We start from the raw sequence: 72,089 nt of genomic DNA, 5'->3' as shown, positions 1-72,089 counted from the left end.
ATGCAATTATAAACACCATGGGACCACGCAGCCGTCATACCGCTCAGGAAGGAGACGCGTTCTGTCTCCTAGAAATGAACGTATGTTGGTGCGAAAAGTGAAACTCAATCCCCGAACAACAGCAAAGGACCTTGTGAAGATGCTGGAGGAAACAGGTACAAAAGTATCTATATCCACAGTAAAAATGAGTCCTATATCGACATAACCTAGAAGGCCGCTCAGCAAAGAAGAAGCCACTGCTACAAAACAGCCATAAAAAAGGCAGACTATGGTTTGCAACTGCACATGGGGATAAAGATCATACTTTTTGGAGAAATGTCTTCTGGTCTGATGAAACAAAAATAGAACTGTTTGGCCATAATTACCATCGTTATGTTTGGAGGAACAAGAGGGGGCTTGCAAGCCGAAGAACACCATCCCAACCGTGAAGCACGGAGGTGGCAGCATCATGTTGTGTGGGTGAGAGACTGGTGCACTTCACAAAATAGATGGCATTATGAGGCAGGAAAATTATGGGGAAAAATTGAAGCAACATCTCAAGACATCAGTCAGAAAGTTAAAGCTTGGTCGCAAATGGATCTTCCAAATGAACAATGATCCCAAGCGTACTTCCAAAGTTGTGGCAAAATGGCTTAAGGACAACAAAGTCAAGGTATTTGAGTGGCCATCATAAAGCCTTGACCTCAATCCCATAGAAAATTTGTGGGCAGAACTGAAAATCCGTTTCTGAGTAAGAAGGCCTACAAACCTGACTCAGTTACACCAGCTCTGTCAGGAGGAATGGGCCAAAATTCACCCAACTCATTGTGGGAAGCTTGTGGAAGACTACCCGAAACATTTGACCCAAGTTAAACAATTTAAAGGAAATGCTACCAAATACTAATTGAGTGTATGCAAACTTCTGACCCACTAGGAATGTGATGAAAGAAATAAAAGCTGAAATAAATCATTCTCTCTACTATTATTCTGACTTTTCACATTCTTAAAATAAAATTGTGATCCTAACTGACCTAAGACAGGGAATTGTTACTAGGATTAAATCTCAGGAATTGTGAAAACTGAGTTTAAATGTACTTGGCTGAGGTGTATGTAAACTTCTGACTTCAACTGTATATTGATCCCTTGTTCATGATTCTTTATAGAAGCTTTATGAAGAATGGTTCTATAAAGAACCTTCCTCAATCTTAAATGTTCTTTCTTGATCCATTTAAAACCCAATTTTTTGTATTCTTGTGCCTGATTTATTCAACTGTTCTCAAGGCCATACGTGAATCTTTCACAAGACACCATCACTGGCCATATTCCCGGATTTCCCATACTCGGTCCTGGGGTTTTGGTTTTGGCCCTAGCACTACACAGCTGATTAAAATAATGAACTCTCATCATGCTTTGAATCAGCTGTGTAGTGCTAGGGCAAAAACCAAAATGTACATTCCTTGGGGTCCCCAGGACAGAGTTTGGGAAACTCTGCCATAGTCATATATAATCTGAAAAGGCATTACACAACACATTAGATCAACTGAACTGTGCGCAAACCACGCCCCAAAATATTTGAATGAGCAGCTCCCCTACATTTGAATTTGCACTTAAAGTGCAAAGAACCCTTTTGTGAACTGTTAAGAACCATTGGAGAGCTCAAAGGGTTCTTTGGGTCATTATGGTTCCACATAGAACCATCACTCCCCCCCCCAAAAAAACGTGTAAATCTTCAACAAATGTCTCCCCCTCAGTGCTTCGGAGAGAGATAGAATGTCGAGCAAAAGATTTCAAGAGAATGAAAAGCAGGGCATGTTTTGGAGGGAAGGGGAGTATGAGGGATGTATTTCATTCAAGACAGTTGTTCCCTCCCTCAAGGGTTCTAGTTCACTCCCTTTCACATATCTTACATCATGGCGCAGGTGAAGGCTAAGCAATAGCATCATATTGTTTTCACTACCAGGTCAAAGAGGTTTCGGAAATGAAAGTTTCTGAAATGAAAAACACCCAGAGTGTTGTTTACATTGAATTCTTTGTCGTTTAGCAGACACTCTTATCCAGAGCGACTTAGAGTTAGTGCGTTCATCTTAATTATTAAGATAGCTAGGTGGGACAACCACATATCTCAGTCATTGTAAGTACAGTGGTGGGGGAGGGGTTAGGAAGGGGTGCTGTGGGATTATTTAAGATACTCTTTGAAGAGGTAGGGTTTCAGGTGTTGCAGAAGATGGGCAGGGACTCTTGGGGAAAGCTTGTTCCACCATTGGGTGCCAGGACAGAGAAGAGCTTTGACTGGACTGAGCAGGAGCTGCCCTTCCGTAGGGCTGGGAGGGCCAAGAGACCAGAGGTGGCAGAACGGAGTACTCGGGTTAGGATGTAGGGTTTGAGCATAGCCTGAAGGTAGGGAGGGGCAGTTCCTCTTGCTGTTCCGTAGGCAAGTGCCATGATCTTGGAGTGGATGCAAGCTTCGAAAGGAAGCCAGTGGAGTGTGCGGAGGAGACGGGGCAACATGAGAGAACTTGGGAAGGTTGAACACCTATCAGGCTGCAGCATTCTGGATAAATTGCAGGGGTTTGATGGCACAAGCGGGGAGCCCAGCCAACAGCAAGTTGCAGAAGTCCAGATGGGAGATGACAAGAGCCTGGATTAGGACCTGTGCCGCTTCCTGTGTGAGGTAGGGTCGTACTCTACGGTAGTTGTAGAGCATGAACCTGCAGGACGAATCCCTGCTTTAATGTTTGCAGAGAACAACAGGGTGTTGTCCAGGGTCACGCCAAGGCTCTTTGCACTCTGGGAAGGGGGACACCTTGGAGTTGTCAACTGTGATGGGGAGGTCTTGGCCTTTTGAAGAGCAACATTCTTAGGCTGCCTTGGTGTCTGTGTCCTCCTCTCTCTCTTCTTCCTAACCTATCCTCCTCTTCCAAAGAGGTATTACGTTCTGTCTCTAGGTTTACAGCATAGGAAGCCATATTTTTCTATCAAATTCTTAGGTGCAAAGCCGCATTGAATTGGTTTTTGCTCATACCAGGATATTGACACCATGAGAATGGAACACAATACACCTCCTCCTCCCCTCACCTCCCCTTACTCTCTGGTCGGTTCTGCCTTCTCTGGTCAGGCGTCAATACAGATGATCGGTACAGGACTGTAGGTGTCGGATTTCAGAGTTGGGCGGTCACATTTTTCCCACAAGAGAAATGTGAGAGTTTTTCTGTTGAAGTCTTCGGCTCCAGTTATGGGAATACGCACCAAACTAATTTCCTCCATTGAAATACCTGATATTTGCGCCTAGGAGTTATAGGTTGATTTGGTACTGTGAAATAGTTTATTATTTGAACTAAGTATATTGACATTTCCCCTCCTCTCTCACAGGTGGATGCTGTGGTGGCCATGTTCCTCTGAGTTTGATTGACAGGCCAAGATGGAGCTGAAGGTATGGGTGGATGGCATGGTCAGGGTGGTGTGCGGCCTATCATTGGAGACTTCCTGTCAGGATGTGGTCATCGCCCTCGCACAGGCTATTGGTCAGTCTTTGTCTGATGTAATTGCCTTTGCTGTTCATTCGTTTCAAAGCTTTTTGAGCACAGTTTATCAGCTTATTCCCTTATTCCATCTCACTCCTGTCTTGGTGTGTCTTTTCCACAGGTCAGACAGGTCGCTATGTTCTCATCCAGAAGCTACGAGGCACAGAGATGCAGCTTGTGGCAGATGACTGTCCCTTAGAGTCTCTGTCTTATCTGGGTCAGCTGGCCATCGAGGTCCAGTTCATCTTGCGTCGCACAGGCCCCTCCACCACTGACGGACCTAACAGACCCACCCTGGATAGGGTCCACCCTTTGCTCAGGCACCCTTCACCCATGCCCTCCAGATGCCGAGAGCCGAAGAAGGCCCTCACTTTCAACCTTGGTCCTTCTACAATCCCCAGAAGGACTAAAGCTAACAAGGCCTGGTCACCTAGTCCAAGAGCCTCACCAGAGCCCAGGGCCTCGCCTGTTCCATCCCTGGTCTCCCCCACCGCCTCCCCTCCCCCACTCTCCCCGTCTGACCCATCCAAGGAGGAGGTCTTCAGGCAGGTGCTGCAGCAGCAGGAGATGCTACAGGACCTGGAGTCCCATCTGGTGGCTTTGGAAAGGGAGGCAGGGGTGTGGGAGATGGGGAGGCCTGTAACTCCTGTCCCAGGCCTGAATCCAGGCCTAGTAGAGGAGATGGATGTGCTGGAGACAAGGCTGAGACAGAACGAGGCAGAGCTGCATGGGGATTACTGGGAGAAGCAGATGCAGCGAGAGAAGGACAAGGAGCAGGGTATGTATTCCATTAAATTCCAGTCACTTCAATACACCTATCAATCCCCTCAGAGGCAATTTTGAAAACACATCTTAGCATATCAGTATATGTTACACATCTCCTACGCACACGTAATTTATGCAGCAATAATGTATGTAACCTAGGAATATGTAGGCCTACACTCATATACAGTAGGAACATCCAGGCACCAACACAGATTTGTATTGGCCGTACAGATATCCAGGGACATCTGCACCAACTCTACGCCTCTATGGATGAATACAACTTCCGGCTCAAGGACCTCCAGAGCCATTCATCCAGGCTGGGGCAGGACTTTCGTGTTGAGGCCCGCAGACGGAGCTCTCGTCCGGGCACCCCGCAACCAGAGGAGGCCCTGGGACCGCTGAGGGAGGAGCTATACAATCGGCTTCAGAAGGGTGCAGAGGTGGACATGTCATTGACAGAGACGAAAAAGGCATTGCAGACTGCAGAATTACGGTTACAGGTACAGTTTAATACATAACCACTGACTGAGTTTTTCCTGAGATCTGATGACATTATAGTTCCTATTATGGATGCCGTATGTTACCATTTTGCTTCATGAAGATCCCAATGGGAGTTGAACCATTTTCCTTGTCTCGCCAATAAATCCCTCTTATGTGGAAACTCTAACCTGTCCAATTGTGTTAGATTACTAGCCTACACTCTTAGAAAAATGGTTCCAAACCTTCTGGAGAAAGAGTTCTATATGGAAACCAATAGGGTTCTACCTGGAACCAAAAAGGATTCTTCAAAGGTTTCCCCTATTGCCGAAGAACCCTTTTAGGTTCTAGATAGCACTTTTTTTGTGTATGTAGTGCATGTAGCAATCAGACTATAATCCCTTCATTGTGTTCAATGATACAAAATAACTGACAAAGCCACTCACCACTAAACGTCTCACAAGAGCTAAACCCAGTGAAAGCAACCTAGGATATTCAGTATAAAAGAGCTTTGTTCAAAGATGGTTGCGTCACATTCTATATAACTTGTTTGGGGATTATTCTTTGTATCTGACACTGTAAGCCCAGAGGCAGTACATTGTGTAACTCGGCAGTCTGGGGGTTAACTGTATCCTGTAATAGCAGGAGAGCAATAAAGAGGAGTTATTGAGCTTGAGAGGACACCTGTGGAATACACCTGTGTTGTCTTCCCAAAGATGGAAACTTGCCTTTGGCTTCCTGTGTTAATAATAGAACAACTGTCTTTCCCTACGCTTCCTTATGGGACGGTTTCCCCGACGGATTAAGCTGAGCCCTGGACCAAAACGTTATTTGAATGGAAATGTTCCATTGAGCATGCTTTTTAGTGCAGGACTAGGCTTAATTTGTGTCTGGGAATCCAGCCCTATGAGTTTCTTTGGATACTCATCCTCCCCTGAATCATTTATTCCACCCCCATTTGGCTACAAACCTCATTACTAGAGTAGTATCAGATGAGATCCTACTACATTATCAGAATTTTCAGAAGTGTTATTTTACGGCGAAAGCATACCTTACGATTATTTGAGAACATAGCCCAGTTGACAAATTATTACAAACAGTAACCAGCCAAGCAGAAGCGTTACAAAACTCAGAAATAGAGATACAATTAGACCATTATCCTTTTATCTTCATATGGTTGCACTCAGAAGACATTCATTTACTCAATAAATGTTCTTTTGTTGGATAAAGTCTCTTTATATCCAAAAACCTCCGTTTTGTTTGCGGGTTTTCTTCAGTAATCCATAGGCTCAAATGCAGTCAAAACAGGCAGACAAAAAAATCGAAATTGTATCCGTAAAGTTCATAGAAACATGTCAAACGATGTTTATATTCACATCTCAGGTTGTTTTTAGCCTAAATGATCTATAATATTTCAACCGGACAATAACGTTGTCAATATAAAAGGTAAACAAGAAATGCACTCTCTCGGGATTGCGCGTGAAAAAACTCTGTGACACGTCAGGGTCCACTCATTCAGACTGGTCTTACTCCCTCATTTATAAGAATACAAGCCTGAAACAATTTCTAAACATTTAAAGAAAATCTAAAGACTGTTGACATCAAGTGGAAGGCATAGGAACTGCAAATTGAGTCCTAAGTCAATGGATACTGCAATGGCATTGAATAGAAAACTTCAAAACCAAATAAAAAATACTTCCTGAATGGATTTTTCTCAGGTTTTCGCCTGCCAAATCAGTTCTGTTATAGTCACAGACACTATTTTAACAGTTTTGGAAACTTTAGATTGCTGTCTATCCAAATCTACCAGTTATAGGCATATCATATCTTCTGGGTCCGAGTGGCAGGCCGTTTAATTTGGGCATCTTTTTCATCCAAAATTCTGAATGCTGCCCCCTAACCTAGAGACGTTAACAAGAAGTTAAGCTTCATTTTGGTGTATTGCACTTGTGATTGTATGAAAGTTAAATACTTGCAATAATTTCATTTGAATTTGGAGCTCTGCCATTTCACCGGATGTTGTCAAATCGATCCTGCTAACGGGATTTGATCCATAAGAAGTTTTAACAATCAAGTTTACATGAAATTGTTTGATGCTTGACACTAAAATAACATGACATCTTGTCTCTGCCCTCCAGGAGAGGTGTGAGGCGCTGGAGGAGATGAACAAGGAGCTGAGGCAGTGTAACCTGCAGCAATTCATCCTGCAGACGGGTGTTCCCCCTAGCCCCTCTTACTCAGACCATCCCCTCCCCGACCAGACACACGCCCACCTCCAGCCCATCGCCACGCCTTACCTCTGCATAGCAGGACTACTGGAGGATGACCAGACTGACACTCTGACTGTATGCTAGAAGGTATGCTAATATGCTAATATGTTTCATTGGTGTCATGCCAAACAGTTTGACACATTTATTCCTATCTAACCTATTCCCAAATGGCTTTAGCCAGAAGACGCCCCCTGGACTCTGAGGGAGGAGCTACACAGCTGGCTGCAGCACAAAGCGGAGCCGGACATGTCACTTGCTGACTCCACTAGATGTCAACAGTCTTTAGACTGGGAGCATCTGGATGACTCTCCAATTGCACTGTGTGTGTGTGTGTGTGTGTGTGTGTGTGTGTGTGTGTGTGTGTGTGTGTGTGTGTGTGTGTGTGTGTGCGTGTGTTTAACTATTCTAGTAAACAAACAAGATGTTGACCACCTGGGCATATTTTGTTAGTCCCCACGAGGTCAAATGCTATTTCTAGGGGGTATAGGGTTAGAATTATGTTGAGGGTAAGGTTTAGATTCTAGGGTTAGTTTTAGGGTTAGGAGCTAGGGTTAGGTTTAAGGTTAGGGTTAAGGTTAAGTTTTTGGGTTAAGATTGGAGTTAGGGTTAAGGCTAGGGTAAGGGTAAAAGTACGGGTTAGGTTAGTGACAGGTTTAGGGTTAGTAGTTATGGAAAATAGGATTTTGAATGGTACTGAATTGTGTCTCCACAAGGTTAGCTGTACAAGACGGTGTGTGCATGTGCGTGTGCGTGCGGACATGTTTTTCTATACTTGTGAGTATCAAAGTCCTCACAACAAACTAAAATTCAGAGAAGTGATGACATTTTGCCAAGAAGGCTATTTTAGGGTTAGTGGATAGGTTTAGGTTTATTGTTAGGGGTTCAGGTTAGGGTTAAGGTCAGTGTTAAGGTAAGGGTTAGGTTTAAGGAAAATAGGATTTTCAATGGGAAGAAAATGTTAGTTCGCAAAAAGTCCTCACATGTATAGTATGACATAGCTGTGTGTGTGTGTGTGTGTGTGTGTGTGTGTGTGTGTGTGTGTGTGTGTGTGTGTGTGTGTGTGTGTGTGTGTGAGAGAGAGAGAGAGAGATCTATAGCCGGTGGATTGGTTGACTTTTAATACAGTATCTGCAACATTCTAGTATTAATGTATCTATTAACTTTAACATATTTTATGAAATATTAATTTTCTAAAGATGTACTCCCTATGCAATAAAGATTACTTAATGTTTCTCAGTTTCATTTTTAAATTTTATTTAACCAGACATGAATTGATTGACAGTGCAATATTTCATGAAGGCCTAAACTCTTAGAAAACAGTGTGCTCCAATGGGGACAGCAGTAGAACCCTTTAGTAACCATGTTTCTAAGAGTGTAAAACCATCCCCAACCAGCACAGGGCATTAGGGATGTGACTATCCTAAAAAGTCCACAGCTGTTTACTGATCATGTTTTACATTTATATAGTAAAGTCATGTGGGTAACTTGCCCCTTTCATCACCAAAGCGCTATGGTGAAGTTAACTTGATATTCGATATTGACTTTAGCGTATAATAATGTTCATAACTAACGGACACTCAGTGGTGAAAAAATAACAAAATTGTTATGCTTGAGTAAAAGTAAAGATACCTTAATAGAAAAAAAAGTTAACGTCACCTAGTAAAATGTCACTTGAGTAAAGGTCTAAATATACAGTATCTGGTTTTAAATGTACTTAAGTACTGTGGTGGAAAAAGTACAACATTGTTATACTTCAGTAAAAGTAAAAAGTAAAAGTAAATGCTATACATGAAATTCCTTATATTAAACAAACCAGACGGTACAATTTTCTTGTTTTATTTTATTTACCGACAGACATTGACACACTCCAACCCTCAGAAATAATTTCCAAACGCAGTATTTGTTCATAGTGAGTCTGTGACGCACCCAAAATGTATCTTTTCTCCTGTTTAACACAAACTATGATCTGTTTTACGTGGTTCTATGCCTGAGATTTTTGGGAGCTCGTCCAGGATCGGCGCCACCTGTTGGTTGTGTCATGACTGTCCTGATCAGGTGAGGTTACAGGAGACCACAACCCTACAGATTATCTCTCAAAATGATCTCTACACTACAGCCTGTCGAGACTCAGCACACAGCACCACATAGTTATCCACCACACAGTAGCAGTCATTCTGAATCTGTACCACACCAGACACATGAGAAAGTGGTCTCCCGAAGAGATCTCTTCCTAACACTGCAGAGCATAAATAATAAAGGGGGGTCAAATAAGCGACCATGTGTCAGACATAAGCTACAACAATGTTTGCAGATGGAAAAAGGTACCAAAGATAACTTCAGTGATCCAGAGATAGTCAGAAGTGTACTGAGGATAATAAAGCCAGCAAACTTTAAGTACATGCTCATAAATAAGGATGACATCACAGTAGCTGACCTCAAGGGGTTTCTCCAGTCTCATCTGGGGGAAAAACATTGCACATACATGTAACTATCCCAAGAGCTAGTGTGCACCAAACAGAATGAGCATGAGATGCCACAACAGTTCATTTACCAAGTTAAAGGGCTAAAACTGAGAATTCATTCATGTCTAAACAAGCCAATGCTGACAAAGTACAGCTCAGAGACAGTCCATGTAATGCCCGGGGTGTAGTGGAGGAAGAAGTCAGGCGCAGGAAACAGAGGGTTCAAGGTAGCGATACTTTTAACTCACCACACTGGTGGAAATGACGCCACCCAAACAAATGCCCCAAAACACGGCAAACTAAACAGTCCAGAAAAACACACATAGACTTAACACCGTGACTTACAGTCGTGCACAATAGTACACAGAAAATAATCAAGCACACCCAGCAGTCGGGCCGGCTGGATAATTAAGACCAACCAATTAACCTACCTAAACACAGGTGTAACTAATAAACAGACCAGGGGAAAAAAGGATCAGTGGCTGCTAGTAGGCCGATGACGAACGACCGCCGAGCGCCACCCGAACAGGAAGGGGAGCCACCTTCGGTAGGAGTTGTGACAGTCCAAGGTGTATTCCAACACACAGTGTAGCAGGGACTAGGGCATAGGCATGGTGATGTCCACAGGGAGCTGAAACCTCTCCTTTCAGACAACCAAGTAAGTGATGAAGAAATACTGAGGCATGTAATGAAAATGACTAATGATGAAAGCGAGAGAAAACGTGGGCTAGGATCAACACCCGGCCATAAACCTACAAATGTATTCAGTATGCAGCTTGAGGAAGAGCCTGGTAAAGATCCTAATGTTAAGGAAAAGGTCCCATAAAAGCAAAAATACCACCACACAACAACTGCACAGGTTGAAGCACTAACACGCATAATAGATTCCTTGAAACAGCCAGTACAGCCAGAGCACACAGGCCAGTGTTCCGCAAATAGGCCTCCTAGGCCTACAGTGGAATGCGAAAGTATCCACCCCCCTTGGCATTTTCCCTATCTTGTTGCCTTACAACCTGAAATTAAAATGGATTTTTGGGGGGTTTGTATTATTTGATTTACACAACATGCCTACCACTTTGAAGATGCAAAATATTTTTTCTTGTGAAACAAACAAGACATTAGGCAAAAAAACTGAAACTTGAGCATGCATAACTATTCACCCCAACACCACCAATCAATACTTTGTATAGCCACTTTTCTCAGTTACAGCTGCAAGTCTCTTGGGGTATGTCTCTATAAGCTTGGCACATCTAGCCACTGGGATTTTTGCCCATTCTTCAAGGCAAAACTGCTCTAGCACCTTCAAGTAGGATGGGTTCCGCTGGTGTACAACAATATTCAAGTCATACCACAGATTCTCAGTTGGATTGAGGTCTGGGCTTTAACTAGGCCATTCCAATATATTTAAATGTTTCCCCTTAAACCACTCCAGTGTTGCCGCAGCATGCTGAGGGTCAGTGCCCTGCTGTAAGGTGAACCTCTGTCCCAGTCTCAAATCTCTGGAAGACTGAAACAGGTGTCCCTGAAGGATATCCCTGTATTTAGCGGCGTCTGTCATTTCTTCAATTCTGACCAGTTTCCCAGTCCCTGTCGATGAAAAACATCCCCACAGCTTGATGCTGCCGCCACCATGCTTCACTGTGGGGATAGTATTCTCGGGGTGATGTGAGGTGTTTTCCTCGATGGCCAAAAAGCTCAATTTTAGTCTCACCTGACCAGAGTACCTTCTTCCATATGTGTTGGGAGTCTCCCACATGCCTTTTGGTGAACAACAAACGTGTTTGCTTTTTTTTCTTTAAGCAATGGCTTTTTTCTGGCCACTCTAAAGTAAATCCCAGCTCTGTGGAGTGTACAGCTTAAAGTGGTCCTATGGACAGATACTCCAATCTCTGCTGTGGAGCTTTGCAGCTCCTTCAGGGTTATTTTTGGTCTCTTTGTTGCCTCTCTGATCAAATGCTCTCCTTGCCTGGTCTGTGAGTTTTGTTGTGGTGCCATATTCTTTCCATTTTGTAATAATGGATTTAATGGTGCTCCGTGGGATGTCCAAAGTTTCAGATGTTTTTTTACAACCCAACCCTGATTTGTACTTCTCCACAACTTTGACCCTGATCTGTTTCGAGAGCTCCTTGGTCTTCTTGGTGCCACTTGCTTGGTGGTGCCCCTTGCTCAATGGTGTTGGAGACTCTGGGGCCTTTCAGATCAGGCATATATATATACTGAGATCAAGTGACACTTAGATTGCACACATGTGGACTTTATTTAACTAATTATGTGACTTCTGAAGGTAATTGGTTGCACCAGTACTTTTTTTTCACTTCACCAATTTGGACTATTTTGTGTATTTCCATTGCATGAAATCCAAATAAAAGTCTATTTAAATGACAGGTTTTATTGCAACAAAATAGGAAAAACGCCAAGGGGGATGAATACTTTTGCAAGGCACTGTAACAAGTCCGCCATATTAGATGTAGTAGGGATGACAACACATTATATTGATATCAGTGATGGTCATTGTCGTTTAAGATGAGGGAGGACAATTATTTTTTTATGAGCATGGCCTTATTTCTATTGCAGTATATTGGATGACTGTCATTCATTTTCCATTCACCTAACTCAATGTAACTTCGATAGGTTTATGCTACTACATGATAGTTGAATTTTCCTTGTGACCATCATGAGGTTGCTAGCCTATGAATGAAAGTTTACAACATAGGTGCACAGGTCGAGAGACAATTTTGTAATCAAGGTGACATATTTAATACCACCTTGCACACTCTTGCCTTGCACACCCTTGTCTTGCATCTAGCTAGGGTGTAAAATCCTTAGTCCAACAGTTACAGAGTTTCTATAATTCAGGTATGTTAATCCCCATTTTGTTCCGTTTGCTTCCGTTTTCCAACAGAATCGGCAGAACGAATACACCCCTGATTATATGCAAACATAGTTCACTTTCATTGCAGCCACATACAAACAGCATGATCCCTTTGATTGTTGTATAATTCCTTCTCGCTTTGCGCACTCTCCTCCTCTCACCTTCTCTCTTTGCTTGTGGACTTCAGTGCACAAGACGTAAGCTGTATGTGACCAGGCGAAAAAACCTTTCCAAGCCAAACCTTCATAGCATAACCGCTACACACAGCCTACTTCATTGTCACCATATTAACGTTACAGTCAACATAGTAGGGGGTGCAGGATGGTAGAGGTAATTCGTACATGTAGTTAGGGGTAAAGTGATTATGCATATATAATAAACAGTGACCAGCAGCAGTGCAAAAACAAAGGTTGCCATACCAGGCAGTGATGCAACTGGTCAGGATGCTCTCGATGGTGCAGCTGTAGAACATTTTGAGGATCTGGGGACTCATGCCAAATCTTTGCAGTCTCCTGAGAGGGAAAAGGCATTGTTGTGCCCCCTTCATGACTGTCTTAGTGTGTTTGGACCATGACAGTTTGTTGGTGATGTGGACACCAAGGAACTTGAGACTCTCAACCTGCTCCACTACAGCCCCATCGAAGTAAATGGCGGCCTGTTCAGCCCTCACTTTTCCTGTAGTCCACGATCAGCTCCTTTGTCTTACTCATGTCGAGGGACAGGTTGTTGTCCTGGCATCACACTGCCAGGTCTCTGACTTCTTCTCTATAGGCTGTCTCATCGTTGTCGGTGATCAGACCTACTGTCACGCCTTGGTCTTAGTAATTTGTGTTTCCTTTAATTATTTGTTCAGGCCAGGGTGTGACATGGGTTCATTGTGTTGTCGTATTGGGGTTTTTGTAGGCATTGGGATTGTGGCTGATTAGGGGTGTGTCTAGAGTAGGCTTGGCTGCCTGAGGCGGTTCTCAATCAGAGTCAGGTGATTCTCGTTGTCTCTGATTGGGAACCATATTTAGGTAGCCTGGGTTTCACTGTGTATTTTGTGGGTGATTGTTCCTGTCTCTGTGTAGTTTCACCAGATAGGCTGTAATTAGGTTTTCTCGTTTCGTTTGTTGTTTTTTTATTTTTTTATTTATTTCATGTATCGCTATTCTTCATTAAAAAAACATGAGTAACCACCACGCCGCATTTTGGTCCGACTCTCTTTCTACAGACGAACGCCGTTACACCTACCATCTTTGTGTCATCAGAAATCTTAATGATGGTGTGGGAGTCATGCTTGGCCATGCAGTCGTGGGTGAACTAAGCATAGACCGCTGAGGGGCCCCCGTGTTGAGGATCAGTGTGGCGGATGAGTTGTTGCCTACCCTTACCACCTGGGGGCAGCCCGTCAGGAAGTCCAGGATCCAGTTGCAGAGGGAGGTGTTTACTCCCAGGGTCCTTAGCTTAGTGATGAGCTTTGTAGGCACTATGGTGTTGAACGCTGAGCTGTTGTCAATGAACAGCATTCTCACATATGTGGTCGGAAAGGGCAGTGTGGAGTGCGATGGAGATTGCGTCATCTGTGGATCTGTTGGGGCGGTATGCGAATTGGAGTGGGTCTAGGGTTTCCAGGATGATGGTGTTGATAAGAGCCATGACCAGCCTTTCAAAGCACTTCATGGCTACCGATGTGAGTGCTACAGGACGGTAGTCATTTAGGCTGGTTATCTTCGCTTCTTGGGCACAGGGACTATGCTGGTCTGCTTGAAACATGTAGATATAACAGACTCGGTCAGAGAGAGGTTGAAAATGTCAGTGAAGACACATGCCAGTTGGGCTGCGCATGCTCTGAGTACATGTCCCGATAATCGATCTGGCCCTACGGCCATACAAATGTTGACCTTTTTAAAGGTCTTGCTCATGTCGGGTATGGAGAGCATGATCACACAGTCGTCCGGGAATAGCTAGTGCTCTCATGCATGCTTCTGTGTTGCTTGCCTCAAAGCGAGAATAAAAAGGTATTTAGCCTGTCTGGTAGGATCGTGTCACTGGGCAGCTCTCCGGCTGGGTTTCCCTTTCTAGTTCGTAATAGTTTGCAAGCCCTGCCACATTCGACGAGTGTTAGAGCTGGTGTAGTAGGATTCAATCTTAGTCCTGTATTGACACTTTGCCAGTTTGATTGATTAGTCTGAGGGCATAGCAGGATTTTTTTATAAGCGTCCGGATTAGTGTCCCGCTCCTTGAAAGCGGTAGCGCTGGCCTTTAGCTCTGTGTGGATGTTGCCTGTAATCTATGCCTTCTGGTTGGGATATGTACATACAGTCATGGCCAAAGGTTTTGAGAGTGACACAAATATTAATTTTTACAAAAGTCTTCTGCCTTAGTTTGTATGATGGCAATTTTCATATACTCCAGAATGTTATGAAGAGTGATCAGGTGAATTGCAATTAATTGCAAAGTCCGTCTTTGCCATGCAAATTAACTGAATCCCCCCAAAAAACATTTCCACTGCATTTCCTTTGTCAATCATGGTTACCTGCAAGGAAACACGTGCCGAAAGTCCAGCAAGCCTCAGGACCGTCTCCTAAAGTTGATTCAGCTGCAGTATCGGGGCACCACCAGTACAGAGTTTGCTCAGGAATGGCAGCAGGCAGGTGTTAGTACATCTGCACAAACAGTGAGGCGAAGACTTTTGGAGGATGGCCTGGTGTCAAGAAGGGCAGCAAAGAAGCCACTTTTCAGGGACAGACTGATATTCTGCAAAAGGTACAGGGATTGGACTGCTGAGAACTAGGGTAAAGTCATTTTCTCTGATTAATCCCCTTTCCGATTGTTTGGGGCATCCAATAGATGTTGACCAACATATGCATATCTGTATTCCCAGTCATGTGAAATCAATAGCTTATGGCCTAAATAATGTATTTCAATTGATTTCCTTACATGAATTGTAACTCTAAAATCTTTGAAATTGTTGCATGTGTATATTTTTCTGCATATCTAAGCATACTGTACCTCTTGAGCTGTCTGTGTCATCCTGACTGGTGGTTCTTTTTTTAAAGAAACTAAATATGCTTCTCTGCAAAAATCTGGTTTAAAGATTGAAAGGAATATGAGTCTTATTCCATACATTTGTTTTTACTTGCTTTTCTAAACTCTACTAACCTTGCCAGCAGGCATGCCAGCTAAGATAGTTAGACAAGTTAGCTACTCTAACTTGATAGCCTGAAATGGCTTCTTGGTAGCTAGTTATGAAATAAAATAGTAGTATTATAGAGAAAATACATAAATACATAAGTAATTGTCATTACAGCTATTCTGTATGTTTTGTAGTAGATTTAGATGTTTTTTGCATCTTCAGAAAGCCAAATCCTGTCCAGTGGATTGGATTCAGTGTGATCTACCAAATCCAGTCCAGTGGATTGGATTCAGTGTGATCTACCAAAGACAGTCCAAGAGTGGACATCAGCCCAGTTAGCAATGAGCACTCGGCAGGCAGAGTGATCGATTGAGGTGCGACAGTTGGGACACCCATTGGCATCGCTGGTGGGCACCTGCTACAGGCCAATTTTATTCAGACGGCAGCCATGCTCTTCCTGCCAGTGGAGCACAAAGCTGATCTTCTCCCGACTGGCGGCACTGCCCGTCGAGGCAAGCCACTTTATTCAGCATCGATCCTGCTCCCCATAGCTGCTTATTTGACATATTTATGTTTATTTTACTTTACATAAATTGGATGCCATGCACATTTTAATAAATGTTAGTGGACAAATTATAATGTGTATACAAAATGATATCAGATAACAATGAGGGCCAATCCTTGTCCTCTGGGTCCACAGGTTATGAAAAAGAAACCAAGTTATATCACATTTATTTGTCATATACAATGCCTATAGAAAGTCTACACCCCCTTAAACTTTTTACACATTTTGCTGCCTTAAAATGACATATAAAAAGGGATTGAACGTTTTCCTACAGATCTACACAACCTGCTTCACATTTTAAAGGTAAAATAAAGTTATAGAACATCCCCCCCCCAGGAAATATCATAATCGCATAATATTTGGTGGAAGCACCTTTGGCAGCCATTACAGCTGTGAATCATTTGTAAGATACTATCAACTTTCACAACTCTTATCCTGCCTGTTTGGCCCTGTCTGGGGGTATCGTCAGACGGGGCCACAGTGTCTCCTGAACTATCTTCCAGTTTTTATGCTGCAGTAGTTTGTCGGGGGGCTAGGGTAAGTCTGTTATATCCGGAGTATTTCTCCTGTCTTTTCCGGTGTCCAGTGTGAATTTAAGTATGCTCTCTCTAATTCTCTCTCTTTCTCTCTATCTCTCGCTCTTTCTCTCGGAGGACCTAAGCCCCAGGAGCAGGCCTCAGGACTACCTGGCCAAATGACTCCTTGCTGTCCCCAGTCCACCTGGTTGTGCTGCTGCTCCAGTTTCAACTGTTCTGCCTGAAGCTATGGAACCCTGACCTGTTCACCGGACATGCTACCTTGTCCCAGACCTGCTGTTTTCAACTCTTCACCCAACTTATTGTGGGAAGCTTGTGGAATGCTACCCAAAATGTTTGACCCAAGTAAAACAATTTAAAGGCAATGATACCAAATACTATTTGAGTGTATGTAAACGTCTGACCCACTGGGAATGTGATGAAAGAAATAAAAGGTGAAATAAATAATTATCTCGACTATTATTCTGACATTTCCAATTCCTAAAATGAAGTGGTGATCCTAACTGACCTAAGACAGGCCATTTTTACTAGGATTGAATGTCAGGAATTGTGAAAAACTGAGTTTAAATGTATTTGGCTAAGGTGTATGTAAACTTCCGACTTTGACTGTATATAACACACTAATCAGGGGAAATGGGAACCAGGTGTGCATAATGATACAAGACAGTCTGGGGTTGGTGGTAACGAATCCAGTTCAGTGACGCCTAGAAGGCCAGTGACGTAGACGTCCAGAGCTGTTGAATGGAATGAGCAGCAGTACCGGGGGATCCGTGACAAGGAGGTATAAGAAAGCTTAAGAAATATATTTCTTTAGCTTTAGACTAGTCCCGGGACACTTGTAAAGCAAAATGGAGAACACAATCGTGTTCGTGAAAGTCTCTCCTTTCTACAGTGGGGTCACATTACTGTAGTTTTAGCTCAAACTGTGCAGACATTACAGACAAACGTTGGCACACCAGCGTTACCTAATTCAGATGAGTCCCGTGGGGTTTGTGTAGGTCGTAAAAAGCAAAACGGAGAACACTATCGTGTTCGTGAGAGTCTCCTCTTTCTATAGTGTTCATAATAGTTTGTAACCATTTGTAAGCATTTGGATGCTACAAACACATGCTTTTTCATGAGAAGACCAATTTTCAGGATGCCTCCTGGTCTGACAAACAGAGCTGTAGCTCTGTCACTTTCCACCGCAGATGCGGAAGGGTAGGCAGATGTGTTGGATTGAGACGCAGCCCATGGGGAAAAAAACACATCTCTAGCTTAAATTGACAGATTTTGCAGTGGATTTTTTGTATTGTGTTACTTAAATTGACACACCGGTGTGTCAATAGATTAGGGGGTTTAAGGGCCGGTTTCCCTGACACAGATTAAGCCTCTTAAATTGCCAGTGTCGAAATCCCCTTCAATAACCCATGTGTAGCCTACAACATATTCCATTTTATTCACACTTAATAAACAATCAACAAATGTGAATTTGTTTGGTGACAGCAATACTACAGACAAGACTAATTGTAGGCTTTAACATGGGACACAACATTGCAGTAACATCTAGATAAATATTGTTGAAAGTAGGAATTCGAAATTTGGATCACATGTAGGCCTATGTAATTAGATTGTAAGGATGTAAGGATAAATATGTATTTAAGTTCTAAATAGTCATGCACCCAAAACAGTAAACATGCCTTGATAATAACCAATGATAGTTGGCTATATTTATGAGCATGTGGTGCCTTTCACTTCCAGAAAAACAGGTCTCACACAATGCTGTGGTTCTGACTTCAAGTTGCAGTTGTTGGTGAGGAGCAAATGGAGACATTTCCAGTCGACTGCAGTCGAAAGCTCATGGCCTGTGATCATTTGGTTGTTGTAAAGGTCATGCAGTCGACATGTAGTTGCAAGTTGGACAAGTTTATACCCATTATGCAGCACACTTTGAAAGGCGGTGACCAACGTTGTTCAACGTCTTATCAAAACTGATCCACTCGAACGCGCCCAATGTCTTCAATTGAGCCCAGACCTGTGTGTTCGACAGGTCATTACAAACATTTTCGCAGTCTTAAAGTTAACAGGCAAAAATGACATGCACAAGCAAGACTATTAAAGGGTCACAGGAGTAAAATGAAAGCATTCAAGTGGATTTTGCAACACTCAACCGCAGAAAATAGATGGCTGAAAAAGACAGATCCTCCGGTGGGCTGGGCTTGTGCGTTGAGACTGAAACTAATAACGTATTTTTCTTGGCACTAACTCCGTTATGGTTCGTTGGACAAAGCCTGTCGGGAAATGAATGCCGTTTAAGTAGGGTTTTTGGATAAATGCCGAAGATATGATATGTGGTATACACAGGCTTAGGCGATCTTATACATTTTGTTCTATGAGGTAATCTTTATCAGCTAACGTGACTTTTTGTGGATTTTGAAGTGTTTATGTCATAAAAAAAAGCACATAAAGGCTTCATAATTCATAAAGGTAATGTTAACTATCTGATATTATCCATTAGAACAAAACGTATAAGATCTCCTAAGCCTGTGTTAACTTCAGACCTGATTTTTGGCGTTTATCCCGAAACCCTATTTCTTTCCCCATTCATTTTCCCCATGATAATGGCTGAACAAACCAGACGTAACTCATTTCCGTTTTTTAGGACTACAAACTGGTGAGCTCTATACCGAGGGGACATTTACAGTAAACGAAAGTCAAGTATGACAGAGGATATCGAAACCAAAGCGTTCTAGATTTTTGAATGTTGATTAGATACATTGTCTATATTAATTTGAAATGCATAGTGCCACTTTTTTCCCCTTGCCATTCATTGTCACACAACCGCACTTGGTTCTTTATAGATGCAAAACATCTGTACAATCAGACTATTTAGATTATCAGGATACTTGTATGTGTTTTGAAAAAGTTTTGGCAGTAAAAATGTGTATCTTGTAAGCCCTTATATTCTTTTTTAAATACCTATTCTGTGTTGTACTTCAGAGTCTATACTTTTCTTTTATGAAAAAGGAGCAATAATCTTGCATGAATGGGATGAGAAGTGAACTGTTTGGACCTGCCTATTAGAGACAACCAGGAAGTAAGACGAGTGGTGAATTTGCCTGTGTGTAGAGCTCCTTGCATACCGGTTGTGGAAGTGGGTGAGACAACGCACCACAAACACTGTCTGGCAACATGTCTCGACCTAATGGCAAGTACCATGACGCTCTTCATAATAAACTAGCATTAGATAATAGATAATAATTATATGACTGCCTATGTAACTAATTGATGAGAGAGAGGATTGGGGATTTGAAATGAAAATATGAAAGACAGACAACTCTCTTTGCTTTCGTCTCGTTACTTTCTCTTTTGCCATAGTGAAATTCAGTTTATTGTACAACTGACAACTATTATCAAATGAAGGATTGCGTAATACAACTGTAACTAGATTAAATAATACATATCAGAGTCATATTCAGTAATATAAGGCTGACTTTAACCCAGTCATAAATGATTGTAAAGGAAACATCATAGTTACTGGTAATGACAACTGAGTGAACTGATGAGTCATATACTGAGTGTACAAAATATTAGGAACACCTGCTCTTTCCATGATATGAACTGACCAGGTGAATCCGTGTGTAACCTTCAATCAGCGTAGATGAAAGGGAGGAGACAGGTTAAAGAAGGATTTTTAAACCTTAGGGCAATTGAAACATGGATTGTGCATGTATGCCATTCAGAGGGTGATTTGGCAAAACAAATGATTTAAGTGCCTTTTAACTTTTATGGTAGAAGGTGCCAGACCCACCGGTTTGAGTGTGTCAATAACTACAATGCTGCTGGGATTTCACGCTCAACAGTTTCCTGTGTGTATAAAGAATGGTCCACCACCCAAAGGACATCCATCCAGCTTGACACAACTGTGGAAGCATTGGAGTCAACATGGGCCAGCATCCATGTGGAACGTTTTCAACACCTTGTAGAGTCCATTCCCCCACGAATTGAGGCTGTCTGAGGGCAAAATGGGGTGCAACTCAATATTAGGAAGGTGTTCATACATTTACTCCTTATTTGTTTGTGTGGAAACCTCACACATTAATTCAGTCTTGTAACTACTGTTGATAGGAGACTTCATAGATGTTGATGCTGTTGTGGCCAGACATAATCTGCTTTTATTGTGGATAGATTACAGATTGGATTATAAAAGTGTATTAAGTGCCGCTCCTCAATGTAACAACATTTAATTGTTTGCCCTGAATATATACTGCTTCAACAGTGTTAAAGAGATGCCTTCATGGCAAGGTCTCCCTAACATGTATGTCATTTTAGGTACTGGGCAGAGTAAGAAAGATTGGGACCTGTCTGGTAGAAAACTGAAGTCCGTCCCTCCGATTCTCCTGGAGCATGCTGACGAGGTCAGAAGGTTGGACCTCCAGAGGAACAAACTGAGACAGCTCAATTGGATCTCCAACCTGGTAAACCTGAGAGAGCTCATCCTCTCCAGGAATGAGCTGGTGGACTTTCCCCTGGAGTTTAGATCTTTGAAACTTCTGGAGAAGCTCTACATGAACCAGAACAACATCAAGGTCATCCCTGAAGATGTCTTCCCTCATCTGGGGAAGCTACATTTCCTCAAGCTCAGCACCAACCGTCTGGCCAAACTCCCGGTGGACCTGAGTCAATGCCACAGCCTCACCTACCTCAACCTGTCCAATAACTGCCTGAAGGACATCCAGGCAGTGGTGGGGCTACCTAAACTCAAGGAGCTGTTTGTAGAACGGAATAGCCTGACTGAACTTCCAGTCCAGCTGTTCCAGAAGGGGAACTCGGAGCTGACCCTGTTCAAGGCCACAGGGAACCCGCTGAGGACCCCCCCAGAGGAGGTGTGTGACGGAGGAGTGAGGGACATTCAGAGCTACTTCGCCATGATGGAGGAGGAAGGCCCTGACACGCACACCACAGCCTGGACAGTCAAGACCATGTTCCTGGGTTCCTCCATGGCTGGAAAGTCCACGCTGTGTCGTAGCCTGAAGCAGGGGGGGCCTGTGAGGGTAGATGAGGAGGACAGAACGGAGGGGATAGAGATCAGTGAGATGGATATGGAGGGGATCCGGTTCCTATTCTGGGACTTCGCAGGGCAGGAAGAATACTACCTGACGCATCACGTCTTCATCACCCCCAGAGCCCTCGTTATCCTCGCTGTTGATTTGGCCAGGTAAACATGTCAGTTGATGGAGATCACTGTGCACACGTGTTAATTTGTGGGAAACTGACCTTTGTCATTTATCAGTCTTTTACAGTCTTCTAATATTTTCATCAACAGATCGCTTCGAAGATCACTAATGTTTTATTGATAGTACAGTATATTGATGAATATACTGTAGTTTGTTGGTTTTACTGACTTGGGCATGACCTTGCCTTACATGTCAAAATGTATCTTTGTAATGTCTCAGCTACAACATGGAAGACCCCCAGTCTTACAAAGAGAAGGTGTGTTTCTGGATCAATAACATCCAGCTTCGCGTCCCTGCCTCTGTGGTCTTACTGGTGGGAACTCATTGTGACCAGTGTCAAGACCAAGATGAGGTGAGGGAGAAGAAGAGACACATCGAGGAGAATGTTCGAGTCATGCTCAAAGAAAGGAATGAGGTTTTACAACTACAGCAGAAGAACCTGAAGGGCAATACAGACCCCTCTCTGTTTTCTGAACAGATGAGCGAACTTGACCGGCTTATGGAGTATCATTTACAGGTATTGTGTCCTAATGTCAGTGTTGTAAAGAGTGTTTGCTCTTTGAAATGGCCTAACATTTGATCTGCAAGTATATGAATTGGTTTCTAATGTGATTGCAGGTCCTGGAACTTGTACCTATTGACTGCACTATGCATGAGGACATTGTCAAGCTCAAGGAGCACATTGTGAGGCATATCTTAACAAAGGATACATTCCCATGTGCTGAAAGGACCCTGCCCAAAAGCTACAAAGAAGTTGAGTTAGTCATTCATGACCTAGTGAAACAAAACCAAATACCTCAACACGGTAAGTTATTTTAAAAAAGCATTTAAATCCCTTGTTAATGGCTTTTGAATTGTAATTTTATAATTGACTTTCTCAAGTTACTGAATTGAAATGAAATCAACTTCAACCCTGTCAATTGCATTTTTAATAATTATATTATCAATACTGACATATGTCCATGTTAGGACAGTCAAATTGTGCTTGTCCTAATATCGACACAATGAGGTAGGTACCGCATTATAACTAGGTCACATTACTCTAATCAGACATCTCTTTTCCTCAACACCAGGAATAGTTTCTTTTGATGACCTTCTGAGTGACCTCATTCTGCACCTTGAGTTGGGCGAGGAGAACGTCCACTCCATCCTACGCTACCTCCATCGTATCGGCATCATCGTGTGGTACGAGGAGATCCCTGCTCTGAAGGATAGGGTGTTCGTTCAGCCATCTTTTCTCATCTCACTCTTCAAGGTGAGACCTGAGGGTGACGGAAGGAAAACCTCTAAATTAGTGATCAACGATACTTGGTCCAGGAGAGCTACAGGGGTACGGAGGCTTTTTGCCCAGTATTTGACAAATGCATACTCTCAATTAGTTGAATCAGGTACTTTTGTGCTGGGCTAGAACAAGACCTGGTATTTCCTGTCCCTGTAGCTCTCCAGGATTAGGTTAAGTGTGCTTTGAGTACAGTGGCATGCGAAAGTATTCACCCCCCTTGGCATTTATCTTATTTTGTTGTCTTACAACCTGAAATTAAAAATGGATTTTTGGGAGGTTTGTATCATTTGATTTACACAACATGCCTACCACTTTGAAGATGCAAGATATTTTTTATTGTGAAACAAACAAGAAATAAGCGTGCATAACTATTCACCCCCCAAAGTCAATACTTTGTAGAACCACCTTTTGCAGCAATTACAGCTGTAAGTCTCTTGGGGTATGTCTCTATAAGCTTGGCACATCTAGCCACTGGGATGTTTGCCCATTCTTCAAGGCAAAACCTTTCCTCCTCCTTCAAGTTGGATGGGTTCCGCTGGTGTACAGAAATCTTTAAGTCATACCACAAATTCTCAATTGGATTGAGGTCTGGGCTTTGACTAGGCCATTCCAAGACATTTAAATGTTTCCCCTTAAATCACTCGAGTGTTGCTTTAGCAGTATGCTTAGGGTCATTGTACTGCTGTAAGGTTAACCTCCGTCTCAGTCTCAAATCTCTGGACGACTGAAACAGGTTTCCCTCAAGAATTTCCCTGTATTTAGAGCCATCCATCATTCAAGACATAGCGTTTTCCTTGATGGCCAAAAAGCTCAATTTTAGTCTCATCTGACCAGAGTACCTTCTTCCATATGTTTGGAAGTCTCCCCGTGCCTTTTGGCGAACACCAAACATGCTTTTTTTTTGGCAAATCTTTCGTAAAGCCCAGCTCTGTGGAGTGTACGGCTTAAAGTGGTCCTATGGACTAATAAATCCAATCTCCGCTGTGGAGCTTTGCAGCTCCTTCAGGGTTGTCTTTGGTCTCTTTGTTGCCTCTCTGATTAATACCCTCCTTGCCTGGTCTGTGAGTTTTGGTGAGCGGCCCTCTTTTGGCAGGTTTGTTGTGGTGCCATGTTCTTTTCATTTTTTTAAATAACGGATTTGATGGTGCTCTGCGGGATGTCCAAAGTATCTGATATTCTTTTATAACCCAACCTTGATCTGTACTTCTCCTCAACTTTGTCCCTGACTTGTTTGGCGATGTCCTTGGTCTCTATTGTGCCGCTTGCTTGGTGGTGTTGCAGACTCTGGGGCCTTTCTTTTACTGAGATCATGTGACAGATTATCTGACACTTATATTGCACACAGGTGGACTTTATTTCACTAACTATGTGACTTCTGAAGGTAATTGGTTGCACCATATCCTATTTAGGGGCTTCATAGCAAAGGGGGTGAATACATATGCACGCACCACTTTTCCGTATTTCATTTTTTTCATTTACTTAACCAATTTGGACTATTTTGTGTATGTCCATTACATGAAATCCAAATAAAAATCCTTTTAAATGACAGGTTGTAATGCAACAAAATAGGGAAAAAGGGGGGTGAATACTTTTGCAAGACACTGTAGGTGGCACAATTAAGTCGCAAAGTGAACATGCTGTAATCTATTTGAATTACAGTGTATTTAAAGTATTCTCCAGTACGGTGTCCATATCAGGACAACATCATATGTCCATGAAAGTTGAGCCAGAGTCACTCTGACTGCTGTCCTAATATGGACACCGTACTCCTATTACCAACGTCTCTCCTTTCTACTAACCCAGACCATCGTGAGGCACGACCTGGTCAAGCAGATGGAGGCCATCCCCAGAGACGAGCTGCGGAAAGAGGGCAACCTATTGGTCCACCGGGGCACGTGGGTGGATGACTTCAAGGAGAAGGGCACCCTGCACAACGCGGCCACACGGATCCTGGTACGCAGAGAACTGAGGCGGCTGCGACTGGACGATGAAGATCTGGTGGAGGAGGTGGTGGGAAGTAGGACTAAGGAGGGGACACTACTTAGCCTCCTGCAGCACTTTGAGGTCTGTCTCCCGGCTAAGGTGGGTAGTCCCCTGAACCCGGCGGCACCGGAGTTCAAACCCGGGGAGAAGCAGTGGAAGTCATCCTACTTGGCCAGGGGTCATCTGGACGGAGCATGTCTCTTCCCCAGCTACCTGCAGGACAATCAAATGGTGGTGCAGATGTGGGGAGAAGACAAGCTGGACGATATAAATGTCTGTGTTTACTTTCTACCTGAGATCCCTCATGGCTTCTTCCACAGGTAGCATTGGAATCTAGTCTACCATTTCATTGCCCTGATGTTTCACCTTAATTGTCACCAATGTTCCTAAAGAAATATTTATGTGCAGTTTATATGGTTTTACAAGTAAACTATTGATAGATAAAATATGTGGTTATTTACGACATACATTTATTTGTATTTCAGGCTGATCATCAAGACGTGCTCCCTGTACCCGACTCACTGGATAGGGAAGGACCACTGCCTGCTCAGCTCTGGAGACAAACTGGTGCTGATGAGAGAGAACAATAAAGATGGAGACAATAAAGATGGAGATCAACACATACAGATTCGCTGCAAGAGACCTGAGACCAGCGGTACAGTATGCTATTCCTCTATTTCATCTGGAGAGGCAAATTAATGAGAATATGGGGTAAATTCAATCAGTCAGCATAGTAAGAAAATTGCTCATAAGGACCAGCTGATCACTTTTGGTTTAAATAAGCTCACATACTTGGTGTTCAGAAAAGACGTTTTCAAACATTCAAAACATGAAACTGAAAAAAATGTATTTGAAGGGCGACTGCGCTTCCTGATTTGGCCTTGTTTTTAATCCATGCTTATTAAGAAATAGCTGAAGGCAAATAAGAGTTGTCTTGGGGCGTGGTTTGATGTGAGTGTGCAGTTGAGAAGTTGAGGACTTCTCCTTTCCCGACTGACTCGCCATCTCAAGATAGTCAGCTAATTCAGTTCTATGTGTAGGTTAAAGCCTGCGCTTACCTTGTGTTTACCCATAGCTGGGCTGGGCTCCTGAGTGGCACAGCGGTCTAAGGCACTGTATCTCAGTGCAAGAGGTGTCACTACAGTCCCTGGTTCGAATACAGGCTGTATCACATCTGGCTGTGATTGGGAGTCCCATAGGGCGGCGCACAATTGGCCCAGCATCGTCCGGGTTTGGCCGGGGTAGGCTGTCATTGTAAATAAGAATTTGTTCTTAACTGACTTGCCAAGTTAAATAAAGGTTAAATTAAAAAAAAAAAAAGCTGAGGCCAGCTACCTAGCATAGCTTGGTGATAGCTGCAGCTGGCTATCCTATCTAGCTGATATTTCTCTGTCAAATCAGTTATGGCAAGCGCCAGTGTCTGGAATGTGTTTCATAAGACACCCGCTCTACAACGCCTTGCTACGAAAGAAGCTTGCAACTTAATTTCGACGTTTCATCACATCATGTGTTACATTGGAAACGATAGCAACTACTGCGAGTTGAATGTCTGCGGTCTTCAGTCAGTTCAGCTGTCCTACAACACAATATTCTAGAACTGCCTAGTTTTGTCTCATCTCTTCTTATGTCCACTGTCAGATTTTTCCCGGGATACAAATCCCAGAACTAATAACCCTATAGGTGTTGGTTACATGTTGACATTGCACAAACATCACCCTGCTTGACTGTACATGCAGTACATCAACAACAACAACAAAAATCGATGGATGTGTTCCTGTTAAAGAAAGACAAAACATTTTCTGCTGTAAATATCATATTGATGTTCTTATAAAGACAATGTGCCTACACTTTACCTAACAAATCAAAGTCAGGTGTGTTTAGCGTACAACATCAGCTGTGTAACCAGAACTAGAATGGCATTTCTATGGTCTATTTCCCAAAATGTAAGGTTTGGCTGTCTAACACACTAACATGCACAACTCTCTGGGTGAGGTTCTGTCTTCAATTCTCCAGGGAGTGATGAAGACCCTTCCATTCATGTAATGTATTACAGGTTATGGACATGTGCAGTCGTCAGGGTTGGACAGCCAAACCTTACATTTTGGGTTATTAAAAATAATAACAACGGTCACTGTAATCCGTTACATTACCAGCAAAAATATTGTATTCAGATTACAGATACTTTTGAAAAACTAGGTGATTACTTCGAGGATTACTTTTAAATAAAGAAAGGATGTTCGCGAAAACAACATCTTTGACACTTCTCTGTTTTTCTCAATGACGTTCAAATCAACATTGAAAAAAGGAGCAAGTTTAAGTTTGTTCCACCTGAGCGAGTCTGACCACAAGACCACAAGACTATGATGACACATCAAATGTGTTTGATGGATCGCAGGAAAAGAGCAGGAATAGGTTATTGTAGGCTACAGTCCAAGTTATTTCTTCCAATGGTGCGACTGCTGTCGGCGTACAAAGATTATCCAACTTGAAAAAACGCTTGGAGGTAAGGACGACAGCAGTGGTGTAGTCTATGGCGATATGGATGTCACTTATTATTATCTACAGAGCATGTCGATGTGAATCACACTCCTGCTCTCTCATTTAGCTATTTGCGCCTTTCGGATTGTAATTGTTGTGGATGGCTTTCACAAATCTAAATGTATATTTGAACCCAATCATGGTTGAATTCAAGAGGTTTAAGCTGCCTATCAATCATTGTATTTGAAACCAGTGGACAGCCAGTGAAAAATGCGCTCTTGCAACAGCTGCATAGTGCGGATCCAAGCCTATGGAATAAAAGTGGGGCTTTTATTGCTCAATCTAATTCATGCTGATAAAATAAATGAATCCATTGGCCTAATGGACACATGCTGAAACTAGCACACTTTTGATAGACTTAAAGGGGCAATCTGTAGTTGCTACATCCGTTTTTGGGACTTATAAATTAATTATATATATATATATATATATATATATATATATCCTTTGATTCCTTAATTATATATATCCTTTGATTCCTTAATTTCACCTCATGAGCTTAGTTCAACTGTCACACTCCACTGTCACACTCCACACTCCGTGAGGTTGGGCACTGATGTTGAGCAATTAGGCCTGGCTTGCAGTCGGCGTTCCAATTCATCCTAAAGGTGTTCGATGGGGTTCAGGTCAGGGGTCTGTGCAGGCCAGTCAAGTTCTTCCACACCAATCTCGACAAACCATTTCTGTATGGACCTGAACCCCATCGGGGATATTGTCATGCTGAAACAGGAAAGGGCCTTCCCCAAACTGTTGCCACGAAGTTGGAAGCACAGAATCGTCTAAAATACCATTGTATGCTGTAGCGTTAAGATTTCCCTTCACTGGAACTAAGAGGCCTAGTCCAAACCATGAAAAACAGCCCCAGACTATTATTCCTCCTCCACCAAACTTTACTGAAGTTCGCTAGAGAGCATTTGGATGATCCAGAAGAAGATTGGGAGAATGTCATATGGTCAGATGAAACCAAAATATAACATTTTGGTAAACACTCAACTCGTCGTGTTTGGAGGACAAAGAATGCTGAGTTGCATCCAAAGAACACCATACCTACTGTGAAGCATGGGGGTGGAAACATCATACTTTGGGGCTGTTTTTCTGCAAAGGGACCAGGACGACTGATCCGTGTAAAGGAAAGAATGAATGGGGCCATGTATCGTGAGATTTTGAGTGAAAACCTCCTTCCATCAGCAAGGGCATTGAAGATGAAACGTGGCTGTGTCTTTCAGCATGACAATGATCCCAAACACACCACCCGGGCAACGAAGGAGTGGCTTCATAAGAAGCAGTTCAAGGTCCTGGAGTGGCCTAGCCAGTCTCCAGAACTCAACCCCATAGAAAATCTTTGGAGGGAGTTGAAAGTCTGTGTTGCCCAGCAACAGCCCAAAAACATCACTGCTCTAGAGGAGATCTGCATGGAGGAATGGGCCAAAATACCAGCAACAGTGTGTGAAAACCTTGTGAAGACTTACCGAAAACATTTGACCTCTGTCATGGGTATATAACAAAGTATTGAGATAAACTTTTGTTATTGACCAAATACTTATTTTCCACCATAATTTGCAAATAAATTAATTAAAAATCCTACAATGTGATTTTCTGGATTTTATTTTCTAATTTTGTCTGTCATAGTTAAAGTGTACCTATGATGAAAATTACAGGCCTCTCTCATCTTTTTAAGTGGGAGAACTTGCACAATTGGTGGCTGACTAAATACTTTTTTGCCCCACAGTACATGTCCTGGAAAAGTTGACAGATCTTGTAACTATTAACTTTGATAGAAAACTTAGCTAAATAGATAGAATCTTGAAACCGTGGAGAGAGAAACACCTATCCATTTAGAGGTAGATTACCCTGGTTAATTATTTAGTGATTTCTCAGTTTACGTATTTATTCATGGCTCTACCAACTCCAGGAGAATCCTTTTTCAAATCATGCAAAAAAAAATATTTCTCTTTATTTGGAATGGCAAACTAGATAAAGTTAAACAAGATTATTTATATAACAAGCATGAGTTTGGAGGATTAAAACTATTCAATATTAAGGCAATTAAACCTCTCTCCATTGTACTGAAATTGTACCTAAATCCAAACTGGTCTTCCAACAAGCTACTACGAGATTTGGGCTCTGCCTTTTTGTAGATTAAAACCCTCACATTTTGGATTGACAATGGATCCTCGTTTTTAAATTAAGTTATTGGCTACAATTTAAATGTCATCCTCCAGAAAAGACCAATCTAATATTAAAGGCAATTAAAATGGCTAATCTTCAATGTACTGATAGAGAAAAAAAACAAGTGTTTCTTAGGAAAAATGTACAAGAAGAGTATAATATTTATGAAGTTCGGTAAAATTGTCATACAAGCAACTAAGAACAGTGTATGGAGTTGTATGCGCAATACAAAATTATAACCAACTCATAAAAGTCTAAAGTTCTGCCATATAATTGGAATCGACAATTCCTTTAAGAAGAAATTAATCAATTAGTCTGTCTGCCACCCATTAAAAATCAAATAATGGCTTAAAATTATTAGTATGAATTGAAAAATGTATCAGTCTCACTTAGTCAAAAGGTTTGACAGATTGATGTATAAAATTCAAGTCCGTTGGGAACAGGTCTTTGAAGTCCCAATACCTTGGCATTGGGCTTATAAACTGATATATAAAACAAGAATTGACACATCAATCCATTAGTTTCAATTGAAATTATTACGGTAAATGTATATAAAATACTTGCTATAAACCGAATCAATACAGCATCTTTTTCTGGTACTGTCCATCGCTGGCTCGCTTTTGGAGTCAGGTCCAGGAATGGTTGTTATGTCATAATATCAGAGTTCAGATGGACCTGCAAACTGTATTGCCAGGAGATCTGAAAAAAACACGACCAATCAATGGGAAATATCATTACTCTTGGGTAAAGTATTTATTTTTAGGGCAACATTGGTAGAAGTGTTACAGATAGGGAGGTTCAGGACCCTCATAAGACATCACAGTAAAATGGAGGGATGTATTGCAAAAAGAAAAATGGCATTATCCTGGGAAAGATGGGTTAATCTGTGGACATCGGCAGGTTGGAGTTGAAATCAGAATAGCATTATCCTGGGAAAGATGGGTTAATCTGTGGACATCGGCAGGTTGGAGTTAAAATCAGAATAGCATTATCCTGGGAAAGATGGGTTAATCTGTGGACATCGGCAGGTTGGAGTTGAAATCAGAATAGCATTATCCTGGGAAAGATGGGTTAATCTATGGACATCGGCGGGTTGGAGTTAAGCTCAGAATGAATGGTGGGTTGGTCGCTGTGGGTGAAAATCCAACACTTGCAGAAAGAGAATATTAGGAACACCTTCCTAATATTGAGTTGCACCCCCTTTTGCCCTCAGAACAGCCTCAATTCGTCGGGGCATGGACTCTACAAGGTGTCGAAAGTGTTCCACAGGGATGCTGGCCCATGTTGACTCCAATGCTTCCCACAGTTGTGTCAAGTTGGATGGATGTCCTTTGGGTGGTGGACAATTCCTGATGCACACGGGAAACTGTTGAGTGTGAAAAACCCAGCAGCATTGCAGTTCTTGACACACTCAAACCAGTGTGCCTGGCACCTATTACCATACCCCGTTCAAAGACACTTAAATATTTTAATGCCCATTCACCCTATGAACGGCACACACACACAATACATCTCAATTGTCTCAAGGTAAAAAATAAAACATAAAAATGATTACCTGTTTCCTCTCCTTCATCTACACTGATTGAAGTGGATTTAACAAGTGACGTCAATAAGGGATCATAGCTTTCACCTTGTCAGTCTATGTCATGGAAAGAGCAGGTGTTCCTAATGATGTGTACACTCAATGTACAGTATGTATAATTGAAATACATGTACCGTATTTGTGAGCGGAAATAGCTGTAAGTTGCAGTAGAAGGACATGAATTGTTCACATGATTGTAATACAAACGAAACCCTCAAGTACAGTAAGTCATGTCGCATTCACTAACCAAATTCCATTTTGGATGAGACTTCATAAACCAAAATTATACTATTTACACTTTGTAGTTAATTTGGAAACTATAATAAATGTTTCTGACTCATATCGATGCCATAGACCGTTTTCAAAAAGAGAAGTTGGTTTTCAAGGGCAGATGACATTTGAGCTCAAACTATGTAGTTACGCTATGAACACAAAACATTTAGTCCTAATGAGGAAAAACATTTACAAGTATGTCATTAATGTGTTGTAAACAATTTCATCTCATTGACATCAGCATATTTATCTTTTTTTTCCAGAAGAGTTCCATCGTTCTTGGGATCTCTTCCTGTCGGTGATGACAAAGCTAGTGGAGCTGTCTAGACAGTGGCCTGGCCTATCCCAACATGTCCACACCCCCTGTAAGGAGAAAGGTTGCACAGCCTACTTCGTCTGGAGAGACTGGCAGGACCTCCCAATCTCAGACATATATGACCTGTAAGCCAAATGTATCTAATGTAATTGTTATTTGTCAAGGCACAACTGTGTAGTTATTATATTCTTGCACTTATTTCAAATGATAATTATGTTGTTTCTCTACCAATATACTATTAAAATACTATTAAAATACTATTAAAACTGAAGTGTGTGTGTTGAACAGTGTGCAGGAGGACAAACAACTCTGCCGAAACGGACACACGCGACGGACCGAGTTGCTTTTCCCAAAAGGTACCGTATGTTTTTAATCTTAAAGTAAGAAGGATTACCTACCGTTTACAATTAATACTTCCCATTCAAATTCTTTTTTTTTTTTAGATCCTGTTGTCAACAAATCTAAAGGACAATGACCAGAACCAAGAAAGCAGAACTTCATCAGAGGGAGATGTTTTCTCTTTCAGTGATGTCTCCAAGTTAACTATCTTACTATCAAATATCTTTTCCTTATTTGCAATATCAAAATCTTCACTCCTTACAGTTTGGGTTTAGGCTTGAGGTGTCATTTATAAATAAAAGTGCACAGAGGGAGCAACCATATTCATGTTTCTCTCTCAATATTATGAAAGTATGACTTTTCATATCCTACCACAGGGCAGCGCTCTTGATCCATTCTGATTTTTAAAAAATACTGATGTACACCTACACAAAACTGTTCATTGTAGTCCAGATATACACTTTTTGATGCCTTACCCTGACACCAAATAAATAATATCAAGTCCCTGACATGACAGAATCCTTTTTTTATTTGTAATGTATTTAATTCATTTATGCAATACTTAATTCCAGATGTAGAATGTAATGGGTTACTTGATATCCAATTCCTAAATTCAGAGTGCTGAACGTTTCTATGAGGATTATACAATTCAACCATTTGTCTTCCATTAATTTCAAAACTGAATTGAAATGGAGTTGACCCAAACCCCTGGCTATAATGTTTTTATACTGAAGGAATTATCTGTATGTTCTATCGTGGGGGAATGGTGCACCTAACTGAATTACAGTGCCTTCAGAAGGTATTCACGCCCCTTGACTTTTTCCACATTTTGTTTTATTACAACCTGAATTTAAAATGGATTACATTTAGATCTTGTGTCACTGGTTAACACACAATATCCCATAATGTCAAAGTGGAATTATGTTTTAGACATTTTTACAAATTCATTAAAAATTAAAAGCAGAAATGTCTTAAGTCAATAAGTATTCAACCCCTTTGTTATGGCAAGCCTAAATTAGTTCAGGAGTAAAAATGTGCTTCACATGTTACATAATAATAGTGTTTAACACGATTGTCTACCTCATCTCTGTACCCCACACATACAATTATCTGTAAGGTCCCTCAGTCGAGCAATGATTTTCAAACACTGATTCAACCACAAAGACCAGGGATGTTTTAGAATGCCTCGCAAATAAGGGCCTTTATTCAAAAACATGCATCCTGTTTGCAATAGGTAAAGGTAAGTACAGACAAAATCCCAGAGGAAATCCTGATTCAGTCTGCTTTCTAAAATCCCCGGTGAGATAAATTCACCTTTTAGCAGTGGAGGAAAAAGTACCTGATTGTCATACTTGAGTAAAAGTAAAGCTACCTTAATAGAAGATTACTCAAGTAAAAGTGAAAGTCACCCAGTAGAATACTACATGAGTAAAAGTCTAAAAGTATTTGGTTTTAAATAATATACTTAAGTATTAAAAGTAAATGTAAAAGTATAAATCATTTCACATTCTTTATATTAAGCAAACCAGACCAGACTATTTTCTTGTTTTCTTTTACATTTACGAATCGCCAGGGGCACACTCCAACATAATTTACAAACAAAGCATTTGTGTTTAGTGAATCTGCCAGATAAGAGGCAGTAGGCATAACCAGGGATGTTCTTTTGAAGTGTGTGAATTTGACCATTTTCCTGTCCTGCTTAAGCGTTGGAAATGTAACGAGTACTTTTGGGCGACAGGGAAAATGTATGGAGTAAAAAGTACATTTTTTTTTATTTTGGAATGTAGTGAAGTAAAAGTAAAAGTAGTCAAAAATATAAATAGTAAAGTACAGATAACCCCAAAAACTACTTAAATAGTACTTTAAAATATGTTTACTTCAGTACTTTACACCACTGCCTTTTAGCAGGACAATAACCTAAAAGACAAGGCCAAATATACATTGGTGTTGCTTACTAAGATGACATCAAATCAAATTGTATTTGTCACATACACATGGTTAGCAGATGTTAATGCGAGTGTAGCGAAATGCTACATTGAAATGCTACATTGAATGTTCCTGAGTGGCCTAGTTACAGCTTTCACTTAAAACAACTTGAAAATCTATGAAAAGACTTGAAAATGGCTATCTGGCAATGATCAACAATCAACTTGACAGAGCTTGAAGAATGTTTAAAAGTGCAAAAACTGTACAATCCAAGTGTGCAAAGCTCTAAGAGACATACCCAGAAAGACTCACTGCTGTAATTGTTGCTAAAGGTGATTCTAACATGTATTTACTAAGGACTGTGAATACTTATGTAAATGAGATATTTCTGTATTTCATCTTCAATACATTTGCAAACATTTCTAAAAACATGTTTCACTTTGTCATTATGGAGTTGTGTGTAAATGGGTGAGAAAAAAACGAACAATTCTATCCATTTTGAATTCAGGCTGTAACACAACAAAATGTGGAATAAGTTAAGGGGTATGAATACTTTCTTGAAGGCACTGTCTATGTCACATTTCTCAGTCCTCTTTCCTAATTTACCCCTTGACCTGCTAAATGCTCATTTCCATCAACCAGTTTCCTCTGACCCACTTGTGTCCAACTGCAACAGAGAGACAAAGAAAGTGTGAGAGAGAGGGTAGACGAATGAAGGTGAAAACATCTGGGAGGTTGCTCATGCCCTTTTTTGTAAAAACTGTTTGAAAAGACCATTTTAAATTTCAAGCTGTTTTGGTGAAATGGCGTTTTAGCCTGCTTGGTGACATAATCAGGTGGTATATTTTTAATAGACCATTAAGAAAGAGAGTTCCAAACTTCTTTGCCAATAACAGCTAGTTTTCCCCTTCCCACTCAGACCACTCCCAGACAGTCGTAGTTAAATTATTGCCTGAGAAATTGCTCTTTGCTTAGAAGCTATTTTTCTTTCTTTTGACCATTAATGTGTTAATGTGTTACAATTAATGTGTTAGCCAGATATTTCTTTACCAATAATGTACTTAATTGTTACCCAGAAATGATTTGATATTGAGATAAAAACGGCTGCATTGGACCTTTTAATGGGCTTTGGGAGTGTGTGTGTGCACATGTGTGTGAGAGAGAGGTGCGTAGGCAGAGGGGTCATGCCCATAGGGGGTACAGGGGTAAGTGCACCCTCAGATTTGTTCTGTAAATATATATATATATATATATATATCTGTAATGCTTCTAGCCACTTAGCAATTTTATGAAGTTGGCTAAATATGTTCCCAATCTCCCAACCTCATAACGAGCTACCAAGAAACCATTTTAGGCGTTCAATCAAGTTACAAGTAGCTAGCTTGTCTTACTACCTTAGCTGACATGCCTGCTGGCAAGGTTGGTAGACTTCAGAAAAGCAAGTAATAACTAAATGTAGCAGAGATGCATATTTATTTTCTTAAAAAACGAGAACCACCAGTCAGGAGGATGCAGAAAGTTCAAGAGTTATGCTTAAATATGCAGAAAAATATGAATATTTTTAAGCATAATGGTTATGGCTCTAGATTGCAGGAACAATGAAAAATGCAAAATTCTCCAATTTACGGGGGGGCCTAACCCCCCTCCGGACCACCTATCAGCCATCCAGACATACTTTGTGCCCCCTTAGATTTTTGGGTGTTGAACACAAACATATTTTTCTTTGGTCCACAGTATCACTCTAAGGTCAGATACTGCATACAAGACTTGTTTTAATCTACTATAACATTTACATTTGTATTTCCTTTGGGGGGAGGGGAAGGTCATGGTAGGTGGCTGCAGAACAAGCCAAATGCAGAGCCAGTGGATGGTAGGGAGCGTGGGAGGAAGGTTACTCATACAGCATAGACACTCGATTGAATACTTCTCGAAATGCTACATCACAGTCCAATAATGTGTTGACATGTGTATGTTTGCTCTACCTGGGTTTTGGTCATGCCTCACTCTGTGTATGTGTGTCTGTTTGCCGTGTTAGTGGGCACGCACACTCTGGGTTTTAGGGTGAAGACTTGCCATTGTCTTCTGACTCTAAACTCTGCCATGGATCTGTTCTCGTTGGCTTCTCATTCTCTTTTATACAGATTTCTGTGTGCCCTACATAGTCTCACAGTATAAAATTAGGTCTGCCTCCACTGTGTAGGAGTGCAAGGACAGTGACATGCAGATTAAAAAAAAGCTACAGTAAAACTCCTGGAGTGACAGTGTCAATCCTGTGCAATGAGCATTGCACTGGCACATGCAAGTTTTCATACACAGAAATGGACCCAGTTCAGTGAACTTCGGTACAACATAGTATGGGGAGTCGCACTCTCACGACTTCAGTCGAAGGAACTAAAATCACCAATGAAATCCGGGCCTCTCTGGAAGCCCCGCCTTTCACAGGTAATAAGTGATAGGCTCAGATCAATTTCTTCAAATATTCCACTCTTCAACAACTCAGTGTAAACAGGAATGATTCACACTGCTAAAAACAAGTTGGACACTAGACTGTCTTACGTTGTGCTAAACTGTCCATTAGTGGTAGAGCGTGCTCACCCCCTGGATATTGTGTGCTGAAGTTTGCCTGATTCTCATAAGTTTCCTAATCACAAGCAATTCGTTGTTCTTCGGATTAAGTAAGATTAAGTAAGTAAGATGGCTAACGCGACTGAAAGATAGATACTCACGTTTGTTGTCTTGTCCAGTTGTGGGAAGTTTACATACCCCTGAGCCAACTACATTTAAACTCAGTTTTTCACAATTCCTGACATTTAATCGTAATTAAAATTCCCTGTCCTGGGTCAGTCAGGATCACCACTTTATTTTGAGAATGTGAAATGTCAGAATAATAGTAGAGAAAATGATTTAATTTCAGCTTTTATTTCTTTCATCACTTTCCCAGTGGATAAGAAGTTTACATACACTCAATTAGTATTTGGTAGCATTGCCTTTAAATTGTTTAACTTGGGTCAAACGTTTTGGGTAGCCTACCACAAGCTTCCCAAAATAAGTTGGGTGAATTTTGGCCCATTCCTACTGACAGCGCTGTTGTAACTGAGTCAGGTTTGTAGGCTTCCTTGCTCGCACAAGCTCTTTAAGTTCTGCCCACAAATGTTCAATATGATTGAGGTCAGGGCTTTGTGATGGCCACTCCAATACCTTGACTTTGTTGTCCTTTGGAAGTATGCTTTGTCCATTTGGAAGACCCATTTGCGACCAAGCTTTAACTTCCTGACTGATGTCTTGAGATGTTGCTTAAATACATCCACATAATTTCCTTCCCTCATTATGCCATCTATTTTATGAAGTGCACCAGTCCCTCCTGCAGCAAAGCACCCCCACAACATGATGATGCCACCCCCGTGCTTCACAGTTGGGATGGTATTCTTCGGCTTGCAAGCATCCCCCTTCTCCGCCAAGGAAAACGATGGTCATTATGACCAAACAGTTCTATTTCTGTTTCATCAGACCAGAGGACAGTTCTCCAAAAAGTACGATCTTTTTCCCCCATGTGGCGTGGCAAACCGTAGTCTGGCTTTTTTTATGGCAGTTTTGGAGCAGTGGCCTCTTCTTTGCTGTGCGGCCTTTCAGGTTATGTCAAAATATGACTCGTTTTACTGTGGATATAGATACTTTTGTACCTGTTTCCTCCAGCATCTTCACAACGTCCTTTGCTGTTGTTCTGGGATTGATTTGCACTTTTTGCACCAAAGTACGTTCATCTCTAGGAGACAGAACATGTGTCATTCCTGAGCGTTATGATGGCTGCATGGTCTTATGGTGTTATACTTGCGTACTATTGTTTGTACAGATGAACATGGTACCTTCAGGTGTTTGGAAATTGCTCCCAAGAATGAACCAGACTTGTGAAGGTCTATATTTTTTTCTGAGGTCTTGGCTGATTTCTTTTGATGTTCCCATGATGTCAAGAAAAGAGGCACTGAGTTTGAAGGTAGGCCTTGAAATACATCCACAGGTACACCTCCAATTGACACAAATGATGTCGATTAGCTTGCCATGGCTCTAGAAGCGTCTGATATCATTTTCTGGAATTTTCCAAGCTGTTTAAAGGCACAGTCAACTTAGTGTATGTAAACTTCTGACCCACTGGAATTGTGATACAGTAAATTATAAGTGAAATAATCTGTATGTAAACAATTGTTGGAAAAATTACTTGTGTCATGCACAAAGTAGATGTAGATGTCCTAACCGACTTAGTAAAACTATAGTTTGTTAACAAGAAATTTGTGGAGTGGTTGAAAAAATGAGTTTTAATGACTCCAACATATGTAAACTTCCGACTTCAACTCTATGTCTCAGCTCGGTCCATCCATGCTCAGGCTGCCCTCGCTCGAATCAGTTTGTGTGCGGGACTAGGGGACGGCTGGCACTGTTTCCCTAATAGTCCGTGGCACAGGTTCTCTTGACAATCGTGTAGCATTTTTTTAGGGGGCCTGGAGATTCATATAATTACTTCCTCTCCCGGGGGAGCCGTACCTCGTCTGAGTTGTGGGACCTGGAGATGGATTGGGTTGTTGGTCGGGTTAAATGTCTCACGACTCCTGTGCACTCTGTCACTAGTTACTGGAGGCTACTTGAAGAGAGAGTGTGACTAGGTTCTGTGGGCATCCCTTTGCCACCTATGTCTGCCTTGGTTAAGCAAAGCTTGCCTCTCTTCCTAGACTTACCGATACAGACTTCGAGACCAGGCTAGCTAACAAGCGCTGCATAGCGTGCTAGCCAGGTTAGCTAACTCGGTTCACAGAGATTGTTCGCCTATTGTCAGGGTCCCGGTCCCGTTCTGTTGTCCCAGGTACACTGGCAGGTTTGTCACCCTCGGCCAGAGATCTGGGATCTGTGGGCTTGGCCCGAGAGGTCCAATCTGACGGCTGGAAGTTTACTGCGGAACATAATTTCTGCTATTCAGTCCGCAATAATTTTGAATGGTCTGTGTGAGGCCCCCTTTGGAACCACTGGAGGCTGTGGATCTGAAGACCCTCTCCTACAGGACAACCCTGCTTGTGGCTTTGGCTAAAAGCGTTGGGAACTCCATGCATTATCCATACACCCTCCCTGTACCCAGTTCGCCCCTGGCGACTCTTAAGGTGACGTTGCTTTTTGTCCGTGTTGCTAATCCAGCTGTCTAGGCAGTGTTTCTCTCTCTGGATTGTGGAGGCGATCTCCCTGATATATATAGCAGCAGGGTGCAAAGGAGCAATTAGGGTTAAGTGTCTTGCTCAAGAGCACATTGACAGATCTTTCACCTAGTCAGCTCGTAGATTTAAACCAGCAACATTTCGGTTACCTGCCGCCAGAGGTCTGGCACCGTCTTGGGTTGACTATAGGGGATTTTTGTGCTGTGGTGAGTTGGCCATTACCACACACTTTTGTGAGGTTTTATTGCTTGGATGTCACTGCTCCCAGTGTAGCCCACAGTATGCTACAGCTGGAAAAGGTGAAGGTCACTAGGCACCGCGCTATGTGCGCAATACACAGACTGCTGCATCTTGCGGGGTCATGTCTAGGTGGTCTACCATGGGCCGTTTCATTTAGTATCCTTTGGGGTCGGCTTGGGGCGGGATTCCATTTCCCCATAGTATATTGACTGACTGAAAGAGAACGTAAATGTTATGACTATAACTACTGTTCCCTGAAGGAAACGAGGGACAACACCTATTCTGCCTCGCACTGTCCGTTCCTTGGCTCAGTGAAGTGTAGTATTATATTGAAGGAATGAATCCAAGTCTCATGCTTATCCTGTGGACGGCGGGGCTTCTAGCATGGCATGAATTTCGTCGTCCTTGTCAGGCGTGAGTTTAGTTCCTTCAACAGAAGTCACGAGAGTTATACTTCCCCATAGTATATTTGACCTCCTTCAGGGAACAGTAGTTATAGTCATAACATTACGTTTTCCTAATGGCTATGCTGATTGAGAATATTGCTTGTCCCTTGTGACGTGTGACATGTGTGTGTGTGTGAGCTAGCACTTCATTTTGCAATCCTAGTTTTAATTATTTATTTACGTGGCTGTTAGCTGCCCAGTCAAACTCATTTTATCAGCAGTTTAAAAAGTGGGTTGGCTAGAGAACAACAATGCTGGGTGGGGATCCTAAAGCTTACTACAAGCTCTACTGAGACGCAAGAGTCGGAGCATAGCACAATGTTGCAATGTCGTTTTTCGTCACTTAGAGGGTGGCTCCTTATAATACACTCTGGCATTCAACATACTTTTTTACTACCTGAAATGATGCCGTATCATTCCTTCCACAGCCATGTGGGCAAACAGTAAACAAAGAACCCACTCAAAAAGCTATTTTGTTTAGAAGTAAAAACTAGTGATTACAACCTATTGTGAAATGGTAGAACCTGCCAACTAGCTAGACTTGTGTTTTTTTCTCCATGACTAAAACATGATGATGTTCTATTTTTAGCTGATATGGGAATGAATATACAAGCAGCAATCCAACTGGGAAAATGTTTGAGGTTACACCGGCAACTGTAAAAATATTAGGTAGGGCATATTGTTTATTATTAATCTGATTATGTCACATGGATATGTGGGAAGCTAAAAAGGCTAGCTAGCGTGCTATGTTTTTAGCCAGGCTAAAACCAGATAGCCAGGCTGCCAGCTAGATACTGCCACAGACTTTAAAACCAGTATATATTGATAGAGCTGATGTCATCCACGTATTGATATGAAAAACTCCTGATGCCACATGAAGCCAGAATTTTAAGCGTGCCATATAGTTGAATAAGGGTGAATGTCACAAAAAAATTGCTAAGGATCATGGTGAATGTAGCTGTAACTAGCAAAGGATCATGGTCGATTTAGTCGTTTTCATCCTGCCTGAGAGCCTCCTCGTAGCCTGCAGGTCCGTTATTGGTCTGTGTCAGCACGTGGTCCTGTGTGACGACAAATGTAGTAGTCAGAATGGATCACTATTGAATTAAATACATGTGTAACAAACTTTAAAATAATTTACAGTGGGGATGGAACTTGATCATAATAAACGAAAGTTAGAGCCCAAAAATAAATATTTTTTGTTTGGCCGTTCTGGCGATCGTAATTAACAGTTCATATAGGGAAATCAGTCAATTTAATGTTTTTTATTAGGCCCCAATCAATGGATTTCAAATGAATGGGAACAGATATGCATCTTTTGGTCACAAATACCTTTTTTTTAAACATAGGGGCGTGGATCAGAAAACCAGTCAGTATCTGGTGGGACCACCATTTGCCTGATGAAGCGCGACTCATCTCCTTCGCTTAGAGATGATTAGGCTGTTGATTGTGACCTGAGGAACATTGTCCCACTCCTCTTCAATGGCTGTGCGAAGTTGCTGGATATTGCTGGATGTACTGCCAAATTCTCTGAAACAACGTTGGAGGTGGCTTATGGTAGAGAAATTAACATTACGTTATCTTGCAATAGCTCTGGTGGACATTCCTGCAGTCAGCATGCCAATTGCATGCTCCTTCAAAACTTGAGACATCTGTGGCATTGTGTTGTGTGACAAAACTGCACATTTTAAAGTGGCCTTTTATTGTCCCCAGCACAAGATGCACCTCTTTAATGATCATGCTATTTAATTAGCTTCTTGATATGCCACACCTGTCAGATGGGTGGATTATCTTGGCAAAGGAGAAATGCTCACTAACAGGGATATAAACAAATTTGTGCTCAACATTTGAGAGAAATACATTTTTGTGCGTATGGAACAATTAGGGGATCTTTTATTTCAGCTCATGAAACTTTACATGTTGTTTATATTTGTGTTCAGTTATCTAGGGCAGATCAGGGCTTTTGGCACTTTTAGGCTGACAAGCAGAGCTCATGACTTCAAGCCCCAGACCCTACACTGGGGGCTGGTTACTACTAGCAAGTGAAAGCGACTTTTCTATGTTTTTACCAAATGGAGAAAAAAAGAAAAAAAAATGTGGCTATTGCCCCCTTGCGAATGGAAGTACTACCAGCGAGGATATCATGTTACCAAAAGGTGTATGCTGCTCCAAAATTCCCACTCCACCCAGATGCGCGCAGGCACGTAGATCAATGAAGTGAAGCTTGTTGTAACCCATAGGCTACTCTAAATGTCATATCTTTACTGGAACAGCATTTTCGTATAAAAATTACATTCTATCCACATGTATCAAAGTTGCAACTTACTACGTTATTTACAGTAACTGGTGTTTTAACTCCTCTTCTCACACCTTTGGATAGAACTTTGGATAATAGTAGAATGTTGATTTGTGAAACAGTGCTCTGTTTATTATCAGTGCATGGGAGGATCTTAGTGGTTGATCCGACCAATGTTTGCACTCAGATTCCCCCTCCTGGTTGTCATGGTGAGAAAGACTCCCCTGCACCCTCGCTGTGGTCAGGAGTCTCCCTTTTTCTCTTTTCTATCTTTCTACCGCTTCCTCTCTCCTTCCCCACTCTCAATAGCGCTCAATATCTCTTTCCAACTGTAATGTAACTAAACCACCTCATATAAAATGTGACATTTTGTCCATTTATCAGACCTATTTTTTATACAGCCAAGCCATGATAACATTGGTGAGGAAATGGTGCCGCAACAGAGTGGTGGCACAACAAACCAGGCATGATGATTCCACATCAATGCCAGCTAGTGAACTCAACAAAGCATTACCTAGAGCAGTCAATTATTCAAGGACTTCCCACTGAAAACATAACAGAATAGAAAACACCTAACAGGTCCCAGTTTGTTCTAGGGTAGACAAACCTATACACAAACCGTGTTTTTTTTTTTGCAGTGCTCCCTGTATCCCAGGACCCAATCACCCGAACTGGGATGTATGATGGGTGGCATCCCCTGGTTTGCTGTATAAGTGGAAAGGGTGGTGGTGGGGGTTTGGCTGGATTTCACTTTTCACTGCCATGTTTTACATCCAATTTCAGTGTATAGGCTGCTGGTTTCCATGGGGATGATGGCCATTCATTTTGCAGAAGTCGGTCCTAACTGTTTATGGAATGGGTGACTGGGGGTGGGGAGATCACATCTTTGACAAGAAGAAAAACACATACGTCTTGTTGTCCCACATGTTAACTGTGACCCCTGGACAAGATGAGAGCAAAGGGACTGCGTTTCTCTGTTAGAGTGAGTTGTATCTATACGAGTGTGAAAATGCACCTTCCAGACAATTGTGTGTGTGTGTGTGTGGGGGGGGTATTTACATATCGAATGACACATCATCATTTCACAACATCAACTGCATGTTGAAAATGGTTATTGCAGACATATAGCCTACAATATACATTCACATTTACATCTACTACATGTTGAAAATGGTTCATTTAGACATATACAGTACTATATACATTCACATTTACATGTTGGCTACTGTAGGTTACTGTACATGTCAGTCATACAGTGCAAATATTGAATATGGAAGTAAATGCATACACTATGACATCAGTTAGACATCAGAGGCACATATGAATATGTAGTCTTACAGATAGTCCCAATGTAATGTAACAACGTTATCTCGTCCACTCTACATCACTATATAAGAGACAATTTATGCTTGATCCGATAAATGTGGTCGGAGGCGTTGTATGGTGTGACGCAATTGCCAACACAATTGCGGAGCCTCAGGAGGCACGCAGAGGCCACATTGAGCTCTATACCACATCACCGTGTGCCTCTGAAATGTTGGAACAATTCGGAGGGCTCAGTATAGCTCTGCATTGACATGATTGGTTGATGGTAGGTTGGGGCATGATGGTAGCTGTGTTCGTATACTGATACTAACCGCACTAACCATACTATTTGTGACATAAATTGAGAATATAAAATGCTTATTGGTCATAGCATGTTAGTATGCCAAAAGTTCCAGGATGTCATACCACATTTGCCAAAATACGAAATATACAAACAGTGGACACTATTTCTGTGCTTTTAGGGCCAATAATGCAGTTCTTCTGAAAACGGGCATGGCTTCACATCGTCTTCAGATTTGAAGAATATGGAGGAAAATATGCAGTCGAACGAGAGCGGATACAAATTCATTGCTTTAACTAATTATGACAAATGTTAAGAAAATGTTTAGCAATGTAATAAAGTAATGACTTTTCAAATAAGTTACCTTACACTTCATGTTGGCTGACAATTTGTTAGCTACGCACCACATACCGGTACATACTGCTGTAATGATATGCAATGTTAGCTAGCTACCTAACGTTAGTTGGCTACTAATACATCACACTTGCCAGTATATATTCTATCTAACTAAGAACCCAACTTGATTATTCCAGCCATTCTTAGCTAAATGGTATAGTCGTTGTGCGATCTCAATGGACATTCGAGTGCTTTCGTAAATTCCCTCTATCTACTCCGATTTCAGAGCACTCTAGTTGTTGAATAACTGATGAATTTACGAACGCTCAACACCCGTTGAATATGGCCAGTGTCAGTAAACGTTTATTATTTATTTTTTATTTCACCTTTATTTAACCAGGTAGGCTAGTTGAGAACAAGTTCTCATTTGCAACTGCGACCTGGCCAAGATAAAGGAAAGCAGTTCGACACATACAACAACACAGAGTTACACATGGAATAAACAAACATATAATCAATAATACAGTGTTGTATGTGTGTGCAAATTAGGTAAGATAAGGGAGGTAAGGCAATACATAGGCCATGGTGGTGAAGAAATTACATTATACCAATTAAACACTGGAGTAATTGATGTGCAGAAGATGAATGTGCAAGTAGAGATACTGGGGTGCAAAGGAGCAAGATAAATAAATAAATACAGTAAGGGGATGAGGTAGTTGGATGGGCTATTTACAGATGGGCTATGTACAGGTGCAGTGATCTGTGAGCTGCTCTGACAGCTGGTGCTTAAAGCTAGTGGGGGAGATATGAGTCTCCAGCTTCAGTGATTTTTGCAGTTCGTTCCCGTCATTGGCAGCAGAGAACTGGAAGGAAAGGCGACCAAATGAGGAATTGGCTTTGGGGGTGATGCTACGGGTGGGTGCTGCTATGGTGACCAGTAAGCTGAGATAAGGCGGAGCTTTGCCTAGCAAAGACTTGTAGATGACCTGGAGCCAGTGGGTTTGGCAACGAGTAGGAAGCGAGGGCCAGCCAACGAGAGCGCACAGGTCGCAGTGGTGGGTAGCATATGGGGCTTTGGTGACAAAACGGATGGCACTGTGATAGACTGCATCCAATTTATTTAGAGTGTTGGAGGCTATTTTGTAAATGACATCGCCGAAGTCGAGGATCGGTAGGATGGTCAGTTTTTACGAGGGTATGTATGGCAGCATGAGTGAAGGATGCTTTGTTGCGAAATAGGAAGCCGATTCTAGATTTAATTTTGGATTGGAGATGTTTAATGTGAGTCTGGAAGGAGAGTTGACAGTCTAACCAGACACCTAGGTATTTGTAGTTGTCCACATATTCAAAGTCAGAACCATCCAGAGTAGTGATGCTGGACGGGTGGGCAGGTGCGAGCAGCGATCGGTTGAAGAGCATGCATTTAGTTTTACTTGCATTTAAGAGCAGTTGGAGGCCACAGAATGAGAGTTGTATGGCATTGAAGCTCGTCTGGAGGTTAGTTAACACAGTTGGCAAAAAAGTGCAATTAAATTGTTGCCAGCAGCACAGTTACATTTTACAACGCTGCCTAACCAGCTCTGCTACCGCGAGTAAAATGGTGTAAAATGGTCAGAGTGAGGTGTTCTCTCATTTGTGTCTGGAAGTAGCTAGCCAGTTGGCTTGAGTGCTTGACTGCTGTTGTAAAGTCAAAAAGCTTGAATCAACCTTCCTCTGCTAGAGCGTCCAGTGTGCTCTGGACAATCTGACAAGGCTCTGAATTTTCGAACGCCCAGAGTGCACTCTGAGCGCACCCTGGCACTCCAGATTGAATTTAAGAACACACCCGAAGTTGTAAAATGTCTAGCTGGTAATTTGTTATGGTAACAAGCTAGCAAGAGGTTGCATAGCAACGGTATCAACTTCCAGTAGACAGGCGAAGCACTAGTACACACAACTAGAAGAATACGAAAGAAAACACGTTTGTTTACGTATACTAAAATGAACTTAGAGTATGTAGTATATACTCATTCAGTATGTAGTATACAGTTTGTTAGTATGGGTGGGTATTCGAACACAGCTAAACTCTTCCATGACAACTGCCCCATGAAGCGAGAGAAGTATGAATGCCCTGACTTCTGCAGAGGCCGTATCACCATAAATGTTGCACGGCCAAGCAGAATGACCAATGAAGCGCCTTTAAGAAAAGCTAACAGTCGTTAACTGGCGCCTGCCAACATGAACATTATACCGGTTGTCAGGTGCACGTTCCTTTATCGAATTCTCTCTCTCTCTCTCTCTCTCTCTCTCTCTCAGTCTCTCCAGTCTCCAGTCTCCAGTCTCTCTTTCGCTTTAGGTGCCAACCTATCCTCATCTGCTTGCTGAGCGTAAAAGCAGCGCTTGGTGTCTGTCGCCGCGTATTGAATTACATCACGCGTCAGAGTTCCTCTCCGGGAGCACAAGCTCGAACACTCCCGTCCCTTCATCCTCCTCCTCGTTCCCACTTTCAGCCAACGTCCACAGAGCAACATCGACTTTTGAGAAGAAGTTTCCCCGCCAGTATTGAGGATTGTGGGCGGAGGTGAAACGGAATAAAACATTGTTCCTTAAAGGACCAGGTAAAACCTTCAAGGTAAGACTCTTTAGTTTTTTTACTTTTTTAAAGTTTAGCCTATCTCTTTTGGTAAACACTGAGCACTCGCTGTTTGTGCAGTGGACAGGTGTTCTCCAGTTATTCGTCGCGGGTATGGAGTAGAATCCCAACAGGCATCAACAGGGCCGGCTGGTTGGGATAATGGTGATTGTCTAATGGAGAAGTAACGGGGTAGGCAATATGCATTTGTCATCTTGACGTAGCCTAATTTGTGCATTTCGAGGTAATTAGGCAACGGGAATGCACTGTTTATTCAGAGGTTGATTCTGAGACAGGGTGCACTTGCAGTATATTTTCAGTCAAAAGTCCTATTCACAATTCATTCTCTCCCTGTATGCAACTTTGACAGTGATACACACAGACACACACACATACAGTGGCGTGCATTCATGGATGCCTAGGGAATCCAGGCTTCACAAAAAAAATTGACCAAGAAAAAAATAAAAATACATCAAATAATGTATCTTTCCTCTGTGTTTCATAATTTCCCTTCAATTCACAAGAGGCTTAATGTTATCTCACTGGAGAAAGCATCCAGGCGAGGGAAACCCCTCTGTCTCTCTATGTGTAGGCCATCTATCTGATGCTGTCTGGTCCAAACGAGGATGATATTGTTGCTGCCATAGTATTGAAGGTAAGGGAAACCAGTGACCCTTGATGAAAAAATTAGAAACATTTGCCAATCAGCATTGAGCTAAACTGAGCGAGCTCAACTGTGAATGGTCAAGGCACACCAAAAAAAAAAGAGTCAAGGGAAGCCAGCTTGGATTTTGGTGTCACTCCTATCAAATCCACTTTGGAGCATACATCATTGACAACAAAAAAAATTGATTTGTTTCTGTGTTGTTGTGTTGTCGTCCTCAGGTGGGCTAGCTTGCTAGATAAAATTGTCCCTTTTCTAAATTAGCCATGGATGTAGATAGGGATTTGGACTTGTGGTTTTATTAAGTTCTTCGTACTGGCCAATGATTATAACAGCGATTCTGACCCAATCATTAATCAGGGTTGGTAAGTAAACTGTAATCCATTACATGTAAGGGATTACAAAAAAACTGTAACTGTAATCTGTTATGTTACTAGCAAATATATTGTAATCAGATACAGATACTGTAATCAGATACAGAAAAATTTGATTACTTCTTGGATTACTTTTAAATTCAGAAAGGATGTTTGCGAAAAAAAAAAGTATTTGACACTGTCTCATTGACATTCAAATCAGCATTGAAAAAAGGAGCATGTTTAAGTTTGTTCCACCTGAGTGAGTCTGACCACACGTCAGAGACCATCATGATCACACCAAATGTGTTTGATCAATCGCCGGAAAAGAGCAAGAATAGGCTTTTGTAGGCTACAGTCCAAGCTATGTCTTCCAATGGTGCGACTGCTGTCGGCATCCAAAGATTATCCAACACTTGGAGGTAAGGATGACAGCAGTGGTGTAGTCTATGGCGATACAGATATCACTTATTATTGATATCTACATAGGGTGTTGATGTGAATCACACTGCTGCTCTCTCATTTAGCTATTTGCGCCTATTTGCGCCTTGTTGTGGATGTTTGTGTATTTGAACCCAATAATGGTTGAATTCAAGAAGTTTAAGCTGCCTATCAATCACTGTTTTTGAAACCAGTGGACAGCCAGTGAAAAATGCGCTCTTGCAACAGCTGCATAGTGGGGATCCCAGCCTATGGAATAAAAGTGGGGCTTTTATTGCTCAATCTAATTCATGCTGATAAAATAAATTAATCCATAGGCCTAATGGACACATGCTCAAACTAGCACACTTTTGATAGACTTAAAGGGGCAATTTGTAGTTGCTACATCCATTTTTGGACTTGTAAATTATATATATAATTTTTATATCATGCATGGTCAGTCCTTGCATCCATAGTTCTGTCTATTAATCTGTGACTGGTTACATTTCTCCAGGCCCATCCCTCCGCTTTTTACCAAAACAGCGACCATTTTGTTATTGTTTTATCTGTGGATTTTCCCTTCAAACAGCTGTATATTATCAAGATATCAAAGTGTCACCAACAAAATGGTAAACAGTAGGCCTATAGCAAATGCAGCATATGGCATTCGTTTTTCACATGAAAATAGCACTTTTCAGTAGTGCTCAAAGCATGCCATTCCATGAGTGCAGCATTTATTTTTCAACTTGAATCAATGAGCCCAATCAGTCCTCCATAACAACACAATCATAAACAACAGAGTAGGGCTGGCTAATACGTCTGTAGTTTTTGGGTCAGGCTCAGGTTAAACAATGGCTAATCTATACTTCCATATTTCAGGGTCCTATTCTTGAAGATTTAAGGGGTATAAGATTTATTGGAATGAATGGAATTCTGACAGACTTCGGTTTTTAATGTGAAGATAATTTAATCGTATTATTATATGTAGTAGAAAGCGATGGGTTAGAAGAAGCCTACATAACCAACCCTTGAAATAAAAGTTTACATCCACATATGGCCAGCTGCGTACATTTTTACATTGATTTATCCTGCAATAGATGTGGTTCAATTGGTAACATACATTTTTGTCTTCTTCTAATGCTTCTTAAGGGGAAAGTAATTTAAAAGTAACTGAATGTAATCAGACTACGTTACTGAGTTTGGATAATCCAAAAGCCATTCATTCATACATTGTTATGCACCTGGCCTGAGTGGATGGACGTTCAATATGTAGCTAGATGTAGAAGGCTAATGTTAACTAGCTATCGTTATCCATGAATGGAAGTTAGGCAAGGAAGCATTTTAGCCAGGTTGTCTAGGACAACAAAAAATAAAAGCATGTTCTGTATGACAGAGTGATAGACTGTTTCGTCAACATGAAAAAGAGGAGGATGGCATTGGCATGTTTTTGTACTCGCATAATGTGCAAGCACACATAAATCAGAACTAAGAACATCATATGTAGCTTGCGTTGATTGGACTGAATTGTTTTTGGTATTTTTTTGTTGTCACTGTATTAGACTAAGCATAGATTATTTGATGATGTTGAAGTTGAAATGGTGCTGGAATAGTGGAGGCAGCCCCTGTTGCCTTTGCGACTTGCGGTAACTCTGTGGTTCTAAATCGATAGTTGTTTAGTGGCACGAAAATGTCAGAAACATTAACTTGCTTTTCCATGCTGTAGGTCATGTAACTCTGTCTTTTACTGTACACGCAATATCCTTTGTGGACTTCTCTGGACAGAGAATGCTATCCAGTTTTGTGATTAAACAAAGCTGTGGTTGAATTTATTCTGCCACGGTGTCTTCTTATTGTCTCGGCATTTAGGCCTATAACATACTGTGGCAAAGAAGGGGGTCGAGTGATAAGTGGCAGATATGTGAGAGCAGAACTAATAAACGGGCTCTGCCCGATCACTAAAATGGCCACCCCTGTCAGAACTACAGATCACAAAATGTCCGACCGCCAAAACTACAAGTCCCAGAAGCAAGGGGAACCCTCGGAAGGTGGAGCCGACTCACAGATAAAGGGTCAAGAAAAACCAGGAAGAGGGAGAGAGAGTGCTGGAAGGAGCTATGAACAATAGAGAAAGAGACTATAGAGATTGGCTGGATTTACCGTGTATGAGCTGGATTGTTTTGGACTTACCTGTTGGCGTTTGGACCTGGACCTACCGAGAACCCGATTCGTGTACCGAACCCTGCTATCCTTGACCTCGCCTACGGCCTGGGTGGACCAGGACGGAGAAACAAACACACAGGTACTGTCCTGTTCGAAAGAACTCTCATTCTTGGGTGATTTGGTGACAGTTTACCACTTAGTTTGTGACAAACGCTCCTAACCTTGAAGAGGTTTGCCACACGTGGTGGAGGATACGGGCATGGACTAACATACCACTGGTTAGGTAGAAGAAAAAAAAAAAATGTTCAGTTAGCACTCCAAAGGGGAGTCAGGTTTTTTTTTTTTTGTTTTGGCTTTGTTTGGTTAGGACAGTTTTTCAGGAAAATGAGTATGGAGGAGCCATACAGGCCCTGTTACAAGCGCGGCCGCCCAACAAGAGGCAACTAGAGCTCAACAAATAGTTCATCAGGATGCAATGCGAATGTATCAGGACACGTTACAGATCCAGCACCGCACCAACCAGCTGCTCACAGAAGAGCAAGAGAGAAACACCCGGGAGTTAAGAGAAGGCCTAAAGGGGCTAGCGGACCAAATTGGGGCTCAATTACCAGCTGCAAATACCCAAAGGAGGGCCAATCATTTTCTTCAAAAAATGACAGCGCAGGATGATGTGGAAGCATATCTTACCACCTTCGAAAGGACGGCAGAGAGGGAGAAGTGGCCGAAAGAAGAATGGGCAGGGCTTCTGGCACCATACCTGGCAGGGGACGCTCAAAAAGCGTATTTCGACCTGGAGTTGAAAGATGCACAGGATTACGATAAACTAAAGGGAGAGATCCTGACTAGACTGGGAGTGACTGATACCGTGAGGGCACACCGCTTCCACCAGTGGTCTTACCGACCGGGACAACCCCCACGAACACAGATGTTCGACTTGATTCACCTGGCACGGAAATGGTTGCGACCAGAGACCCGGTCATCCGCCGAGATTGTCGAGACCATCGTACTCAACCAGTTTCAGCGAGGTCTACCCCAAGAAGTGAGACGATGGGTTGGCCAGAACGAGGTACTTTCCGCCGACCATCTCGTGGGCCTGGTTGAACGGTATTGTACGGCAAGAACAGCTGAGCAGGCACAGGAGGAAAGATTCCCGTTCCCCAGGCATGGGCGAACCAGTGGACAGGGTAAGGCTGTCCCAACATTTAGAGGGTGAGGAGAGCAGCGTGGGGCCATGAGGAAAGAATCAGAATCAGGCCAAGACACTAAGGGAAAAACGGAAACCGGGACTGGGGTCGAGGGGTCTCCCCGAACCCCTATTATCTGTTACAATTGTAATCAACCAGGACATATTGCAGCCTACTGCCCTATTAAAGAAGAGCCAATGCAATGTAACCTTGGTGAAAATGAAGATGATATACGGTATGCATGTCCTGTTGTAACCACTGTACTTGAAAGATCAAGAAACAAACATATGTGCAGGGTGAAGGTTGAAGGGAAAGAGGTTGAAGCACTGCTGGATTCCGGCAGTATGCTAACCCTGGTCGTTGCAGGCCTAGTGCCGAATCATAAACTGGATACAAGACAGGATATCAGTGTTACATGCATTCATGGGGATACCCGTCTGTACCCCACGGCCTTAGTGAGCATACAAACAGAGGACGGTCTGCTGGATTATGAGGTCGGCGTGGTCCCAAAGATGCCATATGATGTAATATTGGGTCGAGACTTTCCTAACTTTGCGAAGTTAGGCCACAAGAATGGCATATTTGAGAAGCCAACAACCCTGACCAAGCAGGAAGAAGCATGGGGCCTTCAACCAAAGCCAAGAAAAGAGGTCTCCCAGGGGACAACATCACAGGTGCTAGTAGGGGAGGAGGAGGATGAAGTGGCAAACCTCGCTGATAACGAACAGCCCAGTACTAGTGGGGCTGGGGTCGATCTGAATCCAGAGGACGACGATCTAGAACCAGCAGACCTGGCAGGGTCCTTGACTAATTTTGGGACGGCCCAAAACCAGGATCCAACGCTGCAGCAAGCCAGAGCAGATGTGCAGGTCGTAGATGGTACTCCCATAAATGTTGGGATGATGCCTAATAGTTTTCCCCACTTCATCATGAAAAAGGGTTTGGTGTACAGAGTCTCGAAAATAGGGGTTGATGTGGTGGAACAGTTGTTGGTTCCCACTCGGTACCGGAGGACAGTACTGGATCTAGCTCATGGGCACATTCTGGGTGGACACCTTGGTATCGATAAAACCCGAGACCGGATTGTAAGGAGGTTTTACTGGCCAGGAATTCAAGCTGAAGTGGCTCGGCATTGTGGAGAGTGCCCGGAGTGCCAGTTAACAGCTCCCCGACCAGCTTTTAGAAGCCCGTTAGTGCCACTCCCCATAATCGAAACGCCATTTGAGAGGATAGCGATGGATTTAGTGGGCCCACTACCCAAATCCGCCAGAGGGCACCAATACATTCTGGTCATTCTAGATTATGCCACTCGCTACCCAGAAGCCATTCCCCTTCGGACGATGACTTCCAAAAATATCGCAAAGGAATTAGTGCTCTTGTTCACCAGGGTAGGGGTTCCAAAGGAGATCCTTACCGACCAGGGGACCCCCTTTATGTCCCGCCTTATGGCGGACCTTTGTAAACTGTGGCAGGTGAAACAGTTGAGGACATCGGTTTACCATCCTCAGACGGACGGGCTGGTTGAGAGATTCAACCGAACCCTGAAGTCAATGCTCAGGAAGGTAATCGATAAGGATGGGAAAAACTGGGATTGCATGTTGCCGTATCTGATGTTTGCCATTAGAGAGGTTCCTCAAGCCTCGCTGGGGTTTTCTCCTTTGAGCTGGTATATGGGAGGCATCCCGGGAATCTTAGACATCGCCCGGGAAACCTGGGAGCACCAATCCACCCCGTATACTAGTGTCATAGAGCACGTCACGGAAATGCAAGATAGGATAGCCACAGTCATGCCCATCGTCAGAGAGCACATGAGACAAACACAGGAACACCAGCGGCACACTTATAACCGGCAGGCTACCCTGAGGGAATTTCAACCGGGAGATAAGGTGTTAGTGCTGATCCCCACGGTAGAGTGTAAACTACTAGCCACATGGAAAGGACCATATGAAGTACTGGAGAGAATAGGAGAGGTCAATTATCGGATCCGACAGCCAGGTCGACGGCCCCAGGAACAGATTTATCACATAAACCTGTTAAAAGCATGGAGAGAGAGAGAAACACTAATGGTCACATACCCCACACACATTCAGGAGACAGCCAAAGTAAATATTTCACCCACTCTGTCCCCAGCGCAAGTACAGGAAGTAAAGACCCTGATCCAGAAAAACAGAGATGTGTTTTCAGAGGTACCTGGCCGAACTGAGGTTACGGCTCATGATATCGTTTCCCTACCAGGGAGAAAAGTGAGTATGAGGCCATATCGGGTACCCGAGGCTCGACGGGCCGCGATTAGAGCAGAGACTGAGAAAATGTTGACAGCTGGAGTGGTCGAAGAGTCACATAGTGAGTGGTCTAGCCCAATTGTGATGGTCTCCAAGCCCGATGGGTCTTTGCGGTTCTGTAACGACTTTCGGAAGGTAAATGAAATCTCGAAGTTTGATGCCTACCCCATGCCCCGAGTAGATGAACTACTGGAGAAAATCGGTCATGCTCGGTACATTACGACCCTTGATCTGACAAAAGGGTACTGGCAAATTCCTCTGACCCCCAGGGCCAAAGAAAAGACAGCCTTTGCAACACCTGACGGTTTGTTTCAATACACCGTCATGCCATTCGGCTTACACGGGGCCCCAGCCACCTTTCAACGGCTCATGGACAAAGTCCTAAAACCGCACAAAGCATACGCCGCAGCTTATTTAGATGACGTGGGGATCTACAGCCCAGATTGGGAATCCCACTTACCCCGGGTACAGGCAGTGTTAGACGCCCTTAGAAAGGCAGGGCTCACGGCAAACCCTGCCAAGTGTTATGTGGGGTTAGAGGAAACAGAGTATCTGGGATACACTGTGGGAAGAGGGTTAATCAAACCCCAACATAAGAAGGTGAAGGCAATTAGAGAATGGCCGAAACCAGTAAATAAGAAGCAGGTTCGAGCCTTCCTAGGGCTGACCGGTTACTACCGGAAGTTCATCCCAAGTTATGCCACAGTGGCCGCCCCTCTTACCGACATGACTAGAGCCAGAGGGCCAAACATGGTCAAATGGGATGAAAGGGCCACCAAAGCATTTAGGACATTACAGGAGGCTCTCTGCTGTAATCCAGTGCTGGTGGTACCAGACTTTGAGAGAGAGTTTGTGGTTCAGACGGATGCCTCAGAGGTCGGCTTGGGAGCAGTGCTATCCCAAGAGGTAGAAGGGTGGAACATCCCATCCTGTTTTTAAGCAGGAAGCTGGAACCACGGGAAACCAACTACTCAGTCGTTGAGAAAGAGGCGCTGGCAGTAAAGTGGGCTCTAGAAAGCCTGAAGTACTACCTGCTGGGGCGCCACTTCACCCTCATCAGTGACCATGCCCCACTCACCTGGATGCATAGGGCTAAAGAGAAGAACGCTCGGGTGATGCGGTGGTTTTTGAGTCTCCAACCGTTTCATTTTGACTTGAAACACAGAGCAGGGAAGGAAATGGGAAACGCGGATGGGTTATCCCGCATGCATGCATATTTTGCTGCGGTAGCCCGACCTAGGGGGTCGGATCTAGGGGGAGAGATATGTGGCAAAGAAGGGGTCGAGTGATAAGTGGCAGATATGTGAGAGCAGAACTAATAAACGGGCTCTGCCCGATCACTAAAATGGCCACCCCTGTCAGAACTACAGATCACAAAATGTCCGACCGCCAAAACTACAAGTCCCAGAAGCAAGGGGAACCCTCGGAAGGTGGAGCCGACTCACAGATAAAGGGTCAAGAAAAACCAGGAAGAGGGAGAGAGAGTGCTGGAAGGATCTATGAACAATAGAGAAAGAGACTATAGAGATTGGCTGGATTTACCGTGTATGAGCTGGATTGTTTTGGACTTACCTGTTGGCGTTTGGACCTGGACCTACCGAGAACCCGATTCGTGTACCGAACCCTGCTATCCTTGACCTCGCCTACGGCCTGGGTGGACCAGGACGGAGAAACAAACACACAGGTACTGTCCTGTTCGAAAGAACTCTCATTCTTGGGTGATTTGGTGACAGTTTACCACTTAGTTTGTGACAAACGCTCCTAACCTTGAAGAGGTTTGCCACAATACACTACCGTTCAAATGTTTGGGGTCACTTAGAAATGTCCTTGTTTTTGAAAGAAAAGCACATTTTTTGCCCATTAAAATAACATTGATCAGAAATACAGTGTAGACATTGTTAATGTTGTAAATGACTATTGTAGCTGGAAACGGACTATTTTTAAACATATTTGTTTTATGAAATATCTACATAGGCAAACAGAGGCCCATTATCAACAACCTTCACTACTGTCTTCCAATGGAATGTTGTGTTAGCTAATCCAAGTTTACCATTTTAAAAAGCTAATTGATCCTTAGAAAATGTTTTTGCAATTATGTTAGCACAGCTGAAAACTATTGTTCTGATTAAAGAAGCAATAAAACTGGCCTTCTTTAGACTAGTTGAGTATCTGGTGCATCAGCAGTTAGATTACAGGCTCAAAATGGCCAGAAACAAAGACCTTTCTTCCGAAACTCGTCAATCTATTCTTGTTCTGAGAAATGAAGGCTATTCCATGCCAGGAATTGCCAAGAAACTGAAGATCCCGTACAATGCTGTGTACTACTCCCTTCACAGAACTGCGCAAACTGACTCTAACCAGAATAGAAAGAGGAGTGGGAGGCCCCGGTGCACTACTGAGCAAGAGGACAAGTACATTAGAGTGTCTAGTTTGAGAAACAGATGCCTCACAAGACTGGCCAATAAGAAGAAAAGATTAAGATGGGCAAAAGAACACAGACACTGGACAGAGGAACTCTGCCTAGAAGGCCAGCAGCCCGGAGTCACCTCTTCACTGTTGACGTTAAGATGGTTGTTTTGCGGGTACTATTTACTGAAGATGCCAGTATATCACGGTCGCAGGGCATATGAATTAACAGGTTATAGAGCAAACAACGGAATAATCACAATACATCAGTTGTAATACGGCTTTTTTGGGGGGTTGGGGTGGTGGCTTGGTTTCCCCAGTTATTTTACCCATGCACTGCTACTGCACACACACACACACACACACACACACACACACACACACACACACACACACACACACACACACACACACACGACGAGAGCATTGAAAACCAATTAGGTTACATAGCTGCCTGCTGCTGTTCACTCGTCAATTTGCTGCTGTTGCTCAGTCATTTAACTTTTTTTTAATGGCTCAATTAGCTGTATGCCACAACCCAGTTGTTGATGTTCATTTCTTCACTCTTTCAATCTCACTCATGAGAACTTGAGAGCTCTGTGTGTGTGTGTGTGTGTGTGTGTGTGTGTGTGTGTGTGTGTGTGTGTGTGTGCCCATCCCATTCCCACCTTCTCTCTCACACAGTTTATGTGATCTGTGACTGGCCTATTATTACAGGAGATCATCAATGATTCGTACCTGTCTGTAATTTACACAAACATATGTGGGAGGGCCTCCTCCTCATTCACAGTGCCTTGCAAAAGTATGGACGTACACAAAATTGTCTAAATTGGTGAAGTGAAGTAGAAAAAATAACTTGTTTAAAAAAATGTTTTAAAAAATATACATGGAAAACTGGTGCGTGAATATGTATTCACCGCCTTTGCTATGAAGCCCCTAAATAGATCTGGTGCAACCAATTATCTTCAGAAGTCACATAGTTAGTTAGATTGCACACACGTGGACTTTATTTAAGTGTCACATGATCTCAGTATATACAGTATCCACCTGTTCTGAAAGGCCCCAGAGTCTGCAACACTACTAAGCAAGGGGCACCACCAAGCAAGAGGCACCATGAAGACAAAGGAGCTCTCCAAACAGGTCAGGCACAAAGTTGTGGAGAAGAACTGATCAGGGTTGAGTTATAAAAAAATATCAAAAACTTTGAACATCCCAACGGAGCACTATTAAATCCATTATTAAAAAATGTCAAGAATATGGCACCACAACAAACCTGCCAAGAGAGGGCCACCCACCAAAACTCATGGACCAGGCAAGGAGGGCATTAATTAGAGGGGCAACAAAGAGACCAAAGATAACCCTGAAGGAGCTGCAAAGCTCCACAGCGGAGATTGAAGTATCTGTCCATAGGACCACTTTAAGCCGTACACTCCACAGAGCTAATCTTTACAGAAGAGTGGCCAGAAAAAAAGCCAACACGTTTGGTGTTCGCCAAAAGGCATGTGGAAGACTCCTCAAACATATGGAAGAAGGTACTCTGGTCAGATGAGACTAAAATGTAGCTTTTTGGCCATCAAGGAAAACGCTATGTCTGGCGCTGTAACAGTTTTCTTCCTCTGAAGGAGAGGAGGACCAAAATGCAGCGTGGTTAGTGTTAAACATCTTTTAATATAGACGATAACCGAGAACACTACAAAAATACAAAACAATAAATGTGAAAACCGAAACAGTCCTGTGTGGTGAAACAAACACAGAAACGGAAACAATCACCCACAAAACAACAGTGAAACCCAGGCTACCTAAGTATGATTCTCAATCAGAGACAACTAACGACACCTGCCTCTGATTGAGAACCATACTAGGCCGAACACAGAAAAACAACCTAGACACACAAAACATAGAATGCCCACCCAACTCACGTCCTGACCAACTAAAACAAACAATTAACACAATAACTAGGGTCAGAACGTGACAGACGCAAACCTAACACCTCTCATCACCTGAAAACAACACCCTGTTTTTCATAGGCAGGGACTGGGAAACTGGTCAGAATTGAAGGAATGATGAATGGTGCTAAATATATGGAAATTCTTGAGGGGAAACCTGTTTCAGTCTTCCAGAGACTTGAGACTGGGACAGAGGATCACCTTCCAGCAGGACAATGACCCTAAGCATACTGCCAAAGCAACACTTGAGTGGTTTAAAGGGAAACATTTAAATGTCTTGGAATGGCCTAGTCAAAGCCCAGACCTCAATCCAATTGAGAATCTGTGGTATGACTTAAAGATTGCTGTACACCGGTGGAACCCATCCAACTTGAAGGAGCTGGAGCAGTTTTGCCTTGAAGAATGGGCAAAAATCCCAGTGGCTAGATGTGCCAAGCTTATCGAGGCATACCCCAAGAGACTTGCAGCTGTAATTGCTGCAAAAGGTGGCTCAACAAAGTATTGACAAAAAACACACTCAAGTTCTGTTTTTTGTCTTATTTCTTGTTTGTTTCACAATAAAAAAAAATGTTTGCATCTTCAAGGTGGTATGCATGTTTTGTAAATCAAATGATACAACCCCCCCCAAAAAATCTATTTTAATTCCAGGTTGTAAGGCAACAAAATCGGAAAAATGCCAAGGGGTGTGAATACTTTTACAATCTGTTGTACATAGAAAATGACCTCCTGGCAATTTTCCAGTCTACACCTGCTAGCTTTGTCTGCACTGTCAATTTGTTGGCTTCTTCCTACCCCTCCTTTCATTTGTCACACACTTCACAACTAAATGCCCCTCGTTAATGGCTCTGGATTTGGACCCAGCTTGTCTCTTCCCCATTATGTTTCTCTGATGTGTTTCATCATCATCACTTCTTGTATATAGCCTGGGCACCAGTCTGAGTTATCATTCCACTCCTTGTCGCCCTTTGTCATGCCGATTGCCAAACATGACGTGTTTTCATGATACATTGTACAGAAAAACAGGTGCTGGATTCCAGGCCATCTTGTATAGGCTGTGAGGCTGTGTCTTATAAGCCCTAAGTTGCCTCCAATAAAGGGACCATTCAGGATCCATTAGTCAATAATGGTCTTGTGAGAATAATAAAGCATCCGGAAGATAAGAAGTGTTAGGCCATCTTCCTGATGCTACATATTGTCAACCAAGGAGGATTGAGTTCAAATCAGTTGGTATTTCAAATCAATTCAAGTTTTGTTGGTCACATACACATGGTTAGCAGATGTTATTGCGAGTGTAGTGAAATGCTGGTGCTTCTAGTTCTGACAGTGCAGTAATATCTAACAGTAATCTAAGAATTCCACAACAACTACCTAATACTCACAACACTAAGTAAAGGGATGGAATAAGAATATATACTGTATATATAAATATATGGATGAGCGATGACCGAGCGACATAGGCAAGATGCAATGGATGGTATAAAATACAGTACAGTGACAAGAAAAAGTATGTGAACCCTTTGGAATTACCTGGAGTTCTGCATAAATGAGTCATACAATTTGATCTGATCTTCATCTTAGTCACAACAATCGACAAACACGGTGTGCTTGAACTAATAACACACAAATTATTGTATTTGTCTTGTCTATATTGAGTACATCATTTAAACATTCAGTGTAGGTTGGAAAAAGTATGTGAACCCCTAGGCTAATGACTTTTCCAAAAGCTAATTGGAGACAGGAGTCAGTGAACCTGGAGTCCAATCAATGAGACGAGATTAGAGATGTTGGTTAGAGCTGCCCTATTAAAAACACTCACAAAAATGTAAGTTTGGTATTCACAAGACGCATTGCCTGATGTAAACCATGCCTCAAACAAAATAGATCTCAGAAGACCTAAGATTAAGAATTGTTGACTTGTATAAAGCTGGAAAGGGTCACAAAAGTATCTCTAAAAGCCTTGATGTTCATCAGTCCACAGTAAGACAAATTGTCTATACTGTTGCTACTCTCCCTAGGAGTGGCCGTCCTGCAAAGATGACTGCAAGAGCACAGCGCAGAATGCTCAGTGAGGTTAAGGAGAATCCTGGAGTGTCAGCTAAAGACTTACAGAAATCTCTGCAACATGCTAACATCTCTGTTGACGAGTCTACGATACATAAAACACTCAACAAGAATGGTGTTCATGGGAGGACACCACGGAAGAAACCACTGCTGTCTTAAAAAAAAAACATTACTGCACATCTGAAGTTTGCAAATACACGTTCATAATACACGTTATTATACATATCAATAAAAAAATGCAAAACACAATCATACAAACCAGACACATTTGATTATAGAACCATCCGATGAGTAAAGATGTAATCCATCTGAGACAATCTTACGAGAACTTGAAAAAAACAAATATTTAGTTCTGCCCGTATTAAGTACGAGTTTTAAATCAGTAAGGGCTTCTTGCACAACTGCAAAATCAGACTGTAGCCTTGTCACAGCCAGGTCAGCAATCGGGGCAATTGCATACGTAATAGTATCATCTGCATGCTCTTCTCTAGTAGTCCAGCCGAAACAAGAATGTTTCGGCTGGACTACATATTTATTCATTTGATGGTTCTCCGAGTACGTCTTTAGTGTCAATGTAGATGACTGCTAAGAAGAGGGCAGATTGGGGGAAGAGGGATGAGAGAGGGATTGAACAGAATGTTACCAGTTGATGTTACTCTTCAATAACACAAAACCCAAAGCAAATCAGGGGGAGGAAAATAGGTCTATTCAAATCATAGATTTTATGCTGAGAGGTAGATGGTCGTTCCTTCCCTGTCTTCAGAGATTCTCTCTAGTGATTCTCTCCTGTGGTTCTCTCCAGTGAACAAAGGGACAGGATGTAGTTTATAACCCAGCCCTAGCCTGTGGTTGACTAATTAGAATTCCTTGCAATAACAGGTATCCTATTTCAGGCTCACTGTATAGACACATTCCCATGTCTCTGACCCATTGATCCCATGTCTCTGACCCAGTGATTTTGTGTGGCCTACCACTTCGCAGATTAGCCGTTGTTGCTCCAAAACCTTTCCACTTCACAATAACTGCACTTACAATTGACCAGGGCAGCTCTAGCAGGGCAGACATTTTTACGAAAAAAGTGTCATCCTATGTCCTCCACATTGAAGGTTACTGAGCTCTTCAGTAAGGCCATTCCACTGCCAATGTTTGTCTATGGAGATTGCATGGCTCTGTTCTCAATTTTATACACCTGTCAGCAACGGGTCTGGCTGAAATAGCCGAAACCACTAATTTGAAAGGGTGTCCACACACTCCTGTGTATATTGTGTACATGTGTATAATGTGTATGTTATCGTGTGTGTGTTACGTATGTCTGTACCTGGGTGTGTGTCTCTTCACATTCCCCACTGTTCCATACAGCACATTTGTATCTGTTTTTTAAAATCTGATTATACTGCTTGCATCAGTTACCTGATGTGGAATAGAGTTCCATGTAGTCATGGCTCTATGTAATACTGTATGCCTCAGAGGTGGTATGTTTTGTGGGGTATGCATGGGTGTCTGAGCTGTGTGCAAGTAGTTCAAATAGACAGCTCGGTGCATTCAACATGTCAATACTTCTCACAAATACAAGTAGTGATGAAATCAATCTCTCCTCTACCAGCCAGTTGAGATTGACATGCATATTATTAATGTTAGCTTTCTGTGTACATTTAAGGGCCAGCCCTGCCGCCTGTTCTGGGCCAATTGTAATATTTGTGGCACCTGACCACACAACTGGACAGTAGTCCAAACTAGGGCCTGTAGGACCTTTGTTGATAGCGTTGTAGTGAAGGCAGAGCAGAGCTTTATTATGGACAGTGCTCTCCACATCTTAGCTACTGCATCAATATGTTTTTACCATGAAATCCAGGGTTACTCCAAGCAGTTTAGTCTCCTCAACTTGCTCAATTTCAACATTATTCGTTACAATATTTAGTTGAGGTTTAGGGTTCAGTGAATGATTTGTCCCAAATATAATGCTTTTAGTTTTGAATTTTTTGGACTAACTTATTTCTTGCCACCCATTCTGAAACTGACTGCAGGTCTTTGTTAACTGTTGCAGTGATTTCACTTGCTGTGGTAGCTGATGTGTATAGTGTTGAGTCATCAGCATACATAGACACACAAGAGGCAGGTCATTAGTAAAGATTGATAAAAGTAAGGGGCCTAGACAGCTGCCCTGGGGAATGCCTGACTCTACCTGAATTATATTGGAAAGGCTTCCATAAAAGAAAACCATCTGTGTGCTGTTAGACAGCCTTATCACATACATTTTACATTTACATTTACATTTAAGTCATTTAGCAGACGCTCTTATCCAGAGCGACTTACAAATTGGTGCGTTCACCTTAAGACATCCAGTGGAACAGCCACTTTACAATAGTGCATCTAAATCTTTTAAGGGGGGTGAGAAGGATTACTTTATCCTATCCTAGGTATTCCTGAAAGAGGTGGGGTTTCAGGTGTCTCCGGAAGGTGGTGATTGACTCCGCTGTCCTGGCGTCGTGAGGGAGTTTGTTCCACCATTGGGGGGCCAGAGCAGCGAACAGTTTTGACTGGGCTGAGCGGGAACTGTACTTCCTCAGTGGTAGGGAGGCGAGCAGGCCAGAGGTGGATGAACGCAGTGCCCTTGTTTGGGTGTAGGGCCTGATCAGAGCCTGGAGGTACTGAGGTGCCGTTCCCCTCACAGCTCCGTAGGCAAGCACCATGGTCTTGTAGCGGATGCGAGCTTCAACTGGAAGCCAGTGGAGAGAGCGGAGGAGCGGGGTGACGTGAGAGAACTTGGGAAGGTTGAACACCAGACGGGCTGCGGCGTTCTGGATGAGTTGTAGGGGTTTAATGGCACAGGCAGGGAGCCCAGCCAACAGCGAGTTGCAGTAATCCAGACGGGAGATGACAAGTGCCTGGATTAGGACCTGCGCTGCTTCCTGTGTGAGGCAGGGTCGTACTCTGCGGATGTTGTAGAGCATGAACCTACAAGAACGGGCCACCGCCTTGATGTTAGTTGAGAACGACAGGGTGTTGTCCAGGATCACGCCAAGGTTCTTAGCGCTCTGGGAGGAGGACACAATGGAGTTGTCAACCGTGATGGCGAGATCATGGAATGGGCAGTCCTTCCCCGGGAGGAAGAGCAGCTCCGTCTTGCCGAGGTTCAGCTTGAGGTGGTGATCCGTCATCCACACTGATATGTCTGCCAGACATGCAGAGATGCGATTCGCCACCTGGTCATCAGAAGGGGGAAAGGAGAAGATTAATTGTGTGTCGTCTGCATAGCAATGATAGGAGAGACCATGTGAGGTTATGACAGAGCCAAGTGACTTGGTGTATAGCGAGAATATGAGAGGGCCTAGAACAGAGCCCTGGGGGACGCCAGTTTTACCAGCAGCAGATGAGCGATAATGTCTAAATAGAGACATTTGGAGAGGCTTCCAGCACAATAACCCATTCTAGTGCCATTGAAACAAAACTCTGACTAAACATTAATGAGGAATCAGATAAGGAATCAGTTGAATGTCAATCGTGGGGGAACATGGCTTGAACCATGCTGTAATTGATTTATTTGGATTGGTTTAGCTGGCGGCAGATGGTGCAATCTCTTTACTGAAGCCTAGTTTTCCATGGTTCTTTGACCACCACCTAGGGAGGATCAGAGTGCCTTACTCATGACAAATGATCAAATCAAATCAAATGTATTTATATAGCCCTTCGTACATCAGCTGATATCTCAAAGTGCTGTACAGAAACCCAGCCTAAAACCCCAAACAGCAAGCAATGCAGGTGTAGAAGCACGGTGGCTAGGAAAAACTCCCTAGAAAGGCGAAAACCTAGAGAGGAACCAGGCTATGATCTCGCCAATTATTGCAAAGTGAAACAAACAATACAACTGTATGCACAAGAACTACTTTTAAAACCTCTTAAGGATCTGCGCCTTTTTTTGTTTTTGTTTGTACCGTCATCTTTGAAATGCAAGAGAAAGGTCATAATGTATTACTCCTGCCCAGGTGCAATTTCGATTTTGGCCACTACATGGCATCAGTGTATGTGCAAAGTTTTAGACTGATCAGATGAACCATTGCATTTCTGTTCAAAATGTTGTATGAAGACTGCCCAAATGTGCAAAACTGTGCACTCTCCACAAACAATAGCATGGTAATATTTCACTGTAATAGCTACTGTAAATTGGACAGTGCAGTTAGATTAACAAGAATTTAAGCTTTCTGACAATATCAGATATGTCTATGTCCTGGGAAACGTTCTTGTTAATTACAACCTCATGCTAATCGCGTTAGCTTAACAGAGATCGCTTAATAGAGTTGTATGGTTTGTTTAACTATGCAATCATAGTCTTTTGTTTACATTTAAAAATGTAAAAAATTGTTTCAGTGTTAGTCTCTTACTGTGGAATTTCCCACACACGTTCTTTTCTATCAACTCCTACCTTCTTTATGTTTTCTTTACGCCGGTGTTCCTAGAGCCACCCATCTGGACTACTATGCACTACTATAATAGGCTACCATACTACACAGCCTTTATACGTTCTGACTGTTGGCGGAAACAACGTACTACACTTTAATGCACAGTGACCCATTTTCCTGTTTGTTCTGTGAGCGGATTCATAATTCATATATCCTCTTGTCTCGCTGGGGTGTGTGTGCGCGTGCATGTGTTCCACATACTGTAATATAACCATTGGCAATTTCACCACAGGCTCAGAGGAATGGTGAAAGCTTTGTGTGCAACCCCGAGACCTGGGAGCATAAATCTAGTGTTCTCACGATGTGAAATAAGACGGTGTGTGAGCGGAGAAAATGACAGAGATTCCTCCAGACCCCCAAAAGCAGCCATTATAATGAGTCAGAGGGCCTTTAAGAAGCCAATTATCCCTAATGAGCTACTGTTTCTGGCCACCCTGGGGAGAGGCCAAAACACTGCCACACACACACACACACACACACACACACACACACACACACAACCACTTCTCTCAATCTAACACACACAAACTCATATGTATGCAGGGTTGCCTGCCCCAGTGAGTCCTCCCAATTTACTGTCACTAGGAGACAGTTGCCGGGTCCGTGGTGGCCAAGGCGACAGATATTGATCCAAAGACGATCACTGCGTTTGATCTAGGAAGGCTAGTTTGTTTCAGTGGAACAGGATGAGGGTCCTCTAACCTCCCACACTGCTGTCTCCCCTTCTGTGGGTGGGTGGATAAGAGAATCCAAGTCTCCTTAGATGACTGTCATCTTTGTCTTTACTTTGTCTGGTGGCATCCTAAGACACCCAACTGTCAGCACCTTCTGGGAATAAGGTAGAAGTTGTTTCCCCTAATCGTAAGTTAGACTATTTTCTAGGGCTGGGAATAGCCAGGGACCTCACAATATGATATTATCACGATACTTAGGTGCCGATACGATATCTATTGCAGTTGTCACAATTCTAAAGGTATTGCCATTCGATATTGCGATTTGATGTTCCGAACATATTTCTCACCATATCTCTGCTGCAGAGAGACAAGAGACGCCATGAGAAAACAAGCTTTGATGAGTCAGGGAAATAAAAGTGCTGTGATAAAAGTACCTCATCAATCTACACACAATACCCCATAATGACAAAGCAAAAACAGTTTTTTAGACATTTTGCTAATTTATATAAAATACATTAAAAACAATATATACCTTATTTACATTCAGAACCTTTGCTATATGACTAGATATTGAGCTTAGGTACATCCTGTTTCTATTGATCATCCTTGAGATGTCTAACTTTATTGGAGTGGTAAATTCAATTGATTGGACATGATTTAGAAAGGCACACACCAATCTATATTAAGGGTACCAAAACATTTCTGCAGCATTGAAGGTCCCAAGAACACAGTGGCCTCCATCATTCTTAAATGGAAGAAGTTTGGAACCAGCAAGACTCTTCCTAGAGCTGGCCACCCAGCCAAACTGAGCAATCGGGAGCAATGGGCCTTGGTCAGGGAGCTCCAGAATTCCTCTGTGGAGATGGGAGAACCTTCCAGAAAGACAACCATCTCTGCAGCACTCCACCAATCAGGCCTTTATGGTAGAGTAGCCAGACAGAAGTAAAAGGCACATGACAGCCTACTTGGAGTTTTACAAAAGCACCTAAATGACTCTGACTCTGACCATGAGAAACAAGATTCTCTGGTCTGATGAAACCAAGATTGAACACTTTGACCTGAAAAAACAGGCACTGCTCATCACCTGGCCAATACCATCCCTATAGTGAAGCATGGTGGTGGCAGCATCATGCTGTGGGATGTTTTTCAGCAGTAGGGACCCGGAGACTAGTCAGGATTGAGGGAAAGATGAACGGAGAAATGTACAGAGAGATCCTTGATGAAAAAATGCTCTAGAGTGCTCAGGACCTCAGACTGGGGAAAAGGTTCACTTTTCACTTACCCTAAGCACACAGCCAAGACAATGCTGGATTGGCTTTGGGACATGTCTCTGAATGTCCTTGACTGGCCCAGCCAGAGCCCTGACTTGAACACGATCGAACATCTCTGGAGAGACCTGAAAATAGCTGTGCAGTGACGCTCCTCATCCAACCTGACAGAGCTTGAGAGGATCTGTAGAGAAGAATGGTGTGCCAAGCTTGTAGCGTCATACCCAAGAAGACTCATGGCTGTAATTACTGCCTAAAGTGCTTCAACAAAGTACTGAGTAAAGGGTCTGAATACATATGTAAATGTGATATTTCAGTTTATTTGTTATTTTTATACATTTGCAAAAATGTATAAAAAACAGGTTTTGCTTTGTCATTATTGGATATGGTATGTAGATTGATGGGGGGAAAACTATTAAATCCATTTTAGAATAAGGCTTTAAAGTAACAATCTGGAAAAAGAGAAGGGGTTTGAATGTATGTATGTATGTATGTATGTATGTATGTATCTATGTATATTTGTGTACAAATCGATACTTAATTCAAATATAAGAGATAAATAGTAATGGCGTTTTTTTTGTTGAAAAAGACTTCTAGTGTGCCTCCCCCACCCCTCTTTTAGGCTGCTGCTACTCTCTGTTTATCATATATGCATAGGCACTTTAACTATACATTAATGTACATACTACCTCAATTGGCCCGACCAACCAGTGCTCCCGCACATTGGCTAACCGGGCTATCTGCATTGTGCCCCACCACCCGTCAACCCCTATTTTTACGCTACTGCTAGTCTCTGTTCATCATATATACATAGTCACTTTAACCATACCTACATGTACATACTACCTCAATAAAACCGGTGTCTGTATATAGCTTTGCTACTGTTATTTTAAAATTTATTTTTACTGTTGTTTTACACACACACACACACACACACACACACCTTGTTTTTCTCGCACTATTGGTTAGAGCCTGTAAGTAAGCATTTCACTAGAAGGTCTACACCTGTTGTATTCGGCGCACGTGACAAATGATTTGATAGGCTTAATTCTCAATAATAACACAACATGTATTTGTATACATTTTCATAAACACAGAAATATGCAGCATTATGCATTAAACAGGATGTAAGTAATTCTCCAAAACATGACAAGATCAAATGCATTGAACAGATATCCATGTTGTTATCAAGAAGATTCATAAATCTCATTAAAATGATCATCCATACAAAATATCATCAAGAATTGAATGCCAAATATATGTTGTGATTAATTTTACTCACAGACAATGTTTCTACAAAATGATAGCAAGAAGGATGGCGTTTCATAATGTCTGCAGCTCCACAATGTGACATTCACCATTTTGGAACGTAACAATTCTTCTTCTATAGGATTTAGCACATTAAATGAACAACCAACATCAACACAGGACAGTGGCCCCCATGTGGTCAACAATGGAATTACATGATAGCCTAAACAAACTCAAACCCAAATTCAGGGGCCAGAACACACCTGGTTCAGTGCCTTGCAAAAGTATTAATCCGCCTTGGTGTTTGTCCTATTTTGTTGCATTACAACCTGTAATTTAAATGGATATTTATTTGGATTTCATGTAATGGACACACACAAAATAGTCCAAATTGGTGAAGTGAAGTTAGAAATATAACTTGTTTAAAAAAATGCTAAAAAATAAAGTGGTGAAAAGTGGTGCGTGCATATGTATTCACCCCCTTTGCTATGAAGCCCCTAAATAAGATCTGGTACAACCAATTACCTTCAGAAATCACATAATTAGATTACACACAGGTGGACCCTATTTAACTAAGTGTCACATGATCTCAGTATATATACACCTGTTCTGAAAGGCCCCAAAGTCTGCAACACCACTAAGCAAGGGGCACCACCAAGCAAGCAAGTGAGTATCTGTCCATAGGACAACTTTAAGCTGTACACGCCACAGAGCTGGGCTTTACAGAAGAGTGACCGAAAAAGCCATTGCTTAAAGAAAAAAATAAGCCAACACGTTTGGTGTTCGCCAAAAGGCATGTGGGAGACTCCCTAAACATATGGAAGAAGGTACTCTGGTCAGATGAGACTAAAATGAGCTTTTTGGCCATTAAGTAAAACTCTATGTCTGGTGCAAACCCAACACCTCACATCACCCTGAGAACACCACCCCGAGAATACCATCCCCACAGTGAAGCATGGTGGCAGCATCATGCTGTGGAGACGTTTTTCACCTGCAGGGACTGGGAAACTGGTCAGATTTGAAGGAATGATGGATGGCGCTAAATATAGGGAAATTCTTGAGGGAAACCTGTTTCAGTCTTGTAAGGATACCACCATTAACCATTAAGACTATGCAGGTTAGAACTTCAATGTTACTTATCAATCTCAGGAGAGAGGAGTAGGATAGCCTCTGAGACTGGACGCAGGAAGGTCTTGCATGACCTCTCCCTTGCTGTCTTGACTTTGACCTTTCTCAACTTTTCATCTCTGCCGGGAAAGGTCTTTGTGACGATGTCCATGGGACAGTTGTTCATTTTAGCTTGGCTGTCTTTCAGCACCACAATGTCTCCTGGCTGAAGGTTGGGCTTCTCATTTTGACACTTCCGATGACTCTGCAGGGAAGGAAGATATTCTTTCTTCCAACGGTGCCAGTAGGTGTTGGCAAGGCTCTGTACTTGTCTCCATTGACAGCTGAAGAGGTCTTTCTCATTAAAATCCCTTGTGGAGGGGAAATGGCAGCATCCTTTTGGGTGAGTAGTGTCGCTGGTGTCAAGATGAGGGGGGAGTCTGGATCCATAGACACAGGAACCAGTGGACGAGCATTCACAATGGCTGAGACTTCCTCCATAAATGTGGTCAAGACTTTGTGAGTAAGCTTGGACGGACCCACCTTCAGCAACATGAAATCCACGATGCGCCTCATGATTCCGAACATTCTCTTCCAGCTGATCATACATGTGAACAGCACAGCCTAACTCTTACTCCTTGCTAGGCCACCTCTGGTGTGACATGCTGCAACCATTCATGGCCCAAACACATCCAACCCGATGAAGGAGAAGGGAGGGTCAGTACTAAGGTGATCCACGGGCAGGTCAGACATCTTCTTAGATTCCATCTTCCCACGTAGTCTTCTATCAATGTGTCATTTGATGCAACGTTTCCCACCAATGACAAACAGACCAGCTTCTCTCAAAGCACCCTCAGTGAAGTGGCGCCGTTGATGGTGGACCTGCTCGTGGTGGTGGCAGAGGAGTAGAGTAGTGATGTGTCACCGTACAGGGAGGATGAGAGGGTTGATTTCGTCTTGGCCAAGATTTGTTTGGGACAGGCATCCTCCAATCCTCAGTAGGCCTGAATCATCGAATTAGGGGCACAGACTGAAGAGTGGGCTCTGCTTAGGAATGGCTTTACCTTCTCTGACGCATTCAATTTCCTCTTGAAAGGTGCTGTGTTGCAGACTGTGTATTATGATGGTCTTAGCCTGATCCAGATCCTCGATTGAGCAGGGTTTGTCACAGATGTTCCATCCTTTGTTTGAAGGAATGTGCAATGTGCACGTGCCAAGTTGTTGCCTGTGTCAGTGCTCGCCAGCTTGAGAACCTCTCAAGCGCTTGACGTCGAACTTCTTACTAGAGACGTTGGTGGCCTGCCAAGTATCTTGGGAGCGGATCTTGATGTCAGATCCAGAGTCAACCAAGTCAAAAGGTGTCTGAGGAGTTTCTGGCTTTGCTGACCTGAGCAAGGAAGCTGGTCCTGTCAACCATGTGCTGTGAGTCATGCTTCCTGCAGGAACTGATCTCGAGGCATGATCAGCAGGGTCCTGGTCAGTAGGAACGTGCTTCTGGGTTGGTTGATCTCCTGATATGCTGCACTGGAGTTGTTGTGAATGTAACCCAGGACTACTTTGCTGTCGGAGTAGAATGTGACAGCTTCAAGTTGGATATCAATGTGCTAGGCTGAGTAGTACCCCAAGCAGACTGTTGTTCATGTTGGGACCGGTAAGCAGGAAGTTGTTCAGCGATACCCTGTGGTGCTGGGTCCTGGAGTCAAATACCACTCTTATCTGTCTAGGTTTTTGTGGATGATACACCCCAAAGATTGGAAGATACCAGCACTCTTCATCTGCTTGTAAGAGTGGAGCGATTTCAGCATGCTCATTCTCGAAGATGCGCATAAACTCAATGAAGTGGTCCTTCATCTCTGGATGTTTCTTGTTCGTACGTGTGAGTGAAGTGAGGCGATTGTTGGCCAAGGCGCGTTTGTTGGGGAGGCATTGCCGTGGCTACGGAAAGTGAGCGGAGCAACCCAGCTGTTTGATGCATCCTGATGGAACCCTTTCTCCGTCATCTTCAGGAAGGCGAGATCCTCCATTGAGGGAGCCAGTTTGTAATCATATTTTGTGTAGCATAATCCAGACTCACCCATGAGACTTTCTGCCCTCGGCTGGCATTTCTCTCAGCCTCAGGAACGGGGTGACAGAACTTTGAGGCTGAGGGGTATGGCTGAAGCTCTCCTTGACATGGAAAATACTGAGACATTGACTCATGAGGCTGTGGTGCCCATTCTTAAGAATGTTTGTCTTGAAGGCATTGACTGGTGAAGGCTTGTGTGCCCCGCCAAGACAGACATCTCCCACTATGACCCAGCCGAGGGTTAGGCGCTATGCGAAGGGGGCGTACAGAGGCCTGTTGAGCTGCTCTAGCACCTTGTGGACCTGGATGATGTCTCTCCCTAGTAGTAGCAGGATCTCAACCTGAGGTTCCAGGGGAGGTATCTTGGTGTCTAAGAACTTGAGGTGAGGGTGGTACCTTGCAGCATCTGGTGTAGGGATTTCTGCCCTATTGTTTGGAAGCTCATTCCACACTGAGTATGGGAAGAGGTCAACAGGCCTTTCCATCAGCTGATTCTACAATAAAGCCTCTCACTCTCCGGCCCATTACATTTACATTTAAGTCATTTAGCAGACGCTCTTATCCAGAGCGACTTACAAATTGGTGCTTTCACCTTATGACATCCAGTGGAACAGCCACTTTACAATAGTGCATCTAGGTCTTTTAAGGGGGGAGGGGGTGAGAAGGATTACTTTATCCTATCCTAGGTATTCCTTAAAGAGGTGGGGTTTCAGGTGTCTCCGGAAGGTGGTGATTGACTCCGCTGTCCTGGCGTCGTGAGGGAGTTTGTTCCACCATTGGGGGGCCAGAGCAGCGAACAGTTTTGACTGGGCTGAGCGGGAACTGTACTTCCTCAGTGGTAGGGAGGCGAGCAGGCCAGAGGTGGATGAACGCAG

At 42.7% G+C, this 72,089-nt stretch overlaps 2 protein-coding genes across 2 annotated transcripts in view; both read left to right on the top strand.

Moving 5' to 3' along the window:
* LOC115112035 (ras association domain-containing protein 7) overlaps positions 1-8,242 on the top strand; it is a 12,222-nt gene extending 3,980 nt beyond the window's left edge. Inside the window, exons 2-6 of the mRNA XM_029638687.2 lie at positions 3,349-3,500; positions 3,622-4,278; positions 4,497-4,765; positions 6,881-7,099; positions 7,190-8,242. Of these exons, the coding sequence (XP_029494547.1) occupies positions 3,398-3,500; positions 3,622-4,278; positions 4,497-4,765; positions 6,881-7,096 (1,245 nt within the window). The 5' untranslated portion in view covers positions 3,349-3,397 and the 3' untranslated portion in view covers positions 7,097-7,099; positions 7,190-8,242. The remainder of the gene's footprint in view (positions 1-3,348; positions 3,501-3,621; positions 4,279-4,496; positions 4,766-6,880; positions 7,100-7,189) is intronic.
* An 11,383-nt stretch (positions 8,243-19,625) lies between these two features.
* Positions 19,626-32,772, top strand: si:ch211-210p4.6 (malignant fibrous histiocytoma-amplified sequence 1 homolog). Its single transcript, XM_029638686.2, has 10 exons — positions 19,626-19,752; positions 20,877-21,762; positions 22,001-22,298; positions 22,400-22,586; positions 22,855-23,036; positions 24,867-25,366; positions 25,532-25,701; positions 31,872-32,049; positions 32,213-32,280; positions 32,368-32,772. The coding sequence occupies exons 1-10, from the start codon at positions 19,737-19,739 to the stop codon at positions 32,397-32,399; spliced, it is 2,517 nt and encodes an 838-aa protein (XP_029494546.1). The 5' UTR covers positions 19,626-19,736; the 3' UTR covers positions 32,400-32,772.
* Positions 32,773-72,089: the final 39,317 nt, after the last annotated feature.

The sequence above is a fragment of the Oncorhynchus nerka genome, linkage group LG27 (genome assembly GCF_034236695.1).
Source record: "Oncorhynchus nerka isolate Pitt River linkage group LG27, Oner_Uvic_2.0, whole genome shotgun sequence".
Classification (NCBI taxonomy): domain Eukaryota; kingdom Metazoa; phylum Chordata; class Actinopteri; order Salmoniformes; family Salmonidae; genus Oncorhynchus; species Oncorhynchus nerka.
This window is presented reverse-complemented; position numbering and strand designations above follow the sequence as displayed.

Bases quoted from the DNA above. Each gene is read 5' to 3' on its own strand.
- si:ch211-210p4.6 (XM_029638686.2), top strand. The intron at 21,763-22,000 runs GTAAACATGTCA...GTAATGTCTCAG, and splicing joins CTCGCTGTTGATTTGGCCAG to CTACAACATGGAAGACCCCC. The intron at 22,299-22,399 runs GTATTGTGTCCT...ATGTGATTGCAG, and splicing joins TTATGGAGTATCATTTACAG to GTCCTGGAACTTGTACCTAT.